Raw genomic sequence first — 72,089 nt, 5'->3', positions numbered from 1 at the left:
GCTGCTCCTGCTGTTCAGCCTCCTGCTCAACCAGGTTGGGGGCAGAGGCCACACACTCACCATGTTGCGACTTTGGAAGTTGTCTGAAATCCCCTCAAAAACACACAGGAGCAGCGTTCATACAAGAGCACACCAACAATTCGATCACGCTCAGCTACAGAGAGAACACGTAGCACATGGCACCAGGAAGAACCCACCTCTTCCCCTGACTGGAGGGATGATAGCATCTGATTGGCCAGGGAGTCTTGAGTGACATGAGCACCTCCTTTAGGATTACAGTGTACTGAAGGGACAAGGCTTAATGATTCCTAGCCCACGCTTCCCTTTTAGTACCAAACCTTCTTCAGATCTGCAGAGATTTGCATTTCATCATCATTTGTGCCTGTCTTCCCCTAGCCTACCCTCTGTCCTCCAGCACTCAGGATGCAATTTCTCTCTTCCTCCTGGAATCAGGTGGAATAATGGCACAACCATTATAAAACCTATAGCAGAGTAAACAGTCTTTCCCATAGGTGGAAGGGTGCCAAGAGTATTAAAAATTAAAGAGAGATTTTAGAAAATGCAAGGAGATTTTTGTTCTGTGACTTCACACTGGGGTCAGGTAAACAGCAGCCACTTTTCTCCTGGAAGATAAGAGACAACCCAGGAGAAAAAAAGGAGGAAAAATATGACTCTTTGAGGTACTACCATCAGGTAAAACTTCTTCCTCGATGGGAAGATGAAGAAAACAGAAAGCTGTACTAGTGAAGGCTCTCTACATGCAAAGAACTGATAGAATAAATTTCTCTGTCTATGTATAAAGCATATATGAATGATTTGCTATTTTGAGACAGGGTTTCTCATTTTGGCCCTGGGTATCTTGGATTAGATCTGTAGACCAGGCTGACCTTGAACTCATAGAGATTATCCTGCTTCTGCCTGCTAGAATGCTTGGATTTAGGACCTGTGCCACCAAACTGGGCTTAAATTTTATGTTTTAATTTAATTTAATTTAATTTAATTTAATTTTTTAAGACCAGGTTTCGTTGTGTAGGCCTGTCTGTGCTGGACTCTCTTTGTCAACCAGGCCAACATTGAACTTACAAAGATGGGCCTGCGTCTGCCTCTCAAGTGCCTGGATTAAAGGCTTGTGCCAAAATGGCTGGCAAAACCTTAGACTTTTAAGGATTTTTTTAAGGGGGGTGTTCTTATATCCTAATCTTTTTATGAGATTTTTGAGTGGGTGAATGAGGAGACCTCTGATTATTATTATCTTGTGTATCTGTGTATGCAGACTTTAAACCAAACATTGCTGAGCCTGACATATTCACAGTCCTTCTTAGATCAGAGCTTTAATTCTCATGATTAAGAAATTTTATTTTAAATTTTAGAAAAAACATATTTTAGCCTTCCTGTGTGAGGGTGTCAGATACCTTGGAACTGCACTCACAAGCAGTAATAGGTGTTGGAGATTGAACTTAGGTCCATCAGGTGCGGCAGGCACCACTTTAACCACTGAGCCATCCCTCCAGAAGTTCGTCATATATTTTAAAAAATAATTTTAAAAATTAAAAATAATCACTGTCTCACAAAAGAGCTACAATTCACCCAATGGTGGGATTTTGGGGTAAATAAAACTCAAAGAGCTACCTGTCACTGCCTGCAGTAATGCGGGGATGACAGGCTTAGGCCGCCATACTGAACATTTTATTTTCATATTTGAAAGAGATTTATTATCCGTGACTGATTTCAAAAGATGTAATCAAACGGGCAGAGACACAAGGGCGACTTCTCCATTTACCAAGGACTGGACATTTTTTACTGTAGCAGCAGCAGGAGCAGCTCCTGTATGCTGAGTTCTGGGGCAGGAGACGTGTCGGTGACGTCACAATGCTCCTGGACAATCGTGTCCTAGAGAAATTATGACGTGCCGGGGAGATTCGCAGAGGCCAAGCACAGGAGAAAGGCCGTGTGGGCTCTGAGGACGACGATGTGCCACAGACCAGCAACAGCGTCCTCACCAGCCACTCCTGAAGGAAGCTGAGGAACGCTGGCACGTGATAGTGAGCACCTCACGCAAGCGTTTCTGGGATTTGTAGGCGGCACCCTGGCCAAGGTCCATGCCACAGACACGGAGAGATGCAAAGGCATGACTGCAAGCAGTCCCAGTATGCATCGTGCCCGCCTGGGAGGGTGTCGGTGCCTCGAGAAAATGCTTTAAGAGAGAGATGGTTCTTGTTTCTTTTTAATATGAGAAGCTTCCTCTGAAAAAGTTCATCAAATCATTTTTTTTGTAGTTTTCAGATACAATCCCAGAAGTCCTTGCTCCGAAGCCATGTTTGTAGTTCTCAAAGAGATGGGCCTTAGCCCCAATGCATCTTGGGACTGTTGGTACTTCACTGAGCTAGGAGCTCTCCAAATTGGGAAAGGAAGGGATAAAGGTCCGTTTGTGACTAGAGGCTTTGTATTTACATCCTCGTGGCGGGGAGCAGGGAGATGGGCGGGCAGAGGGGAGGTGGTAAAGGAGGGTGACCCAGAGTCTCCAAGCCCGGAAGTCTCTGGTCTTTGCAAGGCAACTATGGTATGGAAACCATAAGCGGCGGAACTTCCGTGATAGGTTCGCCAATACCTGGGACCGTTTTCCCAGTTAGCATCCTTCTTATCCCAAGCTCTTTGACAGAGTTCCGCATCACACTCACAGGTGGGAAGGCTGCCAGGCTTCCCCGCTTCCCTCCTACCCACTGCCCGCTGTCCATTCATCTGTCTGCCAGGAGTCCTGGAGCAACTCCTGTCTGGGGCAGAACCACAGGCAGGGGGATGGCGGGAGAGAGGAGCGCAGTCCTTGGCTTCCACCATGCCTACAAGCACCCTGGGGGAGATTGGTGCACCCCGCCATCACCCCTAACCCTTGGGGGTCGGGTTGTGCACTAACTTGTATAGGGTGTTCTGGCGCCCTCTGCTGGCCCGTGGATGCATGAGCAGGCAGGAAAGTATAAATAATGCTTAGGGTGCTGGGGGCTGAATAGGTAAGGTGCTCTGTCATTAGTGGTTAGGTTTTGGGGACTTAGTACATAAGGATATTGCCACCTCTGCTGGCCTGAAGGCATACACATATGCTGAACAATGTACAAATAGTGCTTAAATTGCTGGGCCTGAGTAAATAAGGTGCTCTGTACTTAGTGGTTATGGTGCTGAGGACTTAGTTCATAAGGGTCCAGCCAATCTGCTGTCTTGGACGCATACACACATGGGCAAAGAGAAAAAAGTAAGAGGTGGAGGAAGGAAGGAAGGAAAGAAAGATGTATGTGTTTGTTTTGTTTTGTTACAGAAAATCACCCAGCTAATTGAAAGGTGGTACTATTTGGTGTTTATTTATTGAACTTGAACCAACGTACACAGGTAAAATGTTCAGGCATTCTGTAGTGATATAAGTAATTGATGTTTTTCTGCATGGTGAATAAAATATTTTCAGCCAGAAGGAAGTTGTGGAACATGGCAAAGCAATACATTATATTTACACACTGTATAAAAAAAATGATTTGATGAACTTTTTCAGAGGAAGCTTCTCATATTAAAAAAACAAGAACCATCTCTCTCTTAAAGCATTTTCTCGAGGCACTGACACCCTCCCAGTACCCAGGAGATTCTTACTTCCATAAATTCTGGATTGACAATTTTGATTGCTCACTTCCTGCTTTACTATGTCGAAATCATACACCGTACCCAGCAAATGGGAGCAAGAAGGGAAAAGGAAGGGAAAGGAAGTGAAGGAAAGAGAAAAGAAAGGGATAGGAAAATGGAAAAGGAATGGAAGTGAAAGGGAAGGCAAAGGGAAGGGAAGGGAAAATAAAGGAAAGGGAAAGGAAAAGTAAGGAAGGAAAAGGGAAAGAGAAAAGAAACGGGATGGAAAGGATGGGAAAGGAGAAGGGAAGGGGAAAGGAAAGTAATGGGAAAGGGAAGGAAAAGAAAAGAAAAGGGAAGGGAATGGAAGGGATGGAAAAGGGGAAGGAAGGGAAGTGAAAGAGAAGGGGAAAGGAACGAAAGGGATGGGGAAGGAAAAGGAGAAGAGAAGGGATAGGGAATGGAAGGGGAGGGGAGGGCAGGGAAGGGGAAAGGAAGCAAAGTAAAGGGAAAAGGGAGAGATAAGGGAAGGGAAGGGATGGAAAGGGAAGGGAAGGGATAGGAAATGGAAGGGAAGGGAAGGGAAGGAAAGGTGAAGGGAAGGGGAATAGAAGGGATGTGAAAATGAAGGAAAGGGGAGGGTGAATGAATGGGACAGGAAAGGGAAGGGAAAAGGAATTGAAGGGAAGGGAAATGGAAGTGAAAGGAAGAAAAGGGAGAGAAGAAGGGAAGGGAAAGGGAAAAGAAGGGAAAGCAAAGGAAAAGGGAAGGGAAATGGTACAGGAAGGGAAGGGAAAAGAAGGAAAAGAAAGGAAAGAGAAAGGAAATGGAAAGTGAACAAAAAGGACATGAAAAGAGAAGGAAAAAGGAAGGGAAGGGGAAATAATGGTAAGGGAAAGGGAAGAGAAGGGAGAAGATAGGGAAGGGAAAGGGAAGGTTTGGTAAAAGGAAGGGAAGGGAAATTGAAAGAAGGGGAAGGGAAAGGGAAGAGAAGAGGAATGGAAAGGAAGGGAAGGGGAAAGGAAAAGGGAAGGGAAAGGGAAAAGGAAGAGGAAGAAAATGGAAGAGAAAGGCAAGGGAATGGAATGGATGGGAAAGGGAAAGGGGAGGAAGGGAAGGGAAAAGGAATGGGAAGGGATGAGATAGGGAAGAAAAGGGAAGGGAAAGAGAAAGGAAGGAAAGGGAATGGAAGGGATGGGATGGGAAAAGGAAGGGAAGGAAAAGGGATAGGCAGAGAAAGGGAAGGGAAAGAAAAAGAAAGGGGAAGGGAAAAGAGGGAAAGGGGAAAAGGAAGGGATCGGAATGGGAAAGGAAGGGGAAGGGGAAAAAAAGAGAAAAGAGGAGAACGGAGAGGGGGATGGATGGGATGAAAAAGGGAAGGGAAAAGGATGGAAAAAAGGAAGTGAAGGGGAAGGGAAGGGAAGAGAGGGATGGAAAGGGAAGGGAAGGGAAAAAAGGAAATTAAAGGAAAGAAAATTAAGGGAAAGGAAAGGAAGGAACAGAATGGGAAGGAAAGGAACAGCAATGATTATAGCTCTGGGGTAGTGTACATGCTTAGCATGGGTGAGGCACTGAGTTCAATAATCAACACTGAAGGGAAAGGGGAGCAGTGCAAAGGTAAAATTATACAACATGGGTTAATCTCAGTATATGAATCAAAGTGGAAAATAAGCCAAACATTTTTTTTAAATGTCTGAATCTGTTTATATGCCATTCTACAACCAACAAAATCATACAGACAGAAAGCATATCAGTAACCAGGAGAAAACAAGGACAAAACAGAATGCAAAAGAGAAAAAGAGGACTTTTGTTTTGTTTTTCAAGACAGAACTTCTCTGTGTAGCCTTGGCTATCCTGGGATCTCTTTATAGACCAGCCTGGCCTCAAATCACAAAGATTTGACTGAAGATGCCTCCATGAGTGCTGAGGTTACAAGCATGCACCACCATGCCGTGGTTTATAAGAGTACTTTTTATAAGGAAGAAAATATACAATAACTTGGTTGTGGTAGTGATTATACTAGTGTATATAGTTGTTTAAAGCCACTGAACTGTTTGCCTAATTTTTTGCACAAAGATTATGCTTGAATAGACCACATAATTTATATAAAAATATAACAGTAAAAAGTATACATTTCACACTTCAGATTACAGTTCATGCAAGAGTCTGAGTTTCATTTAAAAAAAAAAAACAAAAGGAAAGAAAGAAATCTTCCCTTTGTTCATGCGCTCAGAGAATGGCCAAAGCCAAACATATTGTATCAGAAACTGTGGGTTAAAGTTGAAGGAACAAACTGTCTTTGAGCATTAAGATGGAAAGGGAGTGAGGGTGAAGATGCCTAAGTGCGAGGTAAGAGCATGAGCAGAAGTGTGTCCATAGAATCCATCATAAGCATAAGCACATTGGGGAGACCCTGTGTGGTGGCATCCTAACATTGGCTTTTATATCCAACAGGGCTGGAAATGAGGGAGGAGGATATGAAATGAAGAAATACCCTCAGTAACGAGAGAAAAAAAGTCATTATAAACAACAGTAAAAAATAAACAAGATCTGTGTGTGTGTGTGTGTGTGTGTGCGCGCAAAGCCTGATTTCTCACTGTTTGAGAAGACCGTTACAACATGAAAAATGCAAATGCTAGATTTCTGGCCTGAAGTCAGAAGTACTGAATTAGTTCATAGTTTTCAATGTAGAGAGACAGGAATATAGATATATGTGAAAATATGGATAAATACATCCTCCAGCTCCAGTCATGAAGAGAACCTGGGAATACTTGTAATTCAACAGTAATAAAGATGCTAGCTAGGAGAAATTAGCCTCCACTGAGAAAGCAGGGTTCCCTAGAGTAATAATTGATTACAGGGCCTCACTTGCTTATTGTGTAAGCAGCCCCATGTTAGATGCTCTCCACTAAGGAGAAGAAATGTGTGTGTGTGTGTGTGTGTGTGTGTGTGTGTGTGTGTGTGTGTGTGTGTTAGGGTTAGGCCAGACATACCTTAGGTAGAAAAGTAGTGCTACCTCAAGATCCAGCTATATCACTCATAGGCATATATCCAAAAGATGCTCAAGTATACAACAAGGACATTTGCTCAATCATGTTTGTAGCAGCTTTATTAGCTGGAAACAACCGAGATGCCCTCATTTACACAATGGGATATTACTCAGCAATTAAAAACAAGGAAAATATGAAATTTGTGAACAATTGGTGGGAACTGGAAAATATCATCCTGAGTGAGGTATCCCAGAAGCTGAAAGACACACAGGGCATATACTCACACATAACTGGATATTAGACATATAATATAGAATAAACCTACTAAAATATGTACAACTAAAGAAATTCATCAAGAAGCAGGACTCTAGCTAAGATACTTAATCTTCATTCAGAAAGGCAAAGAGGATAGACATCAGAAGAGGGAGAGAATGGAACAGGACAGAAGCCTATTACAGAGGGAATCTGAAAGGCTCTACCCTGCAGAGTATCAGAGAAGATGGTGAGACTTATAGCCAAATTTTGGGGATAGTGCAGGAAATCTTATGAAAGAAGTGTATATGACCTGGAGAGGAAAGGAACTCTACAAGTCCACAAGTTGAGTAAGAGAACCAAAAATCCTGGGCAGAGGGGTCTTTTCTGAGACTGGTGCTCCAACCAAGGACCATTCATGGAGATAACCATGCACAGATGTACCCCCTGGTAGTTCAGTGTCTAAGTGGATTCCATAATAATGGAAGAGTCCCAGGGACTGTCTCTGACATGAACTCAGTAGATGGCTCTATGATCACCTCCCTGAGTGAGGAGTAGCCTTACCAGGCCACAGAGGAAGACAATGATGAGACCTGATAGAAAAGGATCAGAAGGAAGGGGAGGAAGACCTCCCCTATCAGTGGACTGGGGTAGGGACATGGGTGGAGAAGAGGGAGGGTGGGAAGGGAGGAGGAGCTCCAGGTGGGAAACAAAGTGAATAAACTATAATTAATAAAAATATAAATAAAAAAGTAATGCTCAAATAATTATGGAAATGGGACATGTCAAAAAGACACAGAGGGCCTGGAGAGATGGCTCACAGGTTAAGAGCACTGGTTGCTCTTCCAAAGATCCTGAGTTCAATTCCCAGCAACCACATGGTGGCTCAAAACCATTTATAATGAGATCTGCTACCATCTTCTGGACTGCAGGCATATGTGCAGGCAGAACACTGTATAAATAAAAATTCTTAAAAAGAGAGAGAGAGAAAAGGCACAGAAGGCAGATATATGAGCTCTCATTGGTCAAATAACAAAACACTTTAAACATCAAAATGGTCTGAATATCTATGTCCTCCCAAAATTCCTATGTTGAGGTCCTAATACCCAAAGTAATAGAACTGCATGAGATCTTTGGGAGGTACTTAGGTCTTGGAGGTGAAGTCCTTATAAATAGATTCATAACCTTATTAAAGAGATCCTATAAAATCATGTGGCACTTTATGCAAGTGATGTTAAAGTGATAAGAGGACTGTAGACAAGCATGCCCCCAACTAGACCTCGTATTTTAACTTTAGACTTTCCAGAGTTTACAACTGTGAAAAGTAAAGCCTTTCTTTATGAATCATTTATCATGTAGCCCCAGCAGAGTAAAACAAAAAGAAATACTAGTACAGTCCACTACAGAGTGCACATAAATCATGAATCCATACTGATGTAACTACATGGCAAATGTGTTAACATTTTGATGAGGACCAAGACACAGACTGTCAGGGTACTCATGGGGGCACAGGGTATTATCTCTGTAGTAGAAAAGCCATGCAGATACTGATTACAAGTAATCAAAGTGAAAGTATGTACCACCTGATAAGACAGTGTGCACAAGTGTTGTAATAACCTTGTCTAAGTGTTTGCAACAATCCATGAGAACACAAAGAGCTGAGGGACAATCTACAAAAACAACTAACCTGGGATATTAGCTATATAATATATGATAACCATGGTACAACCCACAGACCCAAATAACTAAGTAACATAAAGGATTCAAATCAGGATATTTGATTCCCACTAAAAATGGGAAAAATAGACATCTAGACATGGGAAGTGGAGGGAGAGAGAAAGAGGAGGGGAGGGGAGGTAAAGAGAGGAACAGAAGGGGGACCAGGTGTGGGAAAAGTGGGAATGGGGGTGAGAGGGCTAGGAGAGAAGGGAAATTGTTGTTGGGGCATCTCTGAGACAAGATGAAGACCTGGAATTCTGGAGGCAGCTGGGAAGATAGGGGTGTGTGAGCTTGGCTGAGGCTCCTAGCTGCAGGGATATTGAGACACACCCTGTAGCCAGTGGAGGGAGATACCAATCAACTCACAAAATCCTCAACCGAATTTGTCCAAGTACAAGGAATGCAGGGATAAAAGACAGAACAGAGATTGAAGAAATAGCCAGCAATGACTAGCACAACTTGTGGTACAACCCATGAGAGAGACCCAACTTCTGACAATATAAATAATACTCTGCTATGCTTGTAGACATGAGAGTAGCATAAGCTTCATGCAGCAGATAATGAAAGCAGATGCAGAGACCCACAGCCAAACAATTAGGCAGAACTCAGGGAGTCTTGTGGAAGAGTCAGAAGAAGGATTGAAGAGCTGGAGGACACCACAATAAGACCTATACAGGCAGCTCACTTGGGACCATGGGGCCTCATAGAAACTGAACCACCAACAAAAGAACATGCCTGGACTAGCCCTAGGTCTCTTACACATATGAAACTGATGAGCTGCTCGTCCTCAAGTCAGTCCCCTAGCAACTAGAGCAGGAACTGTCTCTGACTTGGACTCTGTTGCCTCCCTTTGGATCCCATTTCCCTAGCAGGGCTGCCTTGTCTTGCCACAGTGAAAGAGGAGGTACTTAATCCTGATATAACTTGATGTGCCTGGGTGGGTTGGTTGGGGGAGGTACAGGGAAAGTGTTTGGGAGGTTGGGACTGGCAAGAGATGAGGGAGAAGGGTTGTGAGTGGGCTGTAAAATGAACAAATTAATAAATTAAGGAAGAAAGAAAAAATATAACTGACCCATAGTCATCAAAGTGACAAGATCATGAAAAAGATGAGGGAACTGTTCCATATTGAAAGACTAAAAAGATAAAAAACAATGCAACACTTAAATATACCAACTTCTTTCAACATTTCTGTGAGTAATAACATAGTAAAAAAAAAACAAATTAAATGGAATACTATATCAGCATGAATTTCCTTTTAATAACTGCACTGTCATTATGTAGGACAACGTTCTTGTTTGTATAAAATTGATACTAAACCACTCAGAGTGACAGGGCATAAGGTCAGCAGCTTCCTCTCAAAAATATCGAAAGTAAAACAGCAATTAACTGTACATACTTGGAACTTTTTTCAAGTTTGTTATTGTTTCAAAATTGTTGTGGGGAAAGCTGGGCATGGTCTTCACCAGCACTTGGGAAGCCAAGGAAGGCAGATCTCTGTAGGTTCAAGGCCAGCCTTGTAGGTTCAAGGCCCAGCCTTGGGATTCTACATAGGGAATCCCAGGACAGCCAGGACTCTATAGAGGGAATATGTCTGAAAAAAAAAAAAAAAGAAAGAAAAAGCAAACAAAACAAAATTAAATAAAATTGTTGTAGGGTGAAGAAAAATGTAACTGAAAACTGAACAAGATTAAAAACAAAACTGATTCTACACACTAGCAGTCTGGGTAAGTCTATGTCTGTAAGAGACTGACAAGTGAAATGACATGACATTTTGGAGCAGCAAGATTTTCTAAATACAGCACAATGTCTTTTTTAGCATGTGTGTGTGTGTGTGTGTGTGTGTGTTTATGATGCAGGTGAAGCATAGGGAACACGTAGGAAGGTTAGAAGACAACTCTGTGCAATCATTTCTTGCCTTCCACCTTTTCATAAATTCAGGGATCGAACTCAGGTCTCCAGGCTTGCCCAGCAAGAGCCTTTATCTGCTGAACCATCTCACCGACCTGCAAGCAATTCTCTTAAGTGACCTCAATTAGGCAGTAGTGAGAAAAAAATGTGAAGGATCCCTTCTCTTAAACAAATTCTTAGGGATGAATAAATAATAAAAAGTGATGAGAAAAACATTAGTACCCTAGTGCTACCAATGGCTAACAATCAGCGAAACACAACCTAAGCACCTCCGGAAACAAGGGGCTGCAGGGCTGGTAGCTAAAATTCCTTGCAAGTGTAAAACTGGATTAAATCTGAAATAAAAGAGCTTTCCCAGCTCTACAGTAACCTTGTTATTACATCCTGATTATCTACACATAGCAACGCAAAGAAATACAAATAGGAAAATAAGCCTGCATGAACCCTCTATACTCCTGGTTGTGCAAGTCCGTCAAAGTATAAACAGCAGTGTATCTACCAAACTGTTACTTATGAAGAAGTATCTGATGAATAAAGAGAACAATTAAATCATGTGAAAGCTAAGTGAGAGAGAGCACCTGCAGTGGCTGTCTTTACTTAAGAAGAGTCACTTCATTCTGGAATGCCTGCACATACGTCCTGAAACAAATGTTCCTAGAAATGTACTCGGATCCTATGGCCTTTCCAAGTACCCAGCATTCTTTGGACCTGGATGTCCAAGCGAATCCATCCCACCTCATCCCCAGGGCAGGCGGGAGGCAGCACCGGATTCTCTGTACTTCCTTTTCGGGAGGACTGGCCCCAGCTTCACTCTTCCTCAGGATGCAGGACACAAGTGTATCCCTAAGAATTCCACACAGTGTGCTCCTGCCTCCCAACCCTGGCAGCACGAGGGCGCGGTCCCGGGTACCAGCAGCCTCCAGAGAAGCTCTTGTCGAAGGCTGGCAGGTTCTCCCCGCCAGCTGCAACGCCGCCGCCTAGCCCTGGCCTCTCCCTGAGACCGCCGTCCTGTGTGTCCCTCACACAGGCCCACAGCCAGCCAGGCTCGGCCGCTTCGTGATGGCCGACACCCGTGGACCAGCTGTTCCTCCCCCGGGAGACCCAACCCTCTCTCCTCCCCACCTCCCAGCCGCGATTCCAGGCCCAGCACCACCTAGCCCACTGGATGGCTGCTGGGGGCGGAGGAGGAGCCCAGAGGCGGAGGCAGGGGAAGAGCCCAGCTGGGGGGCGGAGCCCGGGGGCGGAGGAGGAGCCCGGGAGAGGAGGGAGGCGGAGCCCGGGGGTGGAGGCGGAGCCCAGGCGGGGCCGCCCCACACCCTTACCTGGCTTCTCCTGGTCTCAGCCTACTACAATGAAGCTGTGCCAAGACCGCTGCCACCACGCCCGGGAAGCAGGTTCCCGTCGCCGCCCTCGACCCTGTCGCCCACCAGGCCAGGGACGAGCTCAGCGTCTGTAGCCATAGCAATGGCGCTTGCATCATGCTTGACAATGGAGGCGCGCACTGCGCCTGTGCCGCGCCTCAAGCAAGCCCCACCCGAGTAGGTTCTGCCTTCTGGGTCAGGCGCTGTGAGGTCTGAAATTTCTGAAATCTTGTTATTAATTTTACAGGACAAAAGGATCTTTGAGATAAGTGTACATCAAATCCTTTCTCTCCTGTTTTCAAACCCCTTGTCTTTGCTACTTTTCTATCACTGTGCTAAGATATCATGACCACGGCTGCTTATAGAGGAAACAGTTGGTTGGGTACCTAGAGTTTCAGAGGGTAAGTCCATGACCATCATGGAAGGGACCATGGTGGCAGACAGGAATGGCAGGCAGAGCACCCGAGAGAACAGTGGCTGAGAGCTTACATCCTGATCTACAAGTATGAGGCAAAGAGCTAACTGAGAATTCTGTGGGATTTTAAAACCTCAAACCCCACCCACAGTGACACACCTATTCAACAAGAGCATACTTCCTAATATTTCCAAAACAGCTCCATCAACTGGGGACCATATTTTCAAACATATCATTCAAACAACTACACTCCTCAATAGCGTCCTATGTAGCCAGGAATTAAGATAAAAAATGTCAATGTCCAAAAGCATCCCAGACACTCAGATTCTTGTGCAGTTTTGTTGTTGTTGCTGCTATTTTGTTTCTGAGACAGAGTTTCATATAGTCCAGGTGGATGTTCATTCCTGACCTTCCTGATGCTCCATTTACAAGCATGTGTCAATATACTTCCTTTATGATCTTGTTTATTTTTGTATATTTTTGCTTTGTTTTGTTGTTGTTGTTGTTTTGCTTTTCAAGACAGGGTTTCCCTGTGTAGCTTTAGCTGGTCTGGACTCGCTCTGTAGACAAGGATGGCCTCAAACACACAGAGATCCAATGGGTGCCACTATGCCTGCTGACCTCCTTTTTTGAAGGGGAGTATTTTTAAATTTTGTGTAGATCAGTGATAAGAGTATTTTACTTGTATGAATCTAAGTGTACCACATGTGTGCCTTATATCCCAGGAGGTCTAATGGCATCAAATTCTCTGAAACCGGATCTAGAGAAGATTGACAGCCACCATGAACATGCTGAGAACTCGGAAAAAAAAAAGCAGAGAATGTTTTGTTGTGTTTTGTTTTAAGATTTATTATTTATTATGTATACAATCTTGTGTTTGCATGTACACCTACATGCCAAAAGAGGGCACCATATTTCATTATAGATGGTTGTGATCCACCACGTAGTTGCTGGGAATTGAACACATGACCTCTGGAAGAGCAGCCAGTGCTCTTAAACTCTGAGCCATCTCTCCAGCCCCAGAGAAAGTATTTTTCATCACAAAGCCATCTCTTCAGTCCCTCTAGCTTTCTCTTCAATTATTATTATTATTATTATTATTATCATTATTCCTTTCTTCTTCCCTAGTATGTTGCAAACAAATTCACCTTCTTTCATTTCCCCTACTGAAATAAAATGTTCTTACCTCTAGGCCTTTGAATATATATATTCTTTATCCTTTTTGGGGTGTTAAGCACCTCTTGCTTTTCTTTAGGTTTCATAGTGTAATTTATAGTGATGTATGCATTTCTATGCATGGTCTATAGGTTTATTTTTGGTGGATTACCCCACAAGACTGTAAGCTTATAGAGAAAAAAATGATGTTTGCATGAATCATTTTTGTGTGTTCAGGACTTAGCACAGTATTGAGTGCCTAATTTACAAGCAGTACCTGTCTGCAGAAGGACAAATAACATTTTAAACAGTAAATGCTATTAACAAAGTTTTCATAATCTGATGATAGTACAGAATTCCCACCTAGAGGATGGGAGCACTTAGCATTTTATTTGTTAATGCCAACCATTGTGCCATTTGTAATAAACTTCTCCTGAAGTATTTTTTATCTTTGTTCTGTTTCTGCTGTTAGTAGGACAGCCTCTATGTCTATTGCCTTCATTGTGTTCTCTTTCATTTATCCCATAACAAGTTACTTTCTTTAAGCTTTAGTGAGTTTTAGCATCTGGCTTTATCATATGCAAAGACTGTCTGTTTCTGTCTGTTTTGTACAGAAGCTAGAAATATAGCTTGGGGGTAGAACATTTCCTTCACATATATGAGGTAAAGAAAGAGGAGGAAGAGGAAGAGGAAGAAAAGGAACAGGAGAAGCAAAGCATTGCTTTTCTTTATGCAGATGCTCTGTCTTAAATACAGGGGTTAACAGTCGTCCTGTCTCTGCCTTCCAGATAAGATAGAAATTACAGGTACATCAACAGTGTTAATTATTTGGTGTTAGTTTTTATCGTGGTCCCTCTCCTGACATTTGCTATATACATGCTTACACAGAGTTGGTTTTATGTACATGTTCATTTTCTGAAAAGATTCTATGTTTTCATTAGGTTTTATGAGAGGTCAGGTCCTCAGAAAATGTCCTGGGCTTTGCATAGTGCCATACTTATCCCTAGAAGACCATATCCACAAAGCTGATTGTGTCTTCTCTGTACATTATTAGATGTTATGACTTCAGGATGCATCTTGAATCTTGTTTTCAAGAGCATGCTGTAAACAAGCCTTAAGCTTAACAGACATTTTGTTCCTCATGAAAAAAGATTTCATCATAAAATGACCTGTTTGAAAAGATCATCTGAGATCATTGTACAATGCACTCAGTTACTTTCATTTTAGTCACTAACATTATTAGTACTGTTTATTGTTTTTCATTACTTTTCTAAAGACCCAAGTATGATGACCCTGGTGTAATGGACTGTGGACACACTATTAACTAAGAAAATAAAACAACACATTCAAAACAAGCAAAACCTCCAAATGTTGATAAGAATTGGGTCTAGATTTAGGGCCCAAAAATAATTCAGTTGAAATGTAAGGAAGACATTGATACACAATTATTCAGCAAGATTTTTCATCATATATGTAAATATGATGAAAGGATTTACACATAAACACAACTTAAGAATTCTTGGATACACAAAAGGTGAAAATTCATTAAGCAGTAATTTTTTTTTCCTTTTTGTTTTCTTGCCAGGAAGATTTTGAACATGTTCTTTCCCTCTCCCCATTCCTGTACTCTTTCCTCCCCTCACATCACCTTCCCATTCCTCTCCTTCCTTGCTCAGTGTGAATTTACAGTGTACTTGAATGGATGCAATTCTGCAAAAGCATTGCCAAAAGGACCTCTGCCACATCACTTCTAGACCTTGAACCCAAAATGCATTCTAGCTATTTTTTTGCTTACACTGGTGATGAAGTTAGGCAACTGGGGGATGGTTAGATACCCAGACATGGTTATATTCCTCATCTATGCCCCCTTATGTTCTTTTCCACTTTGAGGAGCAGTTTCACAGAAGTTCCCCACCCATGCAAACCACAATCATACATGTGCTTTCTAGAATTTCTAACAGAATTCAAGTTGCCAGTCAGAGGCTTCACCTAAAAAAGAATTGGCATGCCAAGGTGCTCAGGTGGGTAATCTTGGCACAGTGCCAGTACACTGGCACATACTGAAGAGCTCAGTAGAACCAAGCCTTTTTCTTTTGGGTTCACTTCCTAGTTGAGGCCACCTATGTCTCAAAAAGAAGAAATTTGAGGGATTAGGGATGTAGCTCAGTTGATAAGTGGTAGAGTAGAAGGATTAGAAATTCAGGGTCATTTTATAGATGTTTAGTTTCTGGCCAGGCTGGGCTACAGGGGACCCGAACCAAATAAAAATAATAGTAATAACCACAATACATTTTGTCTAAGAGCATATTTGATGATCATTGTTCCAAGCTAGAGCTAACCCCAGGTCATCAACTTTCCTCAGAGAGGAAGCAAAGGGACACAAAGGTTCAGCCCAGAAAGATTTTCTGCACACAGACCCCTATCCAACTGAGCCTTTCCAGCCAACAATGTGGAAATGTGTGCTCCCACTGGCAACCAGAGGTCTCCCAGCTTATAGTGCTGGGTGCATGGGGCAGTCAAAGTCACCGTGGAGCACAGCTGTTTGGTCACTGGCCCACTGAGACTAACAGAAGCAAACAAAACCACAAAAGAACAACACAAGAAAAAAAATGTACTGGGTACAATGCGCTCAAAGAGAATGGAAGAAGAAAATACCAAAACTCAGAACAGTGGCCTATCTCTGTACGGGCCCTCTATCCTGTTCCATTAGTGGTGGCCTACCCCCAAATCAGGCTCCACCCAACTTCACCAGGATTTGGAATGGCAACCTGCATTCAGCCAGACCAGAGAATGGAGCAGCAACATACCTCTTGATCTCTCCAAACAAGAGGCCAAAGCACCAGCCAAACTCTTCCTGACCAGGGACCACAGGAGCAGAAAATTTCTGCCAGATCAGAGTCCAGAGCAGTAGCCAAGCTCTGCCAGACCCGAGGTCAGAGTAGTGGCTAAGCTCTGCCAGACCAGAGACCAGAGAACATTGGCAGAGGTGCCAAGCCTGGGGCTCCACATACTGTATCCACCCCTTGGCACCTCCTTGCCACTCTCACTGGAGCCTGTGGAGCATGGATCAAGCTTCCCTGAAATGGGAAAGAATCAAATCTAGAGGGATAGAAGGATTCTGTCCCATGTCCTCAGTCATTCCCAGAGACAAAAAAAAAAAAATGGCAGCGACAGACAAAACAGTTAAACAAGACACAAACAGATAGATCCCATAGCTTGTCAGCAGAAAAATACACAGAGCCAGACAGAAGATCCCACCACTCCTGCAGTGGAAAAAATGAAAGTAGGATATCAGTGAATCCCTGATGCAGGAGATACCTGCATAGTCCTTGTCCAAGTATCCAGAGATCACAGAAAACTGGGTACTCTACCACCCTTTACAGATAGGGGCACATTCATCCTCTCTGAGGTCCAGAGAACACAGAAAAGTGGATGTTCAACTCCCTTTACAGATGTGACCCTTCAAGGGGGGGCTGGAAATCATCCCATACCATCTGTGGCCCACAGTTGTCCAGAGCATCAGCTCTAACCTTTCTGATCACACAGATTACACATTTTGCCTCGAGTCCTGAAAAAAGAAACTACAGAAACACAGAGACAGACACAGAGAGATACTGACAGAGTGCTCACTTACTGGCTGTTGTTCAGCTCCATGTGCCTGAGGTGCTTGGGAGACTTGGGAATCCAATATGAGAACCCATATGTTATGGCCAGCACTTCGGGTCACCAAAGATCATCAGGAGCTGGACCATATATGCAAGAGCAAAGAGTTTTATTTGGGCTTAAGCTGGGTCTCTCCATCATTACCAACACAGTGGATCAGAGAGGAGAGCCCTGAGCAGCACCATGGCAGGGTTTTGATTGGGGTTTTAGGAAGGACCAGAAAGTTCCAGTGTAACAGTTACACGATTGGGTGACATTCAGCAAGGGCAAGCTTTTTACAAAGTGATTGGCTATCTAACATAACTAACATTGAGCAAGCTATCTCTAGGCGTCAGGAATGTTAGGTATTTTCTGTGTCATTGAATCTTCTACTACAAGGTTGGTAGGGTGCTCAGCACAATTGTCCCACTTTAAGATACTTTTCCATCCTTGTGGTTATCCTCAGGCTGTTCCTTGGGTAGGGGATCTTATGACATGGCCCAATTCTTGGTGACCTTGGGATAGAATCACTAGTCTGGTGACCTTTAGGTGACCTTTTTTAGTCCTAGTTCCTGGTGATCTTTGGGGGTGTCAGGTAGGTTCTCTAAGTTCTAAAAGATCCATTTGGATTTTGTGGGGGTTGTAAATGATATGTCCTGTGTCAGAGAGCACTCCAATATCAAGCTATGATATAGAAGAGTAGAACTGATGATGTAAAGGATGTACTATTGCTGAGAAACTAGAATTTAGCCGAGGGAAGACTGCCTGTAAAACACTCCACAGATAAGTAGTATGCTAACCAGGCCTGTTAGAGATTAGGATCAGAGGATGCACATGTTTGCTGACCAGGATTATCTAGAAATGTGGCAGGATGAGGTTTTTTAATTTGTAATTTTCCAATGTGTATTTATTAATTCATGAATGCCAATGAAAGCAGACCAGATTGGTGGGTGTACAATTTGGGTCCGGTAGCTTGATCCAGTGAATATTGATTTTTGATTTAAGGGACTCTCCTATGCCCATATGGACAATCCTCATTGACACAGTTCTGTCAGTTCAACTTTGAGACACAGGCTATTGGCTAAAGCTGTGTCTGTCAGATTACAGGTCTCAGCAGCTAATAGTCTACACGGGGACAACATTAAACAGTATCTTATTAATGGCTTTCCCTCTACAAGAGAATGGCCTTCAAAGTTATGTTTTTCAAAGTCAGTATGCCTATGCGTATTTTTCAACTAAGAGTTTAAGACCACTGGCTGCTCTTTCAGAGGTTACAAGTTTAATTCTCACCAACCACATGGTGGCTCACAATCATCTATAATGAGATCTGGTGCTCTCTTCTGGCATGCAAGTGTACACGCATGCAGAACACTGTATACATACTAAATAAATAAATCTTTAAAAAGTCAGTTGTTAGTATGATTAAATTTTATTTTGTTGATGCATCCCTGCTTTAGTCTCTAATTAGTAAATATTTTCTGATAATCCCCAGTCATTAAGAATTTCATTCCTTTTCCTCTAGTGCTTTGATATTTATGTTTAAAGTAATGTCTCCTGTAGATCAACATTTCACTTGTTATGTAATTGAGACTTTCTTTGAACACAGAATGCTGCTCCTATTGCCCAGTGTCTAGAACTGCAGCTCTTTTTAGATGGGCCCTGACTTCTGAGTGTGAAGTAAAAGAGACCAATGAATGTGTGTCCACGGAACACCCTGAATTTTTAGAGGTGGGCATTTACAAATAAAGAGGGACCTGTGTAAGAACTGAGTTCACTGACCTACTTTGAAGCTTGTGTAGTCACAACACAGAAAGGGAGAGGGAGAAGGGAAGATGGTAATGAGTCAGGGAATCAATGTTAGACGGTCAATAAAAGTGAAAACTGTACATTTGGGAGCAGTCAAACACAAAGGGAATCAAGAATATGGATTAGTTGGTGAACTTGTTTCTGGGAAACAAATTTCTAGAGTTGCATGAGTTCAAATAACACAGACATTCTGGACAAACTGCTGTGGTAGTGACTAACAGGTATGTTTCCTCTCCCGCACCCCCATTTGAAAATGAACAACCTGAGAGAAAAGGTATGAGTAATACTTGGTGTGCTCTAATACATACTTGAAGTACCTGAAGAATATTGGACCATAAAGCCATTTTCAACTTTCAAAAATAATTTTTGAGATTATAATGAAATTGTTTCAAACTTCTCATTCCTCTCTACTCTTACGTCTCAAGTGCTCGGATGAATGGTTATGGTGGCTACTTAAAAATCAAATAGACATGACTGTCAGGTTCTCCCAGCATCCCTCAGTCCTTACCTGTTACAAGGTATGGGTGTCAAACACACATTTCTAGCCCAGGAGTTGAGCTGCCCTCCTCCCAGCTGTCTTCCTTATGTATTCTAACCATTTTGGTTACCTGGTCTTTTTCATTTATCATTTTTCCTCCTGGCTCTGTGTTCTGGCTCTCCACTTTCCTCTCTCCTCTCATCTCACATAGCTCAGGGTCATGTCAACTTTAGACTGTCCCAGATTTCCCTGTGTCTGACTATGTTCTCTTGTCTATCTATAATAAACTTTCTACTCCAATATTCCTAGGTACAGCCATATCCTTTTTGTTTTATATCTCATTTTTGTTGAGCTCTCATTAACTACTCCTTTCTTTCAAATTCATGGACATTTGTTTTTTTAATGGTTGTTACTACTTAGCTTTGACTAAAGTTTGGCTGAAGGATTTCCCAACTATGAGGTAGAGATGACTGCGTTGGACACTGATCATGTAATGGAATGTGCAACATAAATGACCTGTATCTTGGAAGATGAGCAGGTACCCTGGGAAAGCGGAATATTGTATTTTAAAACATTTCCAAGATGAGGATGTTGAAGATATTTGATCCCAGTGCGATCCCTCAGATTGTGAACTGTAAAAACCTGTGCTTTGTTTGGTGTGGTTGAGCCCTAACCCAAACCTTAATTCCAAGAACTTACAATTTATTGTAAACAGGTGATTGTGGTATGGTTCCATCAGCCCTAGAACATACCTTTAATTCAAAAGCTCTCTGTGCACAGGATTAAATAATGTTAACCCTAGGTCAAGAGGCAAAGCAAGAAACCAGCTGACAGGGATTAAAGAGTAAGTGGAACTTTCAGCTGGAATGTATTTAAGAAAAAGTGTAAAAGTGGAAGGAGTTTTAGCTTGGTAGATTTTGGGCTTTTTGAGCTTTGAGCTAGAAAGCCTGTGGCCTTGGGTTCTTTTGCCCTCCCCCCTGAGCTGTCATCTGAACTGGTGAGCATTTGGGGCTTTTTCCTCTTGGAGGTGAGGTGAGTATCAGGGTCAGATGGGTGCTTTCTTTGCCTCTCTGAACTAGCATGTTTTCTCCCCAGTATCTGGCTCCTGGATCTGTATTGGTAAAATAGAACAATTGAGATTTTCATTCTTTTATGACAACACGAAGGCTTTATGTGCCTATAGGGGTTAAAGCAAAACTAGAATGTCTCAGCTATCTGCATCATTTGATCTTTTCATCCACTGGTAGAGGAGCTACGCCTGTCCTGAGACTCAGCTGTGTTGTCCAAGGTAATGAGGGACTCTGGGAAGGCCTAGCAGTCAAAATCACCAGTGGGAATTAGTTTACAGGTTTGTTCTGGGATTTTCCTCTAATGTAGCTGTAGAGAGCTGTGAGTGGGAACATAGGCCATGCCATGGTGAGTGTGGGGCCATTGTTCCAAGCTAGGCAGAGCAGGTCTGCTGCTGTCACAGCCTGACCTATTTTTACCAAGATGGACTGTGGTTCTGTTGTTCTCCATGTGGTGACCTGGGCAGAAACCCTTGGCCTCTGACCTTTCCTCACTATTGATTATCCAGGGAGAAGGGGATCCTACAGTCTGGGCAGTAGAAAGTTGTGGTGCTTATAATATCACTATTTACTGTGCACACACAGGCCTCGCTTTTAGTGTGCAGTAGATGCATTGGAAAACTAAAGGTCTCATTTCTAGAAATGCTGAAGTTGTATTCCATACACTGTTTTGTGTAACAAATTTCACAAATAGTTTTGAAACTGGTAGAAAAGAGGTGGAAGAGGTCATCCTTCAGCAATACTTGATTACATTTTTTTTTTTAATCTTTCAACTACCACCTGGTACAATGGCATGATTTAGTGAAATTCAGTTCCAGGGCACAAAAGGATTTTCTGAGATGCAGAATTTTGTCAGGTGTGCCTGGTTTAAGTAAGTGGATATGGCAGATTCGATATCGTTTGACATAATCCATGCAGCAGGAAACAAATATTAAAATATTCTCCAACATTGTTTTGTGTGTGAGTGTTGGCAAGGGCTGGGCTGTGCCTGAACTCACAAGAGGACATGAGGGACTGCAAGCCATAGCCCATCTTTATGATCTCCTCCATTTTCCAAGAGATTTCCAGAGCAAAAGGACTCTCTGGAAAGGAGATTAGTAGTATCTGCAGGGTCATAAATATACAAATTTAAGTGTCATATTGAGTTTGTCTTCTGTGAGTCATGAAATCTGTGTTTATTTAATTTGTATTAAACAATAAAATGCACATTTTTTGTATTAGAGTTTCCTTAGGTCTTTTCATATAAACTTGGCTATATTTTAGGCTTATGTTTTTGGCATTTTATTTTATCTCCTCATTTTTTCACGAATACTGATTTGTGAAAAATCTTGATCATTGAAGTTTGTGGTAAGTACAGAAGTCATATCATGCCAGAAAATATATGATTAGTGGCAATAGAATCATCAATTATTTTTCTGTTTTTCTCTATTTCTTACCAGGTGGCCTTTCTGATATAAGATAGAGACTTTTGGATTCTCCTTTATCAAGCACAAAAAGACCATTTGCACTTATGTCTGTAGAAGGCAGAAGAGACAACATGAAGGTGGGTGATACCACTTGGCCAGTTTACTCCTTTTTTGGACATTTTCTTTTGGTGAGCTGTCACTTTTCTTCAGAATTTTCATTTGTCCAGTGGTCTCCATATTCCTGAGTTGGATGTTTTTATTTTCCTGGAAAGATAAAATAAAAACCCTGCCCCATCCCTAATTCTGGGATGGGGTATTTCCTTTTCAGGTATATATCTAGGTTATATCTATATCTATATCTATATCTATATCTATCTATATCTATATCTATACATATATATACATATTTATATTTAGGTTATATCTTTTATATGGCAAAATGGTTTTTGGAAAAAAAATATAATCTCAATTAAAGTTAGAAGTATTTTGAAACTTTACAATTAAATATACCTTCAAGTGTATTTATTTTTAGATAACAAAGGACACTTTGAATTTCAGCCTGTCTTTTATAAGTAGCTTTTAAATGAAAGCACTGTAAATTCTATTCACCTGCCTCTGCCTTGAAGGTAGTATATAAAAGACATATGCCTCCCAAATGCTGGATAAAGTGTATAAAACACCCACTCCCCATTCATTGTAATACCTAAATTTAGAAAACAACTAATTATTAAAGAACTGTATGTCTCTGCTAGGATTAAAAGCATGGTCTACCACAACTTTGCTCAAATAATTTATCTTCACTGCAAGTTATTCCAACAAGATTGTACCCTTTGATTTTACTTAAAACATTTTAAATCTCTTACCTGTTTTTCATATGAAACAGCAAAAGTATCCTTTTTATTTAAGAAGAAAACTTTAGTCTTTATAAGTTAGTTTGGACTGAATGACTAAACTGTCTGATGAACAGTTACCTCTGCTTATTCAGGAGATCTCTACTATTCAAATCTAATCAGTTTTGATGGTATCACATTTCTTTTCCTGTTGAAAAAAATGCAAAACCTCTTCCCCAGTATAACACATATCCTGGTTTCAATTCTGAGGTCAGAACATCTTTAAAATATACAAGCTCATTTAATTCAGTGTTCTTTTTTCTCTTTTACCCAATGTCTCTTCAAAACTGTGTGTCCTGCTTAAGGACCACCTGAACATTCTGTGACTGTTCTTGTTGATACCTTTTAACATTTTCCTCAGAAGTGTTCTATATTTTATGGTTTGTTTCTGAGACTGTAGGAATGTTAATCTATGTTTTCCATTGCTGCAAAATATTACATCCTTTAAAATTCATTGATGTATTAGCTATATATGGGTTTAATTTTTCTGTTTGTCTGTCTGTCCTTATACACTTGACCCATCTTGCACTTTCTTTTATTTGAGATAAAGTTCCAATCCCTAGAAGCGGAATGTTTACTTCTTGAAGAGGTCAATCAGATTTCAAGAGTTTGGTGAAATTATAATTACATCTTTTCCTGTTTATACTAAACCTTCCATTTCAATGCCATTTATTTGTAATTTCAGCTTTGATCTTGGATCATTTACAGCAGTTTGCCAGAATACTAGTTTTGTGATCTCTCCTGAAGTCTTTTGTTTTATTTACTGAAGCATTTAGATGTGTGATTACATACAGAGAAATGTTGCTTTTGACAACAGACATTAAATCTTTTAAGTGTTTTGTGGATGAGTTTCTCTAAAGCTGACAGGACATGATTGAATTGTATTTGATACTGGGGCCTGTGGGAGGCCCCCCTATGGCATTTCCCCATGACAAAGGTTACCTTGCCTATATCTTGCTGATCTGCACATTCGTTAGTTCACAGATGGCCTTTGCCAGACCTTCTGCATATTCCAGAAGGCTGAGGCCTTCTTTTTGGACCATTTCTAGAAAAAACATTGGTTTGCCTTGTGTACAATCCATTGTCAACTGATCTTCCTACAGTTCTACCAGTGAAGATGCAGTTCAATTGTTTCTCACTGTCTACTCCTTTTGGTTACGCTTACTTATTTTTGTTCTAGAGTATTAGGTGTGCTGTTAAGTTTCTAGTAAGAAACTTCTCTGATTTTTTTCTGTATGTACTTAGTGCTATGAACTGTTTTCTGGTCAACACTTAATTTGTGTACTATGAGTTTTGATATGTTGTTTATTCATATCATTGACTACTATAAAGTCTTTAATTTCCTTCTTTATTTCATTCTTGACCCATTTTTTTATTCAGTAGAGTTGTTCAGTTTCCATGAGTTTGTAAGCTTTCTATTGTTTCTGTTATAGATGATGTGCTGCTTTAATACACAATGGTCTGATAGGATGCGGGAGGTTATTTCAAGTTTCTTTTATCTTTTGAGACTTCCAGTGTTCATTATCAACTTTGGAGAACAGTATATGAGTTGCTAAGAAGAGAATAATCTTTTGTGTTTGGGTGGAAGGTTCTGTAGATATAATTTGGGTATATTTAGTTTTGGATATTAGTTAGATGGAACATTTTTCTGTTTAGTTTGGGCTGGAAGACATGTCCAATGGTGAGAGTGATATATTGAAATCTTCTTCTGTCAGTTTATGATGTGATGCAGGCTGCAGAAGTGTTTCTTTTATAACTTGGGTGTTGTTATGTTTGGGGCATAGATGTTAAGTATTGAAATGTTATCATCTTACTGGATGATTTTTTTGAATATGTATTGTCCTTTGCCATCTTTTGATTAGATTTTGTTTGAAGTCTGTTTTGTTAGACATTAAAATTGTTATACCAGCTTGATACTTCAGTACATGTATTTGAAATATCTCTTTCCAACCCTTTACCTTGAGATAATTTCTATCTTTGATGTGAAGCTGATTGTTGCAATTAGAAGGATAGATTCTGTATTATCATCCATTTTGTGAGCCTGTGTCCTTTTATTGGTGAATTTGAGTCGATGTTATTAAGAGATATCAATGAACAGTGATTGTTATTCCTAGTATTTTGGTGGTGGTGGTAGTTTTAGCACCCTGTGTGGAGCTATATTTATAGATACATATTGTTTAAATTTGACCTTTTCATGGAACATCTTATCTTTTCCATTTGCTAATTGAAAGCTTCTGGGCACAGTTAGTAATTTGTGTTGGCTTCTGTAGGTTTTTCGAGTCAGAAGCACCCTGTCTAAGCCCTTCAACATCTATCATTTTTTATTGACAATACAGGATCAATTCCAATAGATCTGCATTTTGTTTGTTTGTTTGTTTGTTTCTTGGTTGGTTTTTGTTTGTTTTGGTTTGTCTGACTGGTTGGTTAGTTTGGTTTGTTTGTTTTCATTTGCAGCCTTTCTTAGTCTTTCTTTGTTCTGCATGTTTAGTATTTTGATTATTCTGTGGTAAAAGGACTCTTTCTGGTCCAGTCTCTTTAGTATTTTTTATGCTTCTTGTGCCTCCATAGACATCTTCTTATTTAGGTTAAGAATTTTTTTCTTGTATGATTTTGTTGAAAATATCTTATTTGATCTCATTCTTCTTTCTCTAATCTGATTATTAGCAGGTTTTCTCTTTTCGAAATGTCCCAGAGTTCCTGGATGTTTTGCGTTAGGGAATTTTTAGATTTAACATTGTTTTTCACACATGTATCCATTTCTTTTCTTTTTTTCTGTTCTTTTCTGTTGTTGTTTGGTTTGATTTTCAGACACTGTTGCTTTTTATACCCTTGGTTATCCTGGAATCACTGTGTATACCAGGCTGGCTTCACAACAATCCAGTTGCTTCTGCTTCCCTGAGTGCCGGTATTAAAGAAGTGTGCAAACACACCTGTCTTCCATTTCTCATATTTTATATTCAGTGCCTAAATTTCTCTCCTTCATCTCTGTTTTCTGTGTGAACGTTGCCTCTGTAGTTCCTTGTTGTAGTATTTAAAATTTTCATTTCCAGGATATTCTAACTTTCTGCTTTAAAAAAAATTTAAATTCTTTCTTCTTTCTTTCTTTCTTTCTTTCTTTCTTTCTTTCTTTCTTCCGAGGCTGGGATTCTCTGTGTAGTATTGGCTGTCCTGTACTTGCTCTTTAGAGCAGGCTAGCCTCAAAGTCAGAGAGAGATCTCTGCCTCTGCCTTCCCAAGTACTGGGATTACAGGCATGCACCACCATGGCCAGCTTTCTTTATTGTTTCTATTTCCCTATTTCCAAAATGTGTTTCATTCAATTGTTCTCCATTTTGCAGGGGCCTGAAGCTCAGCTTCCAGATAGAGATCATAAAGAATGGCACTTCCATTTCTCTCAGGGGCAGCTAGACACTTTAGGGTGACACCCATGTTCACTAGGCCATGGTTTGGAAAAATTTTCTATGGACACTTACAGCTAGATAACTCTTTTAGAATGAGATCGCCAATGTAAATTCAGGTGTTCCAGAGCCTATGGCAATATCAAAATGTTACCATTCTTGGTTAAGCTGCTGTGCTAAGCACCTCAGAGGTGCAGGTGAAAGTCCATGACTGGTTGCCTTTCAACCAAGACACAGGCCTGGTGAGACCCAGACCCAGTGAGGCTTAGGCCCAGTGTGCCAGAGATCAGACCCAGAGGGGGATACATGATGACTCTCAGGGGCCATGATGGAAGGCAGATGGTATCAGGTGGCATACAACCAGCCAGCATGCATGCATCCCCAGCATGTTTATTTGAAGTCAGGGATTTATAAACCTTGGGCAGAGGGAAGGATTTTGAGGATGAATGTCTGATTTGATGGGCTCTAGGGGTCAAGGATACATGGCTTACATATAGTGCTACCATGCTTCATTTTTCCATGCAGTAGCATGGTTCTATTGCTAGAAGGAGAACACAGTACTTAAGTATCCTATATATGCTGTGGGGAGTAATCTCTGAGTATAGTTGAAAGTCACTGCTTAAAACTAAGATCCTCAGCATGGTGATCCATTTCTATGAATTCCAAGATGCTTGTTGGAGCTGTTTCCTTCGCAGGAAAAGGTGTGGCTAATAATCTGCCCTGAGGGCTATGTGAGGCTCTTTACAAGACCTGGGGTCATAGAGATCAGGAGGCAGATTTTTAGGCCCTTCACTGAGAAAAGTTCACCATCATGGAGTGCAAATAAATGGCTATCCAGAGATGTCAGACTTCACCCAAATCCAGCAAAATCTTACTTTGTTGATTCATGATTCTATTTAAGGAATTTATTGATTTCCTCCAATAGTTTGATTGTTTTGTCTGGATTTATTTATGGAATTTATTCACACCACATACTACAGCACATCTTGAATATACAAACATAGCTGGAAGCACAAGAAAGATATCTAAAAACAGACTACATGAAGATGATTTTGGTCATTAAAGCAATTAGTGCAAAAGGAGGTGTTTAAGTGTATAATACAAACATACTGTTTCTTTAAAAATCTGCTTTCTTCCACTTGGTTTTTAAAAGTTTATATTTTCTCATACTGGTGCATACATATATCCAATCATCAGCCATAGAAAACAATATGGTTTTCATTTGATCCTAACAGATATCATTTTATTTCTCATAAGAGTATGAGATAATTTTAGTCGTCAAAATTATTTTTTCTAATGTTGAAACATTTGTATGCTTTAATGGAATCTCTTCAATTGGAATATCCCTCCACCTCCAATGAATTTTTTTATTGTTGTCAAAGGAAAGAACCAGAATGCTCAAGTTGAGTGCTGGTCAGCGATTTCTTTCATTTTGATTTTGACTATAATCCTGTTGTATTTGCTTATAAAACTGTGTTATATTTATAGGCCTATCTTTGTGTTTCCTTTTGTTAAGGGTGCTATGTATACTGTATGATTTGATTAGTTATAGTCTAGCTATATTGTTTCTCTTGAAAGTGATAGACCATCACATATGTTTGCATTCTGAAAATCTCTTATATTATGTTGTAATTCCTTGAGTTTTTGTTGATTTGGAAACAATTTAGAGAAACAGTTTTACTTTTCTTTTCTTGATACTAAAGACTTCCCCCCTCCTCATTTCTTGGTATATCTCTGTTTTCAAGTTGTAGCAATCTTCAATGTCTCAGTTTTTGCTACTTAAGCGATTGATAGAGTTAACACATTGTTTTGGGGTTTTTAAAGCTTTCTCATATATTATCTCTGTGTCTTAATTCACATCAGTTGCCAAAATTTCAAAGCCTACAGTCATCTGAGGCATGCCCTCATCAGAGAAGCTGGTTGCTCTATTTGTGAGAGATTGTTGACAGATGATTGATGTGGGAAGGCTATTTCACTGAGAGATGCAATATCCCTAAGTAAGTGGGTCTGGGCCACATAAGACAACTACCTGAGCATGAGACAGAGGTGAAAGAAGAGACCAATCCAAGAAATATTTGCCCATCACTTTTGCCCTAATTTTCTTCAAGCTCAACTTTCTATGCTAACCTCCCAAAATGATGGACTGTGATCTGACAGTACCAAACTAAACAACTAAGCCCATTCATGACCTGAGATGCTTTTGGTTAGGGGATTTAGTCACAGGAACAAAGTAGAAAATTAGAACAAAAATTATATGCAAAGAGTGATCTAGCGGCTGCATAGAACCTTGGAATTTTTTTTTTATAGAAAGTGCAAAACATCAGGATTTAAGATGGCAAAGGCATTAGAAAGCTGTATATAGAGCTTCATCAGCTGTTCTGCTAGGACCTAGAAGATCAGAGTGTTAAGAGTAATGCAGTCAGAGGAAGTCTAGGTCATAGGATTTCAGTGGAAAATAGACTCTATGGAAAATTAAGCTAGAGGTAATTTGTCTGATATTTTAGCTGAAAATCATACTTATTCTGCCCATGCCCTGAGAAATTGAGTGAGGTGAAATTAAAAAATAATGGGCTGTATTTCTTACTTGGAATACTAAATATGTTGAATGGTTATTGTTAGTGAGATATTCAGGAACACAGTGAAAGAAAGACATAAGTGGAGCAGAAATAAATGTAGTCTTTGGTTTGTAGAGAAAAATATCACTAGGTAGTTTCAGATGGCAGTTTCACATGCTGAAACAGAGGCAGTAATTTTCAAGGAAAGTATCACCATCAAAGAGTAGGTCCTAGCTCTGGATTTGAAGCCTAAGATGGTGTCCATACAGTAACAATCCCTACTGTTAATTCTTCTATTAATGGAAGGGGTAGGCAAAGTGATTCCTAGTGCCAGGAAGGAACTTCATATAAAACCTGCTTCAAAAGTGGTCCAAGTATGGCAGGGTCCATCCCAATTTGTCCACCCCAATGTATAATCCAACTTGACAGGCTCACACATGTTGTGCTGGTTCTAGAAATAAGAAAGATGCAAAATTTAAGGTAATAGATTTTTTCTTTGTAGCTTCAGTTCAGCCCAGTGCCAGCCATCAGTGTTTAGCAGAATCAGATTACCAGTGAAGATACTGTAAAGTTTCATTGCATGAAGCAGTGAGGGTGAAGACTGAGTTGTATCTTGACACTACAAGATGTTTAGATACCTAAGTTAGGAGACACCTACCATATATTGTTACCTATAGGGAGTGGAAGTAAGCAATCTTGGGGATGTATGAGATATTTCAGGGATAGGACCACCTAAACCTTTTCAAACAGCATCAGGATTTATTGTTTTCCTTGCTGATCTTCTTTCCTTGGTCCAGCCTTTTCTCAATATGTATTCATTCCTCTCTACAAGAATGAGAAAGGGGTATTCTGTGCATCTATATTGGAATGATGGAACTTGCTTCTAATGTTACAAGATGTGGCACCCAAGAGATCCTCTTGTGTGTCAGAAGAGACTGTGAACATTTGAACCGTGTATGAGTTATTGCAGAATTTTAGAATCATTGAAGTTAGACTACATTTTCATCATGGGATGACAATAAGCCTATAGTGAATTTGGTTAGAACGTATTTGATTGAATCAAAAAAGCTCCCAGAAAAGATGGTGTTTCTGTTTTTGACAATGAGGAAAAAGTTTCTGTGTAGCCCTGGCTGTCCTGAAAGTTTATATGTAGACCAGGCTGGTTTTGAATTTGCAGCTCTAACTCCAGTTGAGTGTTGGGCTTAAATTTAGGCCAACATGCCTGGCATCAACATCACCATCATTGGCTGCTGAGCCTGGAATATAGGGTTTTAGATATTTTATTTTGTTTTGTTTTGTATATGTAAGCATAGGTTTTTGTGCTGATCTTCACCCACATCTTGCATTTGAAATTTAGCAGGGAGTATATTTAATTTCTTAGGATGGCATTTATTCATGACACTAACACTATCTGAGCTTTCTGGGTCATTGAATTGTAGGTGCTTGACACTCTTCCTGCCTGTTTTTTTTTTATTTTATTTGTTTGCTTTATTCACATTTAATTTATTTTTAATTTAAATTTGTTTTCTTTTAATTTATTCTCTGACATGAACTCAAGTCTTTGATCACCTCCTTCTTGGTGGTGCAGCCTTTCAAGGCCACAGAGGAAGATGATGCAGCCATCCTTGAAGAGACCTGATAAGCTAGAAGAGGAGGAGTTCCTCCCCAATTAGGAGACTAGAGAAAGGGCATGGGGGAGAAGAAGGAGGGTGGGTGGGACTGGAAGGAGATGAGGGAGGGGCCTATGGCAAGAATACAAAGTGAACACATTGTAATAAACTAATTAATTAAATTAAAAATTAATTTATCCACTTAACATCCCAATTGTAATCCTCTCCCTTGTCTCTTCCTAGTCTCACCCTTCATTCTTCTTTCCCCTTATCCCATTTCCTATAGCTCAGATACAGGGAGCCCTCTTCTCCTACCATGTGAACCCAGCATATCAAGTCTCATTAGGACTGTCTGCATCCTCTTCCTCTGTGGCATAGCAATCCCCCCTCCACCAAGGGGAAGTGATCAAATAGCAGACAACAGAGTCCATGTCAGAGCCAGCATCTCCCCCCCTTACTATGGATCCCACATGGAGACTGAGCTGCCTTCAACTACATCTGAACAGGGGTCAGGTCCTCTTAATGAATGATTTGTGGTGGGTGCATCAGTTTCTGCAGGTACCCATGAGCCCAGGTTTGTTGTCCTTGTTGGTCTTCTTATGGAGGTCCTGCCAGCTCTGGGTCTTTCTACATTCTTTCCTCCCACTCTTTCCTATGATTCCTTGTGCTCAGCCCAAAGTTTGGTTGTGAGTCTTAGCATCTGCTTTGATCCCCTGCTGGGTAGAGCCTTTCAGAGGATATGTATGTTAGGCTCTCATCCTGTTCCCTCTCTGCAGTCACTTCTGATGTTGATTCTATTTGCCCTTTTGAATAAGAACTGACCATCCTCCATAGGGTCCTCTTTTTATTTAGCTCCTTTAGGACTGTGGATTGTAGTATGTTTATCCTGTATTATGGCTATTATCCACTTACCATGCATGTCTTTCTGGTTTTGGAATAACTCACTTAGGATGATCATTTCCAGTTCCGTCCACTTGCCTGAAAATTTCATGGTTTCCTTTTTGTATTTAAATACCTGAGTAGCATTGCACTGTGTAAATGTACCACAATTTCTGTAAAACAATGGTTCGTTTAAGAGACATGTAGTTTGTTTCCCTATTCTGGCTATTATGAATATAGATGCTATGAACATAGTTGAGCAAATATCTTTTTTGAATGGTGGAGCATCTTTTTGATATATGCCCAGGAATGGTAGAACTGGGTCTTGAAGTAACACTATTTCCAATTGTCTGAGAAAGCATCAGATTGATTTTTAAAGTGGTTGTATAAATTTCTACTCCCACCAGCAATGGAGGAGTGTTCCTCTTTCTCCACATTCTCACTAGCTTGCTGTCAGTTCAGGTTTTGACCTTAGCCATGATGGGTTGAAGATGGAATGTCATTTGCATTTCCATGATGACTACAGATATTGAGCATTTAATGTCCACCATTTGATATTCCTTTGTGGAGAAATCTCTGTATAGTTCTGTACCCCAGTTTTAAATTGGATTATTTGGATTATTGGAGTTTAATTTCTTCAACACTTTATATATATTGTTTATTAGCACTTTCAGTTGTATGTGGGGTTGGTGAAGATCTTTTGCCAGGCTGTAGGTGGCCATTTTATTCTATTGACAGAGTTCTTTGCTTCATAGAAGCTTTTTGTTTCATGAGATCCTATTCCTTAATTCTTGATCTTAGAGCCAGTGTTCTTGGTGTTCTGTTGAGGAAGTTACCTTTTATGCCAATGAGATCGAGGATCTTTCCCACTTTTTTTTTCTAACAGATTTAGTGTATCTGGTTTTATGTTGAGGTCTTTGAACAACTTGGACTGCAGTTTAGTGCAGGGTGATAAATATGGATCTATTTTCATTTTTCCACATGTAAACTTCAAGTTAGACCAGCACCGTTTGTTGAAGATGCTGTCCTTTTTCCATTGCATGGTTTTGGCTTCTTTGTCAAAAATCAAGTGGTCATAGGTGTGTGGGTTTATTTATGGGTCTTCACTTCAATTCCATTCATCCACCATTCTGTTTTTTTTTTTTTTTTTTCAGTACCGTGCAGTTTTCTATTACTATTGATATATAGTAGAGCTTGAGATCAGGGATGGTGATACCTACTGAAGATCTGCTATAGTACAGGAATGTTTTAGCTATTCTGGCTTTTTTATTTTTCCATATGAAGCTGAGAATTTCTTTTCAAATTCCTTGAGGAATTGTGTTGATATTTTGATGGGAATATCATTTAATCTATAGATTGTTTTTGGTATGATAGCAATTTTTACTATGTTGATCCTTCTGACCCATCAGCATGAGAGATATTTGTATCTTCTTGTATCTTTTTCAATTTCTTTCTTCAGAGGCTTAAAGTTTTTTTTTTTTTCATGCAGGTTTTTCACTTGCTTGTTGAGGATAACTCCAAGGTACATTATGTTGTTTTTTTTTCCCTGCCTACTGTGAAGGGTGTTGTTCTCCTAATTCTTTCTCAGTCCATTTGTCTTTTGCATACAGGAGTGCTACTGATTTTTTTTTGAGTTAACTTTATATCCAACTACTATGATAAAGTGTTTTTCAACTGTAGGAGTTCGCTACAGTAGAATATTTGGGGTCACTTTTATATACTGTCATATATGTGAATATAAATACTTTGACTTCTTCCTTATCAATTTGTATCCCCTTGATCTCCTTTAGTTGTCTTATTGCCCTAGATAGGACTTTGAGTACTGTACTGAAGAGATTTGGAGAGAGTGTGTAGCCTTGTCTTGTCCCTGAGTTCAGTGGAATGGATTTAAGTTTCTTTCCATTTTGTTTCATGTTAGCTATAGGATTGTTGTATATTGTCTTTACTATTTTTAGATCTGTGCCTCTGTCCCCAGTCTCTCCAAGACTTTAAACAAGAATAAATGTTGGATATTGTCAAATGTTTTTTCAGCATCTAAGAAAATGATCCTGTTTTTTTTTTTTCTTTTCAATTTCTTTATATGACGGATTAAGATTCCCTATATTGAACTATCCCTGCATGCCTGGGATTAAGCCTACTTGGTAATGATGGATGATATCTTTGACATGTTCTTGGATTTGGTTTGCAATTATTTTATTGAGTATTTTTGCATCATTGTTCATAAAAGAGATTGGTCTGAAGTTCTTTTTCTTTTTGGGGGTCTTTGAGGATTTATCAAGGTGACTGTGGTACAAAAGGAGTTTGGTCATGTTGCGTCCATTTCTATTTTGTGGAATAATTTGAAAAATATCAATATTGACTCTTCATTGACGGTCTTGTAGAATTCTGCCCTGAAATCATCTCGCTCTTGGCTTTTTTTGGTTGCAAGTATTTAGATGGCTGCTTCTATTCCCTTAGGCAGTAAAAGACTATTTAATATATTTAACTGATATTGATTCAACTTTGGTAAGTGGAATCTAACAAGAGAATTGTATATTTCATTTATATTTTTAAATTATGCGGCATATAGGTTTTTGACATAAGATCTAATGGTTCTTTGGATTTTCTCAGTGTCTGTTATCTCTCTCTCTTTTCCTTTCAGACTGTTGATTTGGATAGTGTCTTTCTGCCATTTACTTAGTTTGACTAAGAGTTTGTCTATGTATTTGATTTTCTCAAAGAACTAGCTCTTGGTTTTGTTGATTCTTTGAATTATTCTCTTTGTTTCTAATTTATTGATTTCAGCCCTGAGTTTGGTTAGTCCTAGTAGTCTACTCCTGTTGAGTGTGTCTGCTTCTTTTTTCTAGGGCTTTCAAGTGTGCCATTCAGTTGCTTGTATGGGATGTCTCCAATAGCTTATGAAGGCCTTTAATGCTATTAAAACTCCTCTTAGGACTGCTTTCATTGCAGTTTGGGTATGAGGTACCTTCATTTTCATTGAATTGTAGGAAGTTCTTTCTTTATTTCTTCCCTGACCTAGATTTCATTGAGTAGGGAGTTGTTCAGTTCCCACGTGTGTGTAGGCTTTTTGTTATTTCTGTTATTATTGAGGTCCATCTTTAGTCCATCATTGTCTGATAGGATACAAGATATTATTTCAATCTTATTGTATTTGTTGAGACCTGGTTTGTGACCTACTATATGTTCAATTTTGGAGAAGGGTCCATGAGGTGCTGAAAGAAGATAGATTCTTTTCTGTTTGGGTTAAAAAATTCTCTAGATATCTGTTAGGTTCATTTGATTCATGACATCCATTTGTGTCATTATCTCTCAGTTTAAGTCCTTTTCCATTGCTCTGTCCCTTGATGATAGTGACATGTTGACCTCTCCCACTATTAATGTACGGTGATTGATATGTTCTTTAAGTTTTATTAATGTTTCTTTTACAAATGTGGGTGTCCTTGTATTTGGGGCATTGTTGCTCAGAATACAGATGCCATCTTGGTGGAATATTCCTTTGATGAGTATGAAGTATCCTTCCTCATTTTTATTTATTTATTTATTTATTTATTTATCTATTTATCTATCTATTTATTTATTTTTATTTAGGAGCAATAACTAATATCAGGCAATATTTTTAAAGTTTAAAAGTATGTGAAACAGCATAGTTTTTAAAAAATCTTTCAACATTTTATTGTGTTCCTTTTAAATTTTTATTAATAACAGTTTATTCACTTTGTATCCCCTCTGTACCTCCCTCGTTCCACCCCTTCCAATCCCACCCTCCATCTTTCCCACCCCTGACTCTTTTCCAGTTCACTGATAAGTGAGGTCCTCCTCCCCTTCACTCTGATCCTAGTCTATCAGGTCTCATTAGGAGTGGCTGCATTGTCTTCTTCTATGGCCTGGCAAGGCTGATTCCCCCTCAATGTGAGGTGATCAAAGAGCAGGCCAATGAGTTCCTGTCAGAGATAGTCCCTGTCCCCATTACTATGAAGACCACATAGATTCTGAACTTCCATAGGCTACCTTTTGTTTAAGGGTTTCAGGCCATCTCCATGAGTGGTCCTTGGCTGGCATATCAGTTTCAAAAAAGACCCCTGTGCCCAGAATTTTTGGAACTGTTACTGTCCTTGTGGAGCTCCTGTCCTCTCCAGGTTTACTACCTCCCAGTTCTTCCATAAGATTCCCTGCACTCTGCCCAAAGTTTGGCTATGAGTCTCAGCATCTGCCTTGACACCCTGCAGGGTAGAGCCTTTCAAAGGCCCTCTGTGGTAGGCTCTTGTCCTGTCCCTGTATTCTCTCTCATCTGATGTCCATCCTCTTTGCCTTTCTGCATGGGATTTGAGCATCTTAGCCAGCATACTCCTTCCTGATTAACTTCCTTAGGTGTACAGCTTTTAGTATTTTTATACTATATTTTATGTCCTATATTCACTTATGAGTGAGTATATACCCTGTGAGTCTTTCTGCTTCTGGGATACTTCACTCAGGATGATCTTTTCCATTTCCCACCATTTACTTGCAAATTTCATGTTTTCCTTGTTTTTCATTGCTGAGTAATATTCCATCATATAGATATACCATAATTTCTGTATCCATTCCTCAACTGAGGGCCATCTGTGCTGTTTCCACCTTCTGGCTATTACAAATAAAGCTATGATAAACATAGTTGAGCAGATGTCTTTGTTGTATACTTGAGCGCCTTTTGGATATATGCTTAGGAGTGGTATAGCTGGATCTTGAGGAGGCACTATTCCTAATTGTCTAAGAAAGTGCCAGGTTGATTTGTAAAGTGGTTGTATAAGTTTACATTCCTACCAGCAATGAAGGAGGGTTCCCCTTTCTCCAAATCCTATCCAGCATGAGTTGTCACTTGAGTTATTTGTCTCAGTCATTTTGATGTGTGTAAGGTGAAATCTCAGGGTGATTTTGATTTGCATTTCCCTGATGACTAAGAATGTTGAACATTTCTTTAAGTGTTTCTCTGCCATTTTATATTCCTCTATTGAGAATTCTCTGTGTAGCTCTGTACCCCATTTTTTAATTTGGCTTACTTGATTTGTTGGTGTTTAACTTCTTGAAATCTTTATAAATACTGGATATTAACCTTCTGTCAGATATAGGGTTGGTGAAGATTCTTTCCCAATCTGCAGGCAGTCATTTTGTTTTGACAACAGTTTCCTTTGACTTATAGAAGTTTTTCAGTTTCATGAGGTCCCATTTATTTATTGTTGCTCTTAGAACCTGTACTGTTGAAGTTCTGTTCAGGAAGTCGTTTCCTGTTCCAATGAGTTCAAGGCTCTTCCTCACTTTTTCTTCTAACAGGGTTAGTATGTCTGGTTTTATACTGAGGTCTTTGATCCACCTGAACTTTAGTTTTGTGCAGAGTGATAAATATGGATCTATTTGCATTTTCCTACATGTAGACATCCATTTAGACCAGCACCATTTGTTGAAGATGCTATCTTTTTTCCATTGTATGGTTTTGGCATCTTTGTCAAAAATCAGGAGTCCATAGTGTGTGGGTGTATTTCTGAGACTTCTATCTGATTCTGTTGATTCACTAGTTGGTGTCTATGGAAGTACCATGTAGTTCTCATTACTGTTGCTCTAATAGTACAGCTTGAGATCAGGGATGGAGATACCCCCAGAAGATCTTCTTTATGGAAGATTGTTTTAGCAATTCTGGGTTTCTTGTTATTCCATATGAAGTTGGGAATTTTTCTTTCAAGGTCTGTATAGAATTGTGTTGGTAATTTAATGGGAATTACATTAAATCTGTAAATTGCGTTTGGTAAGAGGACCATTTTTACTATGTTAATCCTGCCAAGCCATGAGCATGAGAGATCTTTCCATCTTCTGATATCTTCTTCTATTTCTTTCTTTAGAGACTTGAAATTTTTTTATACAAGTCTTTGACTTGCTTGGTTAGGGTCACACCAATATACTTTATGTCCTTTTTGACTATTGTGAAAGGTGTTGTTTACCTAATTTCTTTTTCAGCACTTTTGTCTTTTGCATACAGGAGGGCTACTTAATTTTTGAGTTGATTTTGTATCCAGTCACATTGCTGAAAGTGTTTGTCAGATTTAGGCATTCCCTGGTAGAATTTTTGGGGCACTCAGGTATACTATCATATCATCTGCAAATAGTGATACTTTGACTTCTTCCTTTCCCATTTGTATTCCCTTGATCTTCTTTGTCTTATTACTCTAGCAAGGACTTGGAGAACTATGTTGAAGAGATATGGAGAGAGTGGGCAGCCTCGCCTTGTCGCTGAATTCAGTGGGATTGCTTTAAGTTTCTCTCTGTTTAGCTTGATGTTGGCTATAGGATTGCTGTATATCACCTTTACTGTGTTTAGGTATGTGCCCTGTATCCCTGATCTCTCCAATACTTCAAACATGAATGAATGCTGGATTTTTTCAAATGCTTTTTCAGCAACTAAGGATATTATCATCTGTTTATTTTTCTTTCAATTTGTTAATATGGTGGGTCATATCTATGGATTTTTGCATATTGAACCACCCCTGAATACCTGGCCTGAAGCCTACTTGGTTGTAGTGGATGATATCTTTTATGTGTTTTGTATTGGGTTTGCAAAGTATTTTGTTGAGTATTTTTGCATCAATGTTCATAAGGGAGATTGGACTGAAATTGTCTTTATGCTGGGGTATCCAGGGCTGCTTGCTCCTGAATAATTGGGTTCTGGAGATGCCATATTGCTTTGTCTTTTGTTGGTTGAGCTTTTACACTGGCCTCTACCCATTGGGATATCTTAGATGTTGGGTGTTAGTTTCTGGTACTTCCTGGAATCCTGTGGTGGGTAGAATACCCCTGGCAGGAAGATGATTTTTCCCAAAGGAGCTCTCCTCCGTTTTTTAGGTATGGTTACTGAATGGCAGGTGTTTTTCAGGAATTGCCACAGCTCATCTCAGGCGTACATACCTGAGTACTAATTGTTGCCTTTGTTAGTAAAGGGGGGTATCCCCTCACCCAGAGAAGTCCTGGAGAGAGTTGCCCTGCTGCTGGGTTTCTTGCTGTAAATTTAGAGAGCGCTGCTGTAACCTGAGTGCCCCATGGTTTGGTCAGTTTAGTTAGGTAAAACTGGTTGTCACTTGGAACAGTATCTGGGGGTTGATCTCAGGGAACCCAGCCTCCTGTAGGTCTAAGTTTGGAGCTTTGTGCCCCAGTACCCAAGTGGTAATCAGTGGCAGGTGAGCACCACTTTCATGTGTGCAGCAGGAGGCTGTGGATAACCAGAAACTTTTCTGGAGCTAAAAAATTTTCTGGCCCTGAGGTAGGGCCAGATATTTTCCCCCACCTTTGGGTTTTCTCCCTACATGAAGACCCAGTCTGTAATGTTTGGGGGGGCGTGTAGAGTGCATAGGCACTCGCTTGTGATTTGTTGCTCCAAGCTGGTGACTGGCAGAAACCTGAGAAATTTTCCTGAAAACATTCCTGTGTGTGGTGGTGGTAGTGGTGGTGGGGGTCATCTGAGTTCTCTAAGCTGGGACCTGCTGTTTCCCTCTTTGTGGGGTTTTCTTCCGACAGGGAAACCCAGCCTCTAGTGTCCTGGGGCACACAGTTCTGTCTGTGACAGAGTCAGGTACGCAGAGCTGGCAGCTGGAGCCCTACTCAGGGCTGGCTGCTGTGCACCCGCAAGGCTACAGGACCTTTTCCAGGGATAGACTGGTTGACCTGAGGTCAGATCTGCTTGCTTCCTTCCCTGTGGGGTTTTCTCGAGACTGGGATCCCAGTCTCTGGTGCCCCAGGGTGCACAGTTCAGCCTGGAAAGTTGATCAGGACATGCGGGCATGTGGCTCTGGTCTAGTGACCCAGTGCCTGTGTGACCTGGGTTCTTGCTGGGTGACCTGAGAGTAGACCCGACTGATTCCCACACTTTGGTGTTTCCTCTGACCTGGAAAACACAATCACTGTTGTTTTAGTGTCCAGAGTTCAGTCTCTTAGGCACTGTACTAAGATTGCTGCCCTGCTTCTCAGACAGTGTCATCCCGGTGCCACCATCTTGGATTGCCTTCTTCCTCATCTCTTTCAATTAATGGTTGTTGAAAGTCTATTTTATTAGATATTAGAATGGTTACTCCTGCTTGTTTCTTGGGTCTATTTGCTTGAAAACCTTATTCCTGCTAAAACAGCCCAGGAAATTTTCAAGGGATTAGCTGAGTGCTCTCAGGTTGAACCCAATTGCTTTTCTCATCATTGGGGTTCATCTCACCTGGTAAATACAGTCAGTGGTGTTTGGAGGCCCACAGTTCCAACTATTGGTCACTGTGCAGTCTCTGCTACCCTGCTGATCAGGCACAGTGTGTGTTCAGCCCTTCCAGCTGGGATCTGTTTTTAATTTTTACTGAATATGAGTATCTTGATTGTATGCATGAATATGCACCTCTTGTGTGCCTGATCTTCACTATAGTCTGAAGATGTGTTCAGAACTCATGAACTGATAGTAGTGGGGTCCAGGTAAACAATGACAATTGAGCCCACTTATTTGGAAGAATAGCAAGAGCTCCTCACTGCTGAGCCATCTCTTCTACCTTATGTTGCTTATTTATGATCAGCATTGACATTGCTAATATTTTCATTTTTCTATTTTTAGCTCTTTAAACATGCATTCCCTTTTAGTAAGATGTTATTAGAGTTACAGTTTAAGCTGGGGCAGTGCAGATTTCTGGAAAAGGAATGCACAACTGGATTGAATGTATAATTTCTTGTAGAAGCTTCAGTAAAGACCTCTGAGTTCTTTCAATGTTTTATGTTTGTTTGACATTTAGGGGAGGCTCTGTCTTACTATATAGGTATGGCTGTCCTGGAACTCTTTGCATATATCATGCTGGCATCCAATTCAATAAGATACACCTGCCTCTGCCTCCTGAGTGATGGAATTAAGGCATAACAGAATACACTCAGCTTGTCCATAATTTTTGTAGTTAGTAACTGTTCATAAATTTCTCTGATGTGTACTTAGTACTGCTCATCTCTTAATTTCTCTATGTGTCTCTGTCTCTCTCTTTCTATTTTGCTCTCTTCTCTCTGTTTGTCTTTGTCCACATTAATTACCATGACTATTCAGAAGCTATATCCTATTCAAAAAAGTTCAGATATGACATAGTTAAACTTCATTATTCAGTTTTCTTCTAAAATGACTTAGTGATAACTTTAGCACTTATGTTTTAATAGAAAAGTTTTAATCTTTATTTTTAAACTATAGACTATACCTGATTTAGAAAAGAGAATATACAAAACAATGATCAAAGAATAATCATGTGTTCTATGCCTTTTCTTTTGTCTGGGAACTCAGAAATATGATGTTATCAGCTATGATTATTGTTGCTTGCCACCCACATTGTTTTTATCCATCTATTCACTGTAGTACAATTTCTCTTCCACAAATATATGAGCCCCCATTTTCATCTACTGGTATGCCACATCTCTGATCCCTGGTCAAAACATGATATCCAGTGCCATGTTGTCTTTTGACTGACACCACCCATCTGTTCACTGTCACCTGATAGCCACCTATCATTTGTTGCTAGATAAAATATCATGACTGTTTTTTCCTTCCACCTGTCTCAGGACAGTGTCCTGAGCTACTCACCCAAGTAACTGAAGATGATTCATAGATCACTCAAGAACCCAACTAATGGCTACTTCATATTCATGTCTTACAAACTAATACAAAACCTTTAACACAGGTTTTCAAAGCAAGCCTTTTGTTTCCGTTACAATCTAACCTTTAGGCTTTTTCTTGTCCCATCCTTCACCTGATGCACAGCACCCAACTGTCTAACACTAGCACTTCTGTGTCAGAAAATAAATGGAAGAAGCACTAGAATTATATGATTATATTGCCAATGAAGTATAAATTTATATTGTTGCCAGTCTTTCTTTTGTACAAATGTATGGTATATTTTAGAATTCAGTGACCTTCAATGATGTGCATGTGAAATTCAGCCAAGAAGAGTGGGCTTTGCTGGAACCATCTCAGAAACAACTCTACAAAGATGTGATGTTAGAGACCTGTAAAAACCTCACTGCTATAGGTAAGACTGCAAATTTTCTTTCACTTTTAAAATAAGGAGACAACTCTTACTTTGTTATTGATTCTCTTCTGTAATTCCAATTGAGACTGAGGAGGAATGAAGTGAAGAAATCAGGCATGGTTCTAAGGGTCACAAGAAGATAATGATTTAAGTTTTGCCTTAATAATAATATATTTCCAATAATATATATTTTCTGGTACTATATTTTAGGCTACAATTGGGAACACCATAATATTGAAGAACATTTTCAAAGTTCTACAAGTAATAAAAGGTAACTTTATGTGCACAATGATACAGATATGAATCTTAAGAAATTTTAATGTGTCCTGGAAGTATGTTTGTCTGTTTCTTTGTTGGCTGCTTTTTTTATTTTCTGTTTTTGAAATAGTTTTTTTTTTCTGTGTAGCTGTGGCTTGACTTAGACTTACTTGTTAGACCAGCCTGACCTTAACATCACACAGATCTGCCTGCTTCTGCCTCCACAAGCGCTGGGATTAAAGACATGTACCAGCACCCCTGGCTGTGTCCTGGAAGTTTTAAAAAAATCAACAGTGCAAAAACAGCACTGCTTTAAGTGTGATGATGATCATTAAAATCTCACAATTCCATGAACTTAAATGTCATGTATCTGATTTGTGTTTACAAGGCACTCCCCTAAGATAGAAGAAAAAAAATAATATTGTAACAGAAAATACCATTTGAATCATATGGATATTACAGCTATTGACTTGAACTGCCAATCTGTTTAGTCTCATTTTATCTACTCAGATATTGTAAGAGGTATACACATTGAATAGGTTATCAGTATATGTCCAAAACCTTCTAATGAGCAAATATTTCATAGTACAACCAGTGTTACTCATATTCATGCAGTAACATTGTAAAGTTTAGTGAAATGAGCAGCTTATGAGAATCAAGAATATTGTTGTGGAGAAACACTAATCCCTATATGACATATCTATGATGAATAAAAAAAATGTGTTAATTCAATGTGGGAATCTTTTATTAATCTTTTAATTTAAATAGGTGTATCATATGTCACAATGTTTCTCAGACACATGAGCATAGGGATATTGAAAGAAGCAGTGTACCTATCTTTCTCCAAGAACGATTGATTTTGTAGTAGTCCCCACTTTGAGTAGATTTTTGTGAATGTGATAAATGGTTACTCTTAATTGGTTTTGCAACTTCACTGAGAATTCATCAGCAAACACTTACTGCTGAAAATACCTATGAATAATAGGAATTTGGAACTTCTTCTGCTTGTTCTGCTCACTTCTTAAATGAAGTGTCATTCATACAGTACAAAAATTTGCGAATGGGATTGCTGTGGTAAAACTCTGAATTCTTACAATACTCTTGATATATTTGAGAAAATCTCTTATAGAAAAATGATGTAATCAAGTAACAAATTCTCTTACCATCATAGGAATCTTCAAAAATACCCATAATGAAGGGGAATACCATGAATGTAAATAAAGTGATAAAACTTTAAAATTTTATTCTTCTTTACCATTAGACTGAATTTTAAAATTAATTCATTTACATAAATATATTTATTACTGTAATGAAATTACTGGAGTAAATCTTTCACATGTGCCAATTATCTTTGCAGGCATGACAGTAGTCATACTGGAGAGAAATCCTTTAAATGCACTTTATGTGGTAAAGCCTTCCCCTATACCACTGTTCTCACGCAGCATAAAAGAACACATACTGGAGAGAAACTTTATGAATGTAACCAGTGTGGTAAAGCCTTTGCAGAAAACAGTGATCTCATACAGCATAAAAGAACACACACTGGAGAGAAACGTTATGAATGTAATGAGTGTGGTAAAGCCTTTGCAAAAAACAGTATTCTCTTAAGCCACAAAAGAACACACACTGGAGAGAAACCTTATGAATGTAAGCAGTGTGGTAAAGCCTTTGCACAAAACAGTGCTCTCATAAGCCATAAAAGAACACACACTGGAGAGAAACCTTATGAATGTAACGAGTGTGGTAAAGCCTTTGCAGAAAACAGTACTCTCTTAAACCACAAAAGAACACACACTGGAGAGAAACCTTATGAATGTAAGTAGTGTGGTAAAGCCTTCGCACAAAACAGTGCTCTCATAAGCCATAAAAGAACACACACTGGAGAGAAACCTTATGAATGTAATGAGTGTGGTAAAGCCTTTGCAGAAAACAGTACTCTCTTAAACCACAAAAGAACACACACTGGAGAGAAACCTTATGAATGTACCCAGTGTTGTAAAGCCTTTGCACAAAACAGTCATCTCATAAGCTATAAAAGAATACACACTGGAGAGAAACCTTATGAATGTAACGAGTGTGGTAAAGCCTTTGCAGAAAACAGTAATCTCATACGGCATAAAAGAACACACACTGGAGAGAAACCTTATGAATGTAACCAGTGAGGCAAAGCCTTTACAGAAAACAGTCATCTCATAAGACATAAAAGAACACACACTGGAAAGAAACCTTATGAATGTGACGAGTGTGGTAAAGCCTTTGCATGAAACAGTAATCTCATAAGCCATAAAAGAACACATACCGGAAAGAAACCTTATAAATATACGCAATGTGATAAAGCGTTTGCACAGCAGAGTAGTCTCTGAAAACATGAAAAAAAAAAAACAGTGGAGAGGAGCCTTGTGAGGGTAATTAGTGAGATAAAGCCTTTGCATTTAATAATCATCTCCTAAGACAACAACACATTCTGGAGTGAAACCACACGAATATACCTACGTGGCAAAGCCTTTGCACATAACATCACCTAATGCATAAAAGAACATATACTGGAAAGAAGCTGTCTGTCTGTAACCAATGTGAATAAAACTTTTGGATTTCAGAATCATCTTCACACTCATGAAAGAAATCCTAATGGAAAGAAATCTTGTGAGTGCTTTTAACATGGTGAAACCATTCCACATTTGTATAATCTTCATCATCATGAAAGGATTCATAATGGAGGAAAACTTATGAATGTGTTAAAATGGTGAGGCTTTTCACAAATCTGGAGTCATCATCATCATAAAAGTATCCTTACTGGAGAGGAGTTCTGTGACTATAAGCAATATGGAAAGGCCTTTGTGTTCTTTGGTCTACTGAGATCCAATAGAACTGAAAAACTAGCTCAATGGAAATGACCTCCCTTTTCTAAAGGGTAAAGGGAATACGGGGAATAGGAATGGAGGGTAGTACTGGGGGAGAGAAGGGAGGGGGACTACGATTGGATTTTAAAGTAAATAAACTTATCTTTAAAAAAGAATACAATGAATGGTGAATAATGGTGAACAATTACATGCAACAGTATTATATAATAAGGTGTTTATGGAAGACTTATTGATAATCCTGATTCTCAATATTTACTGTTTTCAATTGCCTCACTTTACACAAGAAACTTTGAGTCCAGTGGATGAATATGTAGTGAATGGTGAACTAACACCAGCCAGGAAGTTCTCTGAGAGTAACACAACAGTGGCAGCCTGTAGAAGTTTCTTTGTGTACACATACCTATTGTTCGAGGGGTTCTATTGAAAACCATCACAACTCAGACTGAATTTTGAGATGTGAGGGAGGAGGCTTTCTCTTCCATGTATGACTCTGCTTCTGGCCTAGATGGGTAACCATGTCAAGGGTGAGTTTTCTCTGCCTGACTTCATCTGGAGAGTATCTTTAGACATGGACACCACCAATCAAATTTGATAGATGGCCTTTGACACAGATCCCTGATAACTCTCCCCTCCCTTCAAATATAGGATAATTTGGATCTGTGTCCTTGTTCTTATTCATATAATAGGAATGTGCTGTTTAATGCAAATCAAGCATCCTTGAATTGCCTAGCATTAAACAATTATCTACACCTATGCTTGGAGCATCCCAGGCACTCCCCAAGGGATATAAGCCTCTGTTTTCTGTTTTCTGGAATTAAAGTTGAACTTACTTTCTGAGGTGGTTCCCAGAGTGGCTGACCACAGTTATGCTTACGGGCTTTCCAAGCTTTATGCTAATCATCTTCTGCCCCTTTTGCCTTCCTGGGCTGGTGGGAAACAGCCCTCCAGGCAGGAAGAGAGTCACGATCTCTGAAATGCTTGTGATGAAATGTCTCAGACTTCATAGCATTTCAAATTTCACATGTTTCTGGATGTGAAAGGGTCAATCAAACACTGTCTTGGGGTGGGACTCTTTAAAATGAGTTATACTTAGTGTTTAGTTCATGGTAAGTTTGCAGGCAAGCTTCATGGTATAAAATCTTCTGAGGTGAGTACAGTGGCCCATAAAAAGAAATAAGAGCAGAAATTTTATTTCTCTGTTTTTAGTAGCTGAGCATTGTTCCAATAAGGTATGGGTGGATGGCAGAGGAGAGGAACTCCCCTTTTTAGTAGGCTAGGGAAAGGGGATGGGGGAAGATGAAGGGAGGGTAGGACCAGTAGGAGTTGAGGGAGTGACCTTCAACCATCATACATAATGAATAAATGGCGAAAAATAAAAACAATTAATAAAATAAAAAAAATAGTAAGAAAAACAAAAGAGCAAAATAGCAAAATTTTGAGTCTAGTTTGGTAACTGCCCTCCCTCAAAGAGAAGAAAGAAGATATATAGAAAGAAAAGAAAAACATAATCTTTGTCTTTGTCACCTTTCTTCCCTGTGGGCTCACTTGAAGATCACTATCCAACGGAGACCAGCTTCTCTCTCTGAAGTTTATGTTACCATAGAAGTAGGATTCAAACCTGGAACTAATGGCAGAGGTTCCTATTTAACATACCAAATCAAATCTACCTGCTATTTTCTCCCAGCAATCCTTCAGTCCTTCCATGTTACCTGGTCTTCCAGGCTAGTACAGCCCATGCAATACCCTGAATTCTCCTTCCCAGGGCCTGAGCTAACCTCACTCCCCCCTTACCCATCTATAGGCAAACTATTTTGGCTTCCTGCCACTGTCAAGAGCCATGCAGTAGCAACAGCAAAACAGCTGTAGATCTCATGGAATGTTGCTCCCCTGTTAGCATACTTACGATGAGTTTGTCTTGGAGAAGCATAATCCCAAGAACTGATTTTCCAGAGGACTTTGTGTTCTTATGTAGCATATCTCTGCTTGTTGTCTTTATGATGCTCATATTCCTTATAACATGAGTTGTATGAAAACCATAAGTAGTCTTCTATCTCATCACTGGGCAATATCACTGGCATTTAAAATTAACAATGTTTGATCTCTTTCCACCTGTTTACTGGAGCAGATTAATGAATTAACCACTGCCCTTGATAGGAGCCATAGATGTAGATTGTTAGCAATAACCATTATACTTAGAAACAATTTGGAAAAATAGATTGTTTAACAAGGTCAGGGAAGATGTTTTTGCTAATGGCTCTGATGTAAAAAATCTTAGAGAACAATTTAAAGTTAAGAATAGTACACTATTAATAGTAAAGCCATGGATGTTTTAAGGTTGATGAGTCGAAACAATAGCCCAAGGTAGCATTGGCTGACTGGGCACCCTCAAACTGGGTTTAAAACTGAGACAGCAGTTGATTCCTCTACATTTGTTTTTCCCCTCAGCTTCTTGATATGATTTAATAAAAATGATTAATGAGTAGATGCACACCCCTTTAAGATTTAAAGTACAGGTGCCAGTACCATGCCATTTTTTTTATTACTGTTGCGCTATAGTACTACTTGATATCTCAGATGAAGATACCTCCAGAAAATCTTTTACTGTACAGGCATTCTTTTAAAATCAATTCTGTTTTGTTTTGTTTTGTCTTGTTTTGTTTTTCCATATGAAATTGAGAATTGTTCTTTCAAGGTCTGTAATGAGTTGTGCTGGTATTTTGATTGGAATTGCATTGAGTCTTTAGATTTCTTTTGGTAGAGTGGCCATTTTTACTATGTTAATCCTCCAATTCTGTAGTATGGGCAATCTTCTGATATCTTCCTTGAAGTTCTTTTTTTTCATACAAGTTGTTCACTTGCTTGATTAGAGTCACACCAAGGTACTTTATGTTATTTGTGGCTTTTGTGAAAGGGTTTTGTTTCCCTAATTTCTTTCTGAGCCCATTTGTCTTTTGTATACAGGAGGGCTTCAGATTTTTTTTTAAATTTAATTTTGTATCAAGCCATTTTGCTGAAGATGTTTATCAGCTGTAGAAGTTCCCTGGTTGAATTTTTAGGGATATTCATATATACTATCACATCATCTGCAACACAAGCTGGACTTCTATGGAGAAAAGTGAACCCTCCTCCATTGCTGGTGGGAATATAAACTTGTACAACCACTTTGGAAATCAATCGGGTGCTTTCTCAGAAAATTATGAATAGTGCAACTAGAATATTCAGTTATATCAACTGTGGGCATATATTCAACAGTACAACAAGGACATTTGCTCAACTCTACTCATAACAGCTTTATTGACAATATCCAGAATGTGGAAACAACTTAGATGTCCCCAAACCGAGGAATGGAAACAGAAATTGTGGCACATTTATACAATGCAATACTATTCAGCAATTAAAAACAAGGAAATCAGCAGGTAAATGGATGCAACTAGAAAAGATCACTCTGAGTGAGGTATCCAGAAGCAGAAAGATGCTCATGGTATATCCTCACTTATATGTGGATATTAGTCATACAATATAGGATTAAAATACTAAAATCTAAAGTCCTAAAGGATCTAAACAACAGGAAGTACCCTAGGGAAGATGCTTAATCCTCATTCAGATGGGCAAATAGTATAGACATCGGCAATGTGAGAAGACAGGGGACAGGGCAGGCACCTACCACAGAGGGCCTCTGAAAGAATCTACCTAGCAGGGTATTAAAGCAGATGATTAGACTCATAGCCAAACTTTGGGCAGAGAGCATGGACTAATATGGAGGATTCAGGAGATAGAAAGACCTGGATGGGGGAGGTCCTCCACAAGGAGGCCAATTGAGTCAAAAAATATGGGCCCTGGGGGCCCTGTTCCAACGAAGGACCATGCATGAAGAACACCTAGAACCCCTGCTCAGATGTAGCTCATAAGTATCTCAGTTTCCATGTGAGTTCCCTATTAAGGGTGACAGGGGCTGTCTGTGACATGAACTCAGTGGAAGACTACTTGATCACCTACTCCTGGAAGGTGCAGCCTTGCCAGGCCACAGAGGAAGAAGGTGCAGCCATTCTTGGTAAGAAGACAGTAGGAAAGGAAGATTTCCCCTATCATTGGACTAGGAAAGGGGCATAGGGGTAGAAGAGGGAGGCAGGTTGTAACAGGTGGAAGATGAGGGAGGGGCTTACAGCCAGAAAACAAGCGAATAAATTGCAATAATCAATAAAAAAGAAATAAATGAGTTTTTTTTTCCTGAAATGGCTGCACTCAGGCAAATGTCTCTTAAAAACAACTAGAAAGAATAGTATTTCATCTCTTCACATTTCCCTTTTTCCTTTAATACTATATATAATAAATACCCTTGATAAAAATCAGTGGTTTGTTATATATTCCTAGTACTATAATATTGTAAAATATTTTACAAATCAAATTTTGATATGTTAAGTGTGTAAAAATAGTTTATGAAAAAGTGGCTTGAATTTTCAAAAGAGCAAAGGATGATTATTCAAAACTCAGGAGGGTGAAAATGGAAGGAAAATTGATGGAAGAATAAATAATATATAAATAAATTAATATCTCTTACACAGTAATTTTAACATTTGGTCATTGAGATTTAAAAAATATACACAGAATATTTCTCAAGTAAACAATGTAAGCTATTATTAATACCTTTTATGCATGCACGCTGAAGTATTTCTTTATATTATTCCTCTTGTCACTGAAATGTGTTCTTTGACAAGTCATGCCACTACCGCGTGATGTTCAGGCTCTAATGCTGACTATTCAGTTCTTATTTCAGAGTACTAACTTCTTTTAGCCCAATTAGGACTGAAGTCAGACAATGTTTGATTTCTTTGTCTAGGTCAGGTCATAACTTTTGATGATACATGTTGAGTTCATCCACAATTTCAAAGTAAAATGATTGCCTTTCTTGAAATGTTAAATGTTCTCTTTCCCTCTCTCATACACACACACACACACACACACACACACACACACACACACATGCACATGCATGATACATGTAATAGCAGTTATTGGCAACCCAAGACTTGAAATTGAAAGAGCCAAAAGAGGGATATATGAGAGATTTTGTAGGTAGGACAGAGAAATGATAAATAATGTGATTATATTAAAAATCTCAAAAAACAAAAGTACATGTTTTCCATGAATAAAAAATGAATAATATTATATTTTGCACTCATGTGATTCAGGACAATCAAGTCCATTCTATCTTAGCACATGGTAAGCTTTGCTTCAGTAAACATGAGTGTAGATGTATGCTGGACCAGTCCAAGTCATCTGTTTCATATGGATAATGGTGGAACTCCTCATTCACTGTGTCCACTACATACTCTCTTTTAAATTGACTCAAGAATTTTAGGTAGTTGTTTGTGTGAACTGTATAAAATAAAGTTCCCCTAAAGTTCTTTTTTGGTCCACTTTCTTCTCCTGTCTCCTTTCATCCTTTTACACAGAGATGCTGTCCAACCTGGATGATAAAAAGTGTTCCGTAGATGCAGAAGAATGGACATTGTTGTCTAGTCCGTTCTGTTAGTTCCTGTCTTTCTATTGGAGAATTGAACACCCAAGTTGAGAGTTTTCAATGACCAATGTTTATTATTTCCCTTTATTTTGTAGTTATGGTGCGGGGTTTTTGCCTCCTGATTTGATGCTTGGGATTATTCATTCTTTGTGTTGTCTTGGGTGTGGTTAACACTTTAGGTTGGAGTGTTCCATTGATTGGCTTCTGTAGTGAAATTTTACAGAGATACTGCTCATATTTGGTTTTATTATGCAATATATCTTTATTCATCATTTATTATTGAAAGTTTACTGGATGTAGGAATAAGGGTCCCTTAAAGATTATATATAATGTGTCTCAGCCATTCTAGGTTTAGAATCTCTCTTGAGAAATTAGGAGTTACTCTAAAGAGTCTGAATTTATATGCAACTTAGTATTTTCAACTTGCAACTTTTAATATCCCTTCTTTGTTTAATATGCTTTTCTTTACATTTAATGTTTTGATTTTTATGTGCTGAGCACAATTTATTTTCTGGTACACTTTAATTGTTGTTCTATATACTTTTTGTACTTTCATAGGCTACCCCTTCTTCATTAGGTTAAGGATACATTCTTTTATTATTTTCCTGAAAATATTTTCTAGAATTTTGATGTGAGTTTTGTCTTCTTTTTCTATTTTTTTTATTCATAAATTACTTTTTTGCAGTTTTTAGAATTGCTGGATCTTTTGTGCATAGCTATTTAACCTTTCTTTTGACAAACTCTTTTTCTTCTTATTTTTCTTCTTCTTCTTCATCTTCATCTTCTCATCCTTCTCCTCCTGCTTCTCTTCTTTCTCCAACTCCTCCTTCTTTTTTTTTCTTTCTCTTCATCGTCCTCCTTCTCCTCCTCCTTTTTTTTGTTTTAAAAATAGTCATTTTACTTATATATTCATCTGGATTAAAGTCTTCTGTTCCTGTAATCATGGCAACTCTTTCCCATCTCCCCTTCTATCCTGTCTAAATTCACCCTCATATTAAACAAGGAGGGCTATAATGTATAATAAGAAAATAAAATAGCAAAAAGACAAAAGCAAACACATCTGAGTAGGAAAAAGAAAAAGAAAAAGAGCCCAAGATGGGAAATGATATAGACTTGCTCAAACATGCAGGAATCTCACAAAATAGTAAACTTGAAACAATGGTTCACACACAGAGGACATGTAGCTTTAAAAATAGAAAAAAATCTTCAGCAAATTAAAATGAAAACTATGATAAACATTTTTTAAATGAATGTCAGAATTCTAGGACATGAGAATCCAAACTTGCCAGTGAGGGAAATTTTTGGCCATCTACCTATTAGAATGTACTCTTAAAAATACAATTAAGAATAGTCCCTACAGAGTTAATAAAATGTAACTGATAAAAAAAAAAGAATAGTCCCTTGGATACAATGAGTGTACCTTGGAGAAAACTACATTTTCATTTGCAAGCACTTATCAATTAGAGATAGGGCTAAGGACAGAACACTAAAGGCCTTGTGTATGCTGCCTCAGTCTCTCACAGTTCATCTATTCTTCAGTCGTCTTAATTTATGGTGATTTGTTCTTTGATATCCTCTTTCTTTTCTGGCTCTTACACTCTTCTGGCTGAATTACTTAAGAGCCTGAAGGGCATATTCTGAGGTCTCTCACTGACTGTCTATTTTCTCTATGGGTCTCTGCATTTGTCTCCATCAAATGCAGGATGACATTTTTTTGATGATGGCTGAACAAGATACTGGTCTATGAGTATAGCAGAATGGTGTCAATGGTCATTTTATTACTTTTAGTAGAATGTAGTATTTGCTTTTTCCCCAGAACCATGGTCTGTGTAATTTCTTTTTCTTGATCAATAAAGCAGTGTAAGGTGTGGATTCCATCATGTGAAATGGGCTGTAAGTCAACTATAGATTGGTATTTACTCCTACAACTCTTGCACTAATATGTCTTACAGGTAGAACATTGTTAAAGTTCAAAAGTTTGGTAGCTGGTTAATGTTTATATTTTTCCTCTTGTAGTTGCAGAGTACTTACCATATAAAAGTTGCTAGAATGTAAGTGTGAAGGTTCTATGTAGGCACAAGCTCTATTTATCTATGTTCCATTTAAGTGTAAGTGTTGTCTCCAGCAAGAGGGCACTGCATTCAATTTGTGGAGTGCAGCCTATAGTCTTGGCAAAAGCCTGTATTGTTTTGGCATTACAATCACACCACTTTGGCCAATACCTCAGTTAAATATAAACCATTACCAGTACTGGATGCTTTATTTAGTGACAAGAGATTTCCAGTTGGAACTTTCTTCTTGTGTGGTGATTTCATTTATATTGGCTTGTTATATGTATATATTTTAGAAAGTTTCTATTGCATTAGGTTTCCACTGTACCAAACAAATGACCCTTAATTTTACCTGTCTTTCCTCATGTTACCTTTTCATTGCCCTCTTCCTTTCCCAATCCCCTTCAGTTCTATCTTTTTAGCCCACCTTCCATTTGTACCAAATATTTTATTTCCCTTTCCTATGGAGAAATCTCTGCCTCCCCTAACCTCCAGTTCTTAATCTGTATGTATCCCCTGCATTATTATATTCAGTTGCTTGCATATCATACATCTTGCAACTAATATATATGTAAAACAAATAAATATCCTATTTCTCTTTTGGGGTCTAGGCACTCTCAATCTCAGTTACCTGCAAATGTGCATTTGCTTTCACGTTTCATGATTTGATTTTTTAAATGTCTGAGTAATAGTTGATTATGTAAATACAGTAGTACTATAACAAAAATAGAAATAAACACTGGAAAAACAGACAAAATCTTCACAAATGGTGCTGACCAAATTAGATGCCTATATGTAGAAACATGGAAATAGATGCTTATTCTTATTTTCCCTCAAAAGTCACCTCCAAATGGATTAAATAGTCACCAAAGTTTACATACATTTAAAGTCTTGAAGTCAGCACAGCTATTTGACAAAGATCTAGCATAGCTGAGTTGCATGTTACAATAGCCTTCATACTATCTTTCAGCCTTGGTCTTGATCTCCACTTGCTACATGCTTAGAAGGCTTTCAATACATGTACAACCTGAGGCCATTGGAGCAATGGGATTTTTTTTCATGAATCATTTATGCCTTCACCCTGGAGTACTTCTTCTAAGCTTCTCCAGAAAAATCCTGAGCATACTGCTCCTCTCATATTTAGGGGAAATATCAATTATCTGGCCCTACATAAATGTCTTTCTCATAAAAATGTCAGAAAATTCCTTATGAGACTTTAGCTTCAAGATAGTCTTGCAAAATCTACCCCTGTGTTTCCTCAAGAAGAAAATAATCAGAACATACTCTTAAAAAGGCAAACAAAGTTTCTAGAGCCAGGAGAGTTGATAGTATTTGAAATTAAATACCTTGTACTGCTGTATCCTCAGATGAATACTTGGCATATAAGATTAGGAGTTACATATGGTATGCCCTCAATGATTAGATAAAGATGTAAATGAATGGCTGGAGATATGTTCACCTTACACTAGGATCTATAATGATGACAAAGAATGTTTTATAAAAATGATTTTTATAATGAAGTATTAGGACCTCCTTTTCCTAGAAATATCAGCTTCACAGTATCACTGTGGTGTTGTATGACCAAAATAGTGAAAGAATACTTAGATTTAGCACATAAGTAAATTCTACAAAGATATGAGGTATAGACAATGCATTATGCTAGGAATTCAATAACAACTGTTGCTGCTTTGGCATATATTGTTTTTCATGAGGCTGTCCATTAAAATATGATAATATACTAATTGGGAGAAAGCAATATGCCCAGGCTGGCTTAAAGATTTTCTACCTATTGCCATTGAATCTGAGAATGCGTCCAACCTGAGAATGGGGTTTCAGGCTGTGGCAAATATGCCTCCATATTCTCAAAAATGTCAGGTTATGGCATTGATGAAGAAAAATGATAGTAAAAAGATAAGGTTTATCAATGATGACTAAATTTATGACAGATAAAACACCTGTCTGGAGAAAAAAAGGCTATAATCTATGTTTTAGAAGAATGTGAATCTATCTTTTATTATTGAAATCTGTCTAAATAAAGGAGTACTCTGACTGCCAGTCCATCAAGACTTTAAGTTTCTTTGGACAACCATGTCTGACTCGTTTCTGCACCAACTTATTCTTCTCTCCCTCAACTGCTGGGGCTGATCCCCAGTCTTTTGCCACACTCTTTCTATTCTTTCACAGTAGGGTGAATAATCACAACTGAAGATCTAGAACTATATTCTTCAGAGTAGATAGGACATGTGATATCTGTTTTCTGGATTTGAGTTACCTAAATCAATATCGTCATTTATATTTCTATCTACTAATGTGCATACCATTTCACTTATCTATATCCGTTGAAGGATATTTAGGTGTTCTCATTTTGTACCTATTGTGAACAGAATAGCAATGAGTATGGTTGAGAAAATATTTTTGAAGGAGTATATTGAGTCCATTGTGCATAAGTCAATGAAAGTCATAAGTGGTTCATATGGTAGATTTATTTTCATCATTTTGAGAATTCTGAACACTGATTTCTGCTATGGATGTACAATTTTGCAAGCTCCCTTTGCCAGAGGTCCAGGTTTTTGTCTGTCCAACAAAAGATGTTAACTGTCAACCTAATTCCTGTTTTCTCCAGAAAAAAAATACTAAGGGAAAAATATATAGTACCTGTGTTATTTATCACAATTACTATTATGTAATTAAAATTTGAATACTTATATTGTCCACAAATTAAAAAGTAACATGTATAACTTACTAAAATGTGTTTTCAGAAGTAGTTTCTATTCTGAAATAGAGTGCATCTATATAACATTGCTTAAATGAAGGGCTCTTTTAGTTATGGTTAGATATACATTTTATATAAACTTACTAAAAGTAAGGGTAAATAATTTCATTTGAAGACACTAAGGTATTTTATTATAGTCCAGTTATTGGACTTAATGATGGGTAGGTCATGGTGCTTGAGAAAGATCCCCAAAACTATAGCTGTGCTGACAGATAAACACAAAGCCATGCAGGCCAGGACCAAACCCAGAGGATCCTCAAATGACAGGAAGGTCACTGCCATGGGCAGGCACTTGTTTCTCTCAAGGTTTGGGTACTCTTGAATTCAGCAAGGGATACACTCCTGCTGATCTGTGGCGAGAAAGTAAATCAACATCTCAACTCCTACAAGTCACTCCATGTTCAGTGCATGAAGAAAGATTTCCAATGATACTGTGTGCATCCTATCACATTCTCTTTTACTATAGTACCAAGAAGGACACTAAACATACATTATTTGTCATTTGAGGTAATGGTTGCCTAAGGTTTTTTTTTTTCCTAGCTAGATCTATGATTAAAGATGTGAGTATTTTTTGTGTTTTTCTCAGTCAATTGTGTCTTATTTATGCTTTATTCTGTCACCCTTGTTTATCATTAATTTTTACAATTTATTCACTTTGTATCCCAATTTTAGCCGCCTCTCTCTTCTCCTCTAGGTCCCAGCATCCCTCCCTACTTCTCTCCTATCCTTCTCCTGTAGTCCTCTGATAGGGAAGGTCCTATCAGACCCTATCCTATCAGGTTCCTTTAAGACTCCCTGTATCCTATTCATCTGTAGGTTGACTAGGTGGTCCCACCAGGGAGAAGTGATCAAGAAGCAGGCAGCCAAGTTCAGAGACTGTCTCTTCTCCCCTTACTAGGAATCCCATATGGACACTGAGCTGTCTATGTGCTACATCTGAGCAGGGGGTCTAATTCCTCTCATGCTCTTTGGTTGATGCATGAGTCTATGCAGGGCCCCAGGACCCAGATTTTTTTTTGTTTGTCGGTCTCCTTGTGTGACTCCTGTCCCCTTTAGGTCCTTCTATCTCCCACTTCTTCAATAAGACATTTTGTGCTCTATACAAAATTTTGCTGTGGGTCTCTGTATCTGCTTCAATCACCTCTTGAGTGGAGTCACTTAGTGTTCATCTGTGAAAGGCTCCTATCCTGTTCTCTCTCTTCTATGCGTTCTGGCGTCTATCCTGTTTTCTTTTCTGAATGAGAATTAAGCATCTTCCCTATGTTTCTCTGTTTCTCCTTGTACTTTAGGTTTTTAAGGTCTGTAGATTTTAGTATGTCCAATCTATATTGTATGGGTAATAATCACTTGTAAATGTATATATACCATACATGTATTTCTGCTTCTGAGATATATCACTCAGGGTGATTTTTTTTTAGTTCCATCCATTTGCCTGCAAATTTCATGATTTTCTTGTTTTTAATATCTGAATAGTATTTCCTTGTGTAAATGTACCACAATTTCTGTATCCATTCCCCCATTGAGGGACATCTAGTTTGATTCCAGATTCTGGCTATTATGAATAAAGCTGTTATTGTCATAGTTGAGCAAATGTCCTTGTTGTATGGTTGAGCATCTTTCTGATATATGCCTAGGAGTTTTTTAGCTGAGTCTTGGGGTAGCAGTATTCCCAGTTTTCTGAAAAAGCACCAGACTGATTTCCGAAGCAGCTGTACAAGTTTAGATTTTCACCAGCAATGGAGGAGGGTTCTCCTTTCTGCACATCTTCTCCAGCATGAGTTGTCCCTTGAGTTTTTTCTCTTAGTCATTCTGTTGGGTGAGAGGTGGAGTCTCAGAGTCGTTTTGATTTTCATTTCTCAGATTTTTAAGGATGTTGAGCATTTTAAGTGTTTCTACACCATTCAATATTTCTCTGTTGAGAATTTCTGTTTAGCCTTGAATCATATTTTAAATTGGATTATTTGATTTGTTGGGTTATTTATATATTCTGGATATTAGCCTTCTGTCAGATGTAGAGTTGTTGAAGATCCTTTCCCAGTCTGTAAGCCATCCTTTTGTTCTGCTGACAGTGTCCTTTGCTTTAGGGAAGATTTTCAGTTTCATGAGATCCCATTTATTGATTGTTGATCTTTGAGCCTGTGCTGCTGGTGTTCTGTTCAAGAAGTTGTCTCCTGTGCAAATATGTTCAAGCCTCTTCCTCAATTTTTTTAATAACAGATTAAGAATGTTAGTTTTATGTTGAGGTATCTGATCCACAAGGAATTTACTTTTGTGCAGGGTGATAAGTATGGATCTATTTGTATGTGTGGACATCCAGTTAGACAAGCACCATTGGTTGAAGATGTTCTTTTTTCCATTGAATGGTTTTGGCTTCTTTGTCAAAAATCAGGCATTGTAGGTGTGTGGGTTTATTTCTGGGTCTTTGATTCAATTCCACAGATCCACCAGTATGTTTCTATGCCAGTACCACACCGTTTTTACTGTTTTTCTGTAGTACAGCTTGAGATCCAGGATGGAGATACCTCCAGAAGTTTTTTATTGTACTGAATTCTTTTAACTATTCTGGATTTTTTGTGTTTTTTATGTAATGTTGAGAATTGTTATTTCAAGGTCTGTAAAGAATTGTGTTGGTATTTTGATGGGAATTGCATTGAATCTCTACATTTCTTTTGGTAGAATGGCCATTTTGCTGTTTTTTCTTACTGGTCAATGAGTATGGGAGATCATTCCATCTTATGATATCTTCTTCAATTTCTTTCTTCAAAGACTTGAAGTTTTTTATACAGATTTTGCACTTGCTTGGTTAGTCACACCAGTGCACTTTATGCTATTTGTAGCTATTGCAAGGTTGTTTTTTTTCCCTAATTTCTTTCTCAGCCCTCTTGTCTTTTCTATACAAGAGGGCTTCAGATATTTTTTAGCATCTTTGTATACAGCCACTTTGCTGAAGGTGTTTATCAGCTGTAGTACTTCTCTGGTAGAATTTTTAGGGTCACTCATGTATACTGTCATATCATTTGTGAATAGTGATACTTTGACTTTTTCCCTTCTGCTTTGTATCCCCTTGATTTCCTTTAGTTGTTTTACTGCTCTAGCTAGAACTTCCAGTACTATGTTGAAGAGAAAGGAGAGAGTGAGCAAAGTTGGCTTGTCTCTGATTTCAGTGGGATTGATTTAAATTGCTTTCCATTTAGTTTGCTATAGGCTTGTTGTATATTATCTTTGCTGTGTTTAGGCATGTGCCTTTTATCTCTGATATCTCCAAAACTTTAAATATTAATGGAACTTGGATTTTATTAAATGCCTTTCAGCATCTATTGAGATGATTTTGTGGTTTTTGTTTCTCAGTTTGTTTAAGTCGTGGATTACACTGATGGATTTCTGTAGATTGTACCTCCCCTGCATGCCTAGAATGAAGCCTACTTGGTCAGGATAGGTGAGATATTTGATGTTTTCTTGGATTCATTTTGCGAGTATTTTATTGAGTATTTTTGTTTCAATATTCATAAGAGAGATTGGTTTGAAATTATCTTTTTTAGTGTATCCCTGCCTTTTAGTTAGCCTTTGTGAGGTTTAGGTATCAAGGTGAATGTGGCCTCATAGAATGAGTTTGGTAATGTTCCTTATTTTTCTGTTTTGTGAAATAGTTTGAAGAGTATTGGTGTTACCTCTTCTTTGAAGGTCTAGTAAAATTCTGTGCTGAAACCATCAGGCTCTGGGCTTTGTTTGGCAGGGAGAATTTGATGATTGCTTCTATTTCATTAGGGCATATAGGTCTATTAATTTAGTTACCTGATCCAGATTCAACTTTGATAAGTGGAATCTAGCAAGAAAATATTCCATTTCATTTAGATTTTCAAATTTTGTGGCATATAGACTTTTAAGGTAAAACCTAATGATTTTTTAATTTCCTCAGTGTCTGTAATTATACCTCCTTTTATTTTCTGATTTTGCTGATTTGTATAGTGTCCCCCTGTGTTTTAGTTAGTTATGCTAAAGGTTTCTTTATCTTTGTCATTTTCTCCAAGAACAAGCTCTTGCTTTTGTTTATTTTTTGAATTGCTTTCTTTGTTTCTAATTTATTGATTTCTGCCCTAAGTTTGATTATTTCTAGCCATATACTCCTCTTGTGTATGTCTGCTTCCTTTTGACTAGGTCTTTCAAGTGTGCTCTTATGTTGATTTGAGATGCTTCAGATTTCTTTATGAAGTCACTTAGTTCTATGAACTTTCCTCTTAGAATTACTTTCATTATGTCTCATTAGTTTGGGTGAGTTGTGCCTTCATTTTTGTTAAATTCTAGAAAGTCTAATTAGTTTATTTTTTCCATAATCCAGCTGTCATTGAGTAGAGTTCACTTTCCATGCATATGCAGGCTGTTTACTATTTTTGTTACTATTAAGGTCTATCTTTAGACCATGTTTTTCTAATATGATACAAGGGATTATATTGGTATAATGATTTTTTTTTTGGATGTATACAATTTACCCTTGTTCATTCAAATGCTGATTTCTCTATTCCACTGCCTGGTTTCAATGCAAATATTGCATTGTGATGCTTTTTCTAAGCATCGCCTGTCTCAAGTTTGCATAAACATGCCACCATTTGTTCTCTATATTGTCAATTAAAACAACCAGCCCCAATACTGAATAATGGAGAGGATAAGGTGAGACATCCTGGTCCAGAGTGGGAGGAAGAGAAAGGAGACAGGAGAGGAGAGGAGGAGAATCTGCTGGAGAGGGCTTGGCACCACATGCAGAATTTAACTGGAACTAAAATATCACAAAAAGCAAGTATGATGGGTGAATCTGAATCCTAGGAATCTCTGCGGGCTTGGAGGTTTAGGATGGAGTAACTGTTAGCCAACATTGTGCTCTAGGTTAATTAATTAAATCCTAGTCTCTGTGTGGTGATTTGGTTATACAACTGTTTAGGAATAACCACTGCTTAACCAAAAGATTTATCAATAGTAAATATTAATAATCTACAACAAATGGCACTCAACTAATCTAAGTATCCACACCCTTTAAATCCTACTTTAATTTAATTTGGTGGGGGAGAGGAATAAGCTCTCAGTGATACAACCCAAACTTTAAACCTAAAAACTCCCAGATAAATTACTGGCTCTTTAAAAGAGACTCTTAAACATGCCTCAGAGCAAAAGACAGCCTACTGTGGGCAGACCTGAGACTGAACAAAACTGGTTGAAACTACAGTCTAACAGGATGAGAGATAAAACAGACTTCTTTGAGCTTGGCTGATAATCTCTTCTGCAGTTTTAAGACAGAAATAAAGGAAAGTTTAGAAATTATGACCATGGTTACATTCATATTCCTCAATTTAACTTTAAAAATTGATTTAGCCTTTTATGTGTTCTCAAAGGCAAAGGCTTTCGAAAAGATACTGGAACAACACAAAGAACAAGTAGAACAATATGAAGAAAAAAATGAAGGTTGGAAACAGGACATAAAACGAAATACAAAAACTTACAGAACATGATAAACAACAGGAAAAGAGGGCAGAGGTTTTAGAAAATATACTGGAAAACACAAAGAACAAGTAGAACAATATAAAGAAAAAATTAAAAGTTAGAAGCAAGGCATAAAACAAGACATTCCAGAGATTATTGAACAAAACAAAAAATAGAGAGATGGGTGTAAAATATGGGTACAGACCTTAAAAAAAGAGTTTAGAATACTAAGTAATACTCAGGCAGACGCAAAAGATAATAATATAGAAAGCCAAACAAAGTTGGTTAGAAAACAAATGTTAGCTTATCCAGTCAGTGTACAACAGAGACCAGCAGATGATTACCCACAGGATTACCATGAGGCTGAATGGCACCCTGTGGAAGTGCTAGACCTGAGAAAGTTTAAAGAGAGTGTCACCAATTTTGGAATGCATTCACCATTTGTTAAACAAATGCTGACTTCCTGGCCAATCAGTATAGTAATCCCAAAGGACTGGGAGGATATGGCAAAGACAATAAAAGAACCTGAGCCATATTTACAATGGCTATCATGGTGAAGAGAAGAGGCTAGAGAGACAGCATACAAAATAGAGCCAGGGCTGTTGGAATTTTTAAGGAATGGCTGCTTGGTGATGGCCAATAGGCTCACACAGAGATACAAGCTGTATATAATGAAGAAACCTTAGTATTATGTCACCTAGCAGCCTTAAATACCTGGGACAAGGTTGAGGGATCAGGAAAAAGGCTTGAGCCATTCTCTCAGGTCATACAAGCTCCAAGTGAAACATTCACTAATGTTTTGCAAAGCTGGGGATACAAGTATATCAGATCCACTAGCTAGAAAAGCACTAATAGAACCTTTAGCTTTTGAAAATGCAAAGATTTTGATTGTAAAGAGGTAATACGGCCATTAAAAGCAAGGTGTGCACAAATAGACGAATGTGTTATAAATAGGATTGACATCAGACCTCAATTTGACCTTGATAGGAGAAGCTACCCCTAAAAACATTGGGAAATGTCTTAATTTTGATGAGCAAGGTTGCTGCAAATGGAGTTACCAGGAAAAACAAAATAATTCAAAAAGGGAGCCTATACGTCCTAGAATATGCAGAAGATGTGCAAGGGTTGACATCGGATAAGTGAATATAGAGCACAGATAAATGGGGTAATTCTTTATCAAAAAATGCCTGAAGGGGCCTGTCTCAAGCCCCAATACAGGACAGGGATACTCCTCCACAAGAAAGATAAACACCACTGCTCTGGGAATAAACATTAAAAATTTCAACAGTGAGGCCAGGGTAGGTTTTATAGGTAAATAAATAAAAAAAAGGAAGGGAAGGGAACAAAAAAGCAAATATATTGGCAAACCTCTATAAATGATCATAGGGCAAAGTTAAAGATAATTTTAAATAGCATTGAAATTGAATGTGTGGTGGATACTGGGACTGATGTCACAATTATTACTTGTAAATCCTGGCCTCCAAATTGGCCACTTCAGGAGGTGGATATTCAATTCCAAGGAGTTGGGACTTTATCTAAAGTGAAACAAAGTGTTAGATGGTTTAAATGTACAGAACCAGAAGGTCAAATAAGAAAACTAAGACCATATGTGGCTGAGATAGCCATAAACTTATGGAGAAGAGATGTGTTACAATAATGGAAGACCCACATTAACATCCCCCCATGTTATGAGGCAAAAAACAGGTAATACTCCTGATAAAGAAGCTAAAATTATTTTAAAATGCCATCAAAAACAGTTTCAGACTGTCCAGGCTGTCCATAAACAAAATACAGCAGAGGCCATTTTTTCAACTGCCTGTTGGAAAGCCACTGCTGATAAAATTCCCACAGCCTTACCACTAAGGTGGTTGGAAAACCAACCTATTTGTATTGAACAATGGTCTATGAGTAAAGAAAAATTACTGGCACTAGAACAGCTAGTCCTGGAACAACTGGAGGCTCAGCATATAGAGGAGTCCAACAATCCTTGGAATTCTCTGGTATTTGTCATCAAGAAGAAATCTGGCAAATGGAAGATGTTAACAGATCTCAGAGCCATTAACAAAATTATTCCAGCAATGGGGTCATTACAATCCGGAATCCCATTGCCTTCCGTGTTACCTAAACAATGGCCTATTATAGTGATTGATATAAAGGATTGCTTTTTCACAATTCCTTTACATGAGTATGATAGGGAAAGGTTTGCTTTCTCAGGACCCACTTTGAATAGAAGCTGTCCAATAAAGAGATACCACTCGAGGGTCTTACCACAAGGGATGTTGAACAGTCCTACTTTGTGCCAATATTTTGTACAACAACTGTTGGAGGTAATTTGTAAGCAGTTTCCTCAATGAATAATTTACCACTATATGGATGATATCTTATTGGCTGATTCAGATAGAAAAACATTAGAAAATATATTTGATGAAATAAATAGAACTTTGCCTTGTTGGGGTTTAGAGATTGTGCCCGAAAAAGTACAAAGAGGAGATTCTATTAATTACCTAGGATACAAAATAGGTCTACAAAAAAACTCAACAACTTGGAAGAACCCAATTAAAAACTCTCAATGATTTTCAAAAAATTACTGTAAGATATTAACTGGCTATAGCCTACATTTTGTTTAGCTACTCAAAGCTAAATAACTTATTTTAAACCTTATATGATGATAAGGACTTTAAATGTCCAAGAACGTTATCAACTGAAGATGAAAATGAATTGGCTCTGGTAGAAAGGAAATTACAAGATGCATATATAGACCATATTGATCCAAAGACGGCCTATATTTTGGTTATCTTGCTTTTCACTCATTCTCCCACAGGAATTCTAATGCATAAGGTGGACTGTGTCTTAGAATGGGGTATTTTTGGTACACAAGCAAAATAAAAAAAAATTAAAAATCGATATAGAAAAGTTCCTGAATTACTCTTAAAAGGAAAAATGAGACTTCATCAGTTGGCTGGAATAGATCCAGCTGGAATTGTGGTGACCTTTCCCAATGCTGAGATTGTATCATTATGGGCAGTGAACGGATATTGGCAAAGAGCTTGTTGTGAGTTTTTCGGAGAAATCAGCAACAGATACCCCAAAATCAAGTCACTTCAGTTTATAAAAAGAAACAATTGGATTCTTCCTCATATAATAAAAGGAACTCCAATTTTTGGAGCTCCCATATTTTATACGGATGCCAATAAATCAAAAATGGCAGGTTCTAAGTCAGAAAATCTGAGTAAAGTGATGGAGAGTGCTTATGATTCAGTTCAAAAATCAGAATTATATGCAATTCTCTTGGTGTCATCAAATTTTCAAGAATTTCTTAGTATAGTCACTGACTCTCAATATGCAGAAATTATTGTTCTACATATAGAAACTTCTGATCTAATTCAGGCTTATTTGGACTTAACTTCACTGTTTCTTCAATTACACCGAGTAATAAGAAATAAAAATAATACATTGTATATAACATAGATCAGATCTGATATGCATCCACCAGGCACTCTAGCACAGGCAATGATGAAATTGATCAACTATTGACAGGAAGTTTGTTTGAGGCCTCAGAATTTCATTTTAAAAACAGTATGTTAACAGCAAAGGTTTAAAAAGAGAGTTTTCTATCACTTGGCAACAAGCCAAAGAAATTGTGCGAAAATGTCCCACTTGTTCTTTATATAATTAAACTCCACTACCTGCAGGAAGTAACCCAAATGGTAAACAAAGAAATGAAATTTAGCAAATCATGTGTTTTATTTTATAGAGTTTGGTAAACTGAAATATGTGCACCATACTATAGACACATATTCAGGGTTCCAATGAACAAAAGCCACAAGTTCTTTTTTCTTTTTTCAATGCAGTTTATTCAGGAACCTTGAACAATCATCTGACCCTGGGAAAAGCCAGCCCACAGGTTAAATATCCTCTGGGTAGCCAACCTCAGCATGCCACGTGGGCAATGAAGATAGGTCCACATACATGGAAGCAAGCCAGATCCTCAGCCTTAGCCAAATGCGGAGTTGTTTGTGACAGAGAGCACTCACCATCGGGAAGGTGGAAGGCGGAAACCAGCTCCATCTTTCAGGCGAAGCCACAAGTTCTAAGAAGGCTGATTTAGTTATTACAAATTTATTAGAAGTTCTGGAAGTTATGGTTATGCCTACACAAATCAAGTCTGATAATGTTACAGCATATGTCTTTAATAAAATGGAAAGATTTTTTTACATATTATAAGCTAAAACATGTAACAGGTATTCCGCAGAATCCTGCCAGTCAAGCAGTCATTGAAAAATTGAATCATACTTTAAGGGACATGCTTAACAAACAGAGAGGGGTTTTAACCCCCCCACGAGATAGATTACATAATGCTTTTTTGACCTTAAATTTCTTAAATGTTAATGAACAACAAACAACAGCTGCACAAAGACACTGGGTTATAGAAAAAAAATTGCTGAATTATTTCAGCCTATATATTTCAAAGATACCCTAACTTCACAATGAACAGTAGGGGATGTATTACATACTGGGGAAGAGGTTTTTCATATGTTCATACAGGAGAAGAGAAATTATGGGTTCCTTCAAAACAAATAAAAATCAGATATCACAGAGGAAGACCACCCGAAAACCTTGGTTACACACAAGAAGAAAGAAATTAAGAATACCAAACAAAACAGGCAATATAAATTGATAATTGCTTCACATAATTCTAAAGCTGACTGAGACATAAAAAATGTCTCTAGCCAGAACTTCAGCAGTACATGACCAATAAATCCTTGGCTATAATATCCTCAATTTTTATTATGTCATTCTTTTAATTGGCATTGATAAAATTGGTTTACAGTTTAATTTCATTCTGAACATCTCATACATTTATAATTTTAGAACTGTATAATGCTTGTGAGAAATTATATGTTTGCAGAACAAAAGGAGTGAATACTGGAGATGCTGGACCAAACCTGACAGAATTTTTCTTCCAGCATGCTGAGATATTGACACATCTGTTTGTATCTTGCATGTTCCAGAATTGTTCTTGTTCCTGCCTCAACAACTTCAATTGCTGTTTCTCATCACGGCCTGCTCCCAAGAGAGCTTTGAAGAAAGCTACAAATCTTAATTGGTCCAGCATTTTAAACTGTTCTAAACAGGACTTTTATTATTTTCTCAACATTCAAAGACTGGACCACAAATATTGCTTACTTAATTAAACATTTTTCCAATTTTCTTTGGGCCCCCAACAGGATTTCTGCATGTCCAAAATGTCAGCTAGAAGAAATCAATGAGAATGATGTCATATTTTCCTTAAGGGGGATTGGGTAGGTTTTTGGTTGTTTTCTGTGGCTACAAGTGTTTATTGTCATTGGGAGATGTTTATAAATTACTAATGGTATTATTCAGAGTGAAACTGTTATGCCATTTTGGGAACCCCAAAAGACCTGGGATACACTCTGCTGTAAATACATGAGGTTTTTAAAATTGTATACGTGTTCAGACATGGGACACAAACTTCCTGTGGACACAGGACAGGAATGTAGCCCTGAGATCTAGGGAAGCAAGGTTTTTATGGGGCAAAACTGCAAGCAGGGACTTACATGCTTTGGCTTTACATGATTGTGTAATGGAAACTCAGTTTGAAATGATTGGTTACTTTGGGCATCAAGACCACAAACAGTTCTGGCCTGGTCCTATGGGCCAGTTTCCTAGCAACTGTATAATTAGTGGGCAGTTAAGAATGCAGTAAGGTTAATTTGTCCCCTTAAGGCTAGTTCTTCCCCAAAGGAGGCTGGACATGTTTCCAACTAACTAGGCTTTATTCATGCTTATGCTTTAAACTTTAAAACAATACCCACTGATTTTAAGTCTTTGCTCTCTCAAATCCACTAAGAATTAATGTAATTGAGATTTTAAAAATGAAATAAAATGAAGTTTCAAATCTTTCTTCCATCTGCTATTTTTCCCATAAACTCTACTGTGTGCCTTCCTTGGGAAAGGAACCTGTTTTTGACAATGTGCCAGCAGGCCTGGCTCTGATTTTTTTTATTTCAATCTTATTATTATTATCATTATTATTATTAATTTGGGTTTTTGAGACAGGTTTTCTCTGTGTAGCCCTGGCTTTCCAGGCCTCATTGTATACCAGGCTGGCCTCGAACTCCCAGACATACTCACAGACATCTACCTGCCTCTGCCTCCCGAGTGTTGGGATTAAAGGTGTGTGCACTGTGCTTGGCAGGACTTTCTTATAGCCTGGTTGAAGTCATACTTTATGACTTAGGACATGTGAGTGTGAAGAGCTGGCAGGGGTGCAAACCCTTCCTTTTGGAGAGAGGGTTTCTCTTGTGGCCTTGCATGTCCTGAACTCGTTTTGCAAACCCAGATGGCCTGGAACTCACACCAGCCTCTGCTTGCCCCACTGACAGCCACAGACATGCGACACCACACCTGGCTTCTTGTTATAGTCTTTAAGAATGATTTATAATCTCTGTCTGCCTTCCTGGGACCAGCTCTGTTTTGACTGGGAGAGTTTGCAATCACTAAAAGAAAGGGGGGCAGGGACCCCAGGATTCCTTCTGCAGTGAGCAGGGACTGGCTGGGCCCTGGCTGAGCAGGGAATTTAAACTGGACACATTTAAACTGGGAATACATAAATTTAAGCTGGGGCTGTGTGTGCAATAAACTAGCTTTACTTACTAATGGACCCTTGTGCTTTTTTCCCTTCTTCTAAGAAGTGTAAATCTCATCTATTTGTTTATTTTTACACGTATGACTGTTTTGCCTGCATGGATAGGTGTGCCTGTGTACCAGGTGGATGCCTGGTGCCTGAAGAGGCAGCATTGACAACCCACAAGTATACCTTTGAGTTTTTCTTTTGCCATCTATTGCTTCTCATGGGACCTACACATTAGTCTGGTTTGTTGCCTCAATGAGAGTCCCTTGGAGAAAAATAAGATTTTCATTTATTATCATTGTTATTATTATTGTTATTATTATTATTAAATAGGGAATGAGTGTTCTTTTTGGAGGGATGGACACTTTATTTATGATTCATAGTGTAGTTCTCTTTATTATGGAAGATTTTTTTATTATTTGTACACTATTCTGTCTGTATGCCAGAGGAGGGCACCAGGTCTCACGATAGATTGATATGACCATGTGGGTGCTGGGAATTGAGCTCAGAAACTCTGGAAGAGCAGCCTGTGATCTTAAACTCTGTGCTATCTCTCCTGCCCCCTTATTTCTTATTTTTATTTTTAAAATTTTTATTTATTCATTTTACATCCCTGTCTTAGACCTCCCCTTCTTCTCCTTCTCCTTCCAGTCATACCCTCCCTTTTTTTCCACTATCATCCCTCACCTGGCTCTTCAGAAAAGAGGATCACCCTGCCTCTCCTGTGCATACCCACCCACCCCAGCATATCAAGTGGCATCAGGACGGAACACATACTCTTTGCCTGTTGAGGCAACCCCAACAGGGGAAAGTGAAAGAAAAGATAGCTTGTGGGTCAGGGTGCATTCATATGTGTGTTGGTCCTGCTGTGTTTACAAGGCCTTGTTACCCTTGTGTCCTTCATCCACTCTGGCGCTTACACTCTGCACACAGAGTTTCTTGAGCCCTTAGGGGCTTAGGGTTTCTTGCAGACATCTCATTTAGGGTGGAATGGTCCAAGGCTTCTCACTGTTTGCATATCAACTGGATGTGGGTCTCTGTATTTATTCCCATCTCCTGCAGGAGAAATTTCCAATGATGGCCTAGCAAGGCACTAATCTGTGAGTATGGCTGTGCTCCTTTAGCACAACTGTAGCATTTAGATTTCTCTTATGTCCTTGGCCTCTGTAGACTCAGGTTCCTGGCCAATCAAGCAGTATTGGATCAAGGTTCCTTCTCATGGAGTGGGCCTCCTGAAACCCAACTAGATATTAGTTGGTCTCTTCTGTGACCTTTATACCACAAGTGCACCAGAAAATCTTGTAGGCAGGTCACTGTTGGAGAGTGAAGGGTGTATGGCTGGGTTGGTGTGTACTTTTCTCTTCTGGTGGCATGCAGCGTATGTTCCTGTATCGCAAACAGCAGTCTATAAGGGTGAAGGTTCTCGGTAGGGGCCAGCTGGGATTCGCTGTGTCCAATGACTTGTGAAGGTGTTGTCCTCAGCAACAGAATCTTACCATCAGGTTGGGGAGAGCACTGGAGGATGGACACAGGTGGGGGGCCCCAGGCCCTGCTTTGATCTAGCACAGAGACCTCCTGCGTACCGACTCCACAGGACTCTGGGAAGCCTGCTCTCAAGACACGCCCTTGTCTGTTCTTATTAAATTGAAATAAATACATAGTATTAAATGAAAACATCATATAGATAAAGCTAGTTATTAAGTGACACGTGTGCTCCACCAGAGGGCACCAGATTCCTTGACAGATGGTTGGAGCGCCACCGTGTGGTCCCTGGGATGGAACCTGGCACCTTGATAAGAGAGGGATTTTCTGTGTCTGATGGCTGTTGCGATGACAAAGGTCGGCTTTTTTTTTTTTAAGATTCATCCATCCATGTATTCATTCATCCATTCATTCATTCTGCTTGTGCACCAGAAGAGGGCACCAGATCCCATTACAGCTGGCTGTGAGCCACCATGTGGTTGCTGGGAATTGAACTCAGGAACTCTAGAAGAGCAGCCAGCGTTGTTAACCTCTGAGCCATCTCTCCTGCCTCCAGTTATTTTTTAATATTTAAAAGACATTTATTTTCCCTGTGAGCGCGTTTCTGCCTTCCCAAGACTAGTCCTCCTTTGACTGGGCGACTCAAAATTAATTTTAAAAAGGGGGAGGGACCTCAGGATCCCTTCTCCAGGGACCAGGGACCAGCTGGACTTCCTCTGATCAGGAGAATTCAAAGCGCTCATTTTTCCTGCACACAAGTGCAGCAGCCCTGTGTGTTTACTTCCGGTACCAGGGGGCGGGGCGATGGCATCACAAATTGGCTCCGAAAGGCTCCTGAACCTGAAGACTGCGAGGGCACAGGGCAAGGACATTGACAGAACACCAGGGACCAGGGAAAACACTGTGCGCTTTGTGACGACGGGGAAAGCGCTTCCGGGGGATACTTCTGGGTCCTGACAGAGCTCTAGGCTAAGTAGGGAGGAGGAGGATAGCTTGTGAGGGTGTAATGCGATAAATACAGCATTCTGGGAATTGTATTTTTGCGTCTGCAACTCGGCAAAGCGACGATATAGTGAGACCTGGCTATGTTACTACAAACAATCCCAGAAGTCCTTGCTCTGAGACAGTTCTCACTGAGGCTCCCAGCAGGCACAATGCACTCTGGGATTATTTGCAGTTCCCTGGCTATGGAGTGCTTGGCTTTAAGAATTTCCGTGTCTGGGACAATTCATCATGAATTCAGTAAGGATGTTCACAATCGTACAAGATAAAACAGATAATTTTTTTTTTTTTGTCTATGAGACACCTATAATACAATGTGAGTGGCTGGAAGTGGAGCTGAAATGCGGTAGATAGATTTAAGATTGATTTAAAGCCTGGACAGCTCCTAAGAGGGTGGATGGGGTATTGGAGCTTTTGGACAGGACTGTGCTGGATGTTAAGTGGAACGCGAGCACCCACAAGCATACATGCCATGTCTTCAATGTGTTATGTACTGTTGAAAAAGCAGGCGCTTGAGGACAACTATAAGTTTATATTCCAAGAAGCTGGCAGTTGGCGTAAATTCAAAGTTCAAGAGTTAGCACAGCACCTCTTCATTTTCCTAGTTCCTCATTCTGCATCCTGTTATTTTCAGGTATTTCAGACCGAACAAACAGCATCTTTTCAGGCTGAAAATGGACTGTAGTTTTCAGTTCAGATAGGTAGTAGCATATGATTCTTGAGGATTCTCTTAGAAAACCCTTCCCAGTAACTCAAAAGTTGACTTCTCATGCCTGGTGTTGGAGTTTTTGTTAGATGGAGGGACAATTGTCATCACAGATGGCAAAATTTCATTTAAACTAAATTTTAGTTTTATACAATAGCTTACATGGATTATACATATCTTAGATAGTTACTAATATTATTCCATATTACTTTTTTCAGACATCCTTACCTTACCATCTTCCCTTTTGTATTTCTTTCTGTCTTACCTCCGAAATTATTATACCCCCTTCAAGTTTTTCCCATTTCCTCTTTCAAATCTCTATACCTTTCTACTTCCTTCTGCCCCCACACACTTCCATTCTCACCTTGGAAATGGTCACTATTTCATTCTTGGTTTTTTAATTACTGCCGGATATAGACTCACATATGAGTACACACATATTCCGTTTAAAGCTGGGAAACTTAGAAGAGAGAATATGTGGAATTTGTCTTTCTGTGTTTGGATTACCTCATATAACATGATTTTTTTTTCTAGTTCCATCTATCTACCTGCAAGTTTTATGTTTGCATACTACTCAATAGTGATACATTTTAAAATCATGACCTAAAGAGCTTATATTTAATTCATTTTTAAGGTTATTTAATAATTACATCATTTTGTGCCTTCTCTTTTCTTCCCTCCAAACCTTCCCACAGACCTCTCCTATTTCTCTTTCAAATTCATCTTCTTTTTTCAAATTTGTATTATGCTCTTAATATAAGTTGCTCAGTTTAATAATGTTACTTCCATGCATGTTTTCAGGGTTGATTGCTTGGTATTGGATAACTAAATGATTTTATGCTCTTTCCTGGAAAGATTTTTTTTCTCATACTCTCAGCATTTATTAGTTCCCTGCAGATTTTTGTGTAGGATTAAGGACAATGGTTTCTTCCTAGACCACTTTTGCATGTCTATTAGCATTTTCAATTTTTAGTTCGTTTTTATACAGGTATATTGGTAAGCCTTTTTTTCTTTATTTTTTTTTTTATATTGGTCCATCTTATGGGTGTAGCTTCTGGTATTATTAGGAGACACATTACCAGACCATACTCTGATCCTCTGCCATATATATATATATATATATATATATATATATATATATATATATTTACCTCCTGTTATGCATGATCACTGAGTCTTAGATCTGGGAATTGTTTTGTAGATGTATCAGATGTGACTGTTCTCCAGAATTCTGCCTTGTGATTGGTTGTGGTTTTCAGTCATGATTGTGGTTCAAGGAAAAGCTTCCTTGGTCAGTGGTGAACTATACTTATCTATGTGCATTATTAAAAGCATTTAGGTTGCTACATGTTTATATTCATGCACGTACTTACATGTATTATAGGGATTTATGTAGATAATTCACAGTATGATTGCTTAAAACTCTTTAAAAAATTTACTGTTATTTTACCTACTTCCTTCTTTTATATTTATCCTGTAAAAGACCTGGGGTCTTACAGCTCAGGAGTTCAAGATCGCACTCTTCTCAGGAATTCCCACAGACCACAACTCAATGCAAAAGCAAGAGCATTTTTTTTTTATTTCAATCACGATAGGGTCACCCCTCAAAAGGCAGGAGATGGCCCCAAGCATGCAAAGCACCGGGTTTTTATACTTAAAAATCTGGCCACTTTTGCTCTATACATTGATTGGTCAGCAAGAATAGCATGAAGATAGTTTACGCCTAGTTGTTTGCAGTTTTTGGCCATTTGTGAGTTTTCTCAAAACAACTCACCCTGCCCTTCAAGAGCTACCTGCCTTTGGCTTCAATTCAAGGCTATCTCAGAGCAGTTCATCCTGCCATTTGAGACCTATGTGCCTCTGGCTTTAATTCAAGAATGGGAATGGTCACAGCTGTTTTTCTTTTACAGTTGTTTTCATTCTCGGGTGAGCTCTCATCCCCCTTTTCTTTGTGCTCCAATTTTAACCCTAAAATTGTGGATCAATCTCAGAGAGAGATCGATACTGCCTCTGGAGCATCAGGACCTGAACCACACTTACACATTCCCTGACAAAGGCCAGTAATTGGTTAACAATACAGGGTAATATTGTGACAAGGAGCAAAAGGGTAGCAAAAGGTCCCAGTAAGAGAAGCA

The 72,089-nt window shown here is 38.9% G+C and overlaps 1 pseudogene; it reads left to right on the top strand.

The window, feature by feature from the left end:
* The first annotated feature begins 11,820 nt into the window (after positions 1 to 11,820).
* On the top strand, positions 11,821 to 43,797 carry LOC132650956 (zinc finger protein 135-like; annotated as a pseudogene).
* The last annotated feature ends 28,292 nt before the right edge of the window (positions 43,798 to 72,089 follow it).

Source organism: Meriones unguiculatus, assembly GCF_030254825.1.
Source record: "Meriones unguiculatus strain TT.TT164.6M chromosome 13 unlocalized genomic scaffold, Bangor_MerUng_6.1 Chr13_unordered_Scaffold_37, whole genome shotgun sequence".
In the NCBI taxonomy this organism is placed as follows: Eukaryota; Metazoa; Chordata; class Mammalia; order Rodentia; family Muridae; genus Meriones; species Meriones unguiculatus.
Note: the sequence above shows the minus strand (reverse complement) of the source record. Positions and strands in the feature narration are given on the sequence as shown.